At 42.0% G+C, this 72,089-nt stretch overlaps 3 protein-coding genes across 3 annotated transcripts in view; 2 read left to right on the top strand and 1 right to left on the bottom strand.

Annotated features, from left to right (window-relative positions):
- Nucleotides 1-21,601: 21,601 nt before the first annotated feature.
- ccdc85al (coiled-coil domain containing 85A, like) lies at nucleotides 21,602-43,971 on the bottom strand (the record flags this gene model as incomplete). The annotated part of the gene is made up of 4 exons (XM_080455899.1): nucleotides 21,602-21,676; nucleotides 24,814-24,871; nucleotides 41,044-42,100; nucleotides 43,720-43,971. 4 exons carry the CDS (start codon nucleotides 43,969-43,971, stop codon nucleotides 21,658-21,660), a joined length of 1,386 nt encoding a protein of 461 aa, XP_080312025.1. The 3' UTR covers nucleotides 21,602-21,657.
- A 2,908-nt stretch (nucleotides 43,972-46,879) lies between these two features.
- Nucleotides 46,880-62,479, top strand: sec23b (SEC23 homolog B, coat complex II component). The gene is made up of 19 exons (XM_080456715.1): nucleotides 46,880-47,039; nucleotides 48,612-48,839; nucleotides 49,885-49,942; nucleotides 50,078-50,164; nucleotides 51,254-51,490; nucleotides 52,406-52,488; nucleotides 52,624-52,768; nucleotides 55,377-55,535; nucleotides 55,850-55,965; nucleotides 56,307-56,430; nucleotides 56,805-56,885; nucleotides 56,997-57,086; nucleotides 57,566-57,672; nucleotides 58,378-58,531; nucleotides 58,751-58,828; nucleotides 59,084-59,245; nucleotides 60,181-60,267; nucleotides 60,651-60,872; nucleotides 61,550-62,479. Exons 2-19 carry the CDS (start codon nucleotides 48,619-48,621, stop codon nucleotides 61,637-61,639), a joined length of 2,301 nt encoding a protein of 766 aa, XP_080312841.1. The 5' UTR covers nucleotides 46,880-47,039; nucleotides 48,612-48,618; the 3' UTR covers nucleotides 61,640-62,479.
- A 6,069-nt stretch (nucleotides 62,480-68,548) lies between these two features.
- LOC308099845 (germ cell-specific gene 1-like protein) overlaps nucleotides 68,549-72,089 on the top strand; it is a gene marked incomplete at both ends in the record, with an annotated part of 10,250 nt that continues 6,709 nt past the window's right edge. Inside the window, one exon of the mRNA XM_080448664.1 lies at nucleotides 68,549-68,837. Within this exon, the coding sequence (XP_080304790.1) occupies nucleotides 68,549-68,837 (289 nt within the window). The remainder of the gene's footprint in view (nucleotides 68,838-72,089) is intronic.

The following is a 72,089-nucleotide window of genomic DNA, read 5'->3' as shown; positions in this document are numbered from 1 at the left end:
AACGCTTTGAATACCCTGCTACATAAGACCATGGCAGAGGCATCATTTCAGAAAAAACAAGGTCGACAAAAAAGTTACCACTTAAGCCCAATTAAAAAAATAGGATATGCAAGCTCGTGACACGATATTTTAGAACATTAAAATAAGTTTTTTTTTTAATGTTCTTCTATTCTTCTATTACATGCCCAAAATACATACGCCTGGTCGAAAGTGAATGTATGGTCGCGGACAAGAAAACACATCTATGTGTGTCACAATCCACAGGCATTGATTGGATTGAGATCTAAAATCAGATGAATTTACAAAACATGTTCAGAGATGGAGAATATATGCATAAAATAACTGAATTTGCGGTTTAATGTGAACGCTCCCCGGGGCCCCAATGCCACTGCACCGCAACAAGGGATGCGTTTACAAAAGTCTAGGCTACCTCAGAATCTGAATCGCATACAAGTCCATTGCTCTCAGACACATGTTGTAGTCTAGAGTAGAAGATATATGCCTCAGATAAGAGTAAAACAATATCAAATATGTGTAAGGTGTATATATTCAAGTATAAAAGTAAATGTAGGATTAAGGTATATATACCTTAGGGACGAGGTGGGGGCTGTGGGAACAGTTTTGGAAGTAAACATGCTGTGATGAGACGAGGCATGCATCACAGATCGGTTACTGTAAATAGAAATCATATATTGCACAGGTTATGCTATGCTAAGTATTGTAAACTGCAGGCGACATATGGACAAATGAAAGCAGACAGTTGAGCTTATTTTTCTGGACCTGTGGGACTGGTATAGTGATATGCTGTATGTTCTTTTAGGACAGACTGTCTGTTGTTATTTATTTTAAAAAGATAGTATGGTTGCTTGCTGCTTTTCAGATTCATTTTTCCACGCTATGTTTTTAGCCCTCGGCAATGCGTAGCTGACCCTTGTGCTTGTGTAAACTGATGGTAACTCTAACTGACATTATGCTTAGCCATAGCCCTGCTGCCTGACAACAAGATATCTGTACTGATTATAGAACTGGATACAGTTGCCTTGTAACTTCACAGTAACTGTTTTTTACATTTTTTTACCTTTATTTAACCAAGTCCCACTGAGATGAAGAATTTGTTTTTCAAGGGAGAATGTCATGTGATGTAGGGGGGGGGGGGGGACTGTAGTGGCACTAAGTGTGTCTTGATGAATGTTGTGTCCCCTGGAATGAGACAGCAGTTTATGTTTGGAGGAACGGGAGCAAATGATCTCTTTTTACTAGCGTGCAGATGGTGTGATAAATCTTACATTGCAGTTGCCATTTTAAGAGCAGCCCAGCCTGTTTTGGGGGTCCTTTGTATGTTGTTGTCTAGGTGAAGAAAATGGTCACCATCTAGTGAGAGAAGCATCCGTCCACCATTTTCTTTCTTGACCTCTGTGGCTTCAGAAGTTAATATCATGTTTTATCCAGCTGGTCATTAAAATTGCCTGATGGAAATTTCCTGTGAAATGCAATTACATCTTCAGCTAATTCATGTTCAACAGGAACCACCTGCTTAGCATCAATAAACAATCAGACAGAAGTCACAATAAAACATGTATTATGTATTAATACATGTATTGTATTAAAGCAACATCATCTGCATAGAAAACACAGCTCTGCAATTTATTTACAGAGAAAAACAAAAACAAAGCAACTTGCCTGTACACATTCATGGTATTGTATGACACTTGTGCTTTACCTTTTTACATTGGACACAGGGAGAATCAATAGTACTCTCTGACAGGTCAGTAAACAGCCTCCCTCTGATATTTACTAGTGTCGAGGTTCAGTAGTCCACCTCCTACCACCATCTCCATTTACCCCACCGAGTTTTAGATTTCTGCCCAGTCGAGTCACTCCATCACTGGCCTTCTCTGCTGACATTTCCCCCCTTCTGCCTCTTCTGGTATTGTCCATCAGGGCAGCAAGGTCTTTAATCGATGCACAGCCAAATGGGCCCTGGAAAAGGCCATTTAGCCCGGGTTGTTGACACGGCTGTTCAGACGCATGATAAAGCTTCCTGTCAGAGATAAGGCAAGGCAGGGGGGCTAGAACAAGGACAAGCACAGAAACAGGGAGCCAGACAAGAGACGGAATGGGGAATCTAGGGCAGGGCATTGTGTGCAGAACATGTGCGCATGTGTGCAGTATGTGTGTATGTGCGTGTGTGCTTGTATTTCTGCATGTGTCTTTGGGCGTGTACATGACACATGCTAAGCAGAGTGACATAATGTGCCCCTCTATCAAGGCCATATACTGTAAATGCATAAAAGAATGAAAGGTCCATTTTATGTGATGTTCGGGAAGACTCTTTGATATTCTGTAGTAGATAGGTATACTAGAAATAAGCCATTTGTCAGTTTATTTGTTTCTCTCTTTCCTCTCACTGAATGAATTCCAGCTGACATTGTTTTATCATTATTCGCCACCCAATAAATACACTAATCAAGGTTTGAGTGGATTAAAGGCTCCATGATCCTGATCCTGATCAATGCAATGATGGAAAGCAACTGGAGAGAAAAAAAAATCTGACTTTAACCTCTGGGATTGTAGACTGGGAAGCTGGAGATGGCTTTATAGCCAAATAAACACATATGTATTGAGTTGTGGAGAATGAGCAAATTCACTGCATGAACTATGTACTATAGGGCTGAACATACAATATTAGAAAAGATTGACATTGCAATATATAACCTAAATTTGTGTGTGTGTGAAATTATTGCGATATAAAAAAAACAAGGTTAACATAATTTCACCAGGTATATGCAGCTTTCAATTTCTATACTCCACTTTGAAAGAAATTATCACTCCTTAATAAAGCAGGCAAAATAAAGCAACTCAACATCCTGATACACTGTGCACACAGAGCACAAATTATGTTGTTCATCAGATGGACTTGACTGTCTTTCCTTCAACATTACGTGTGAAACATGTTTTGGCCTAACGTGACTGATGAGCCAAGTTTGCCTTACATTGCATCCTTTGCAATGTGACTAATGAAGTTCACAACACAAGTTTAGGAGTTAAGACCACTTCTCCCTCAACTCAACTCAAATTTTATCTATAGAGCACATTTCAAATGACCGAAGAGAAAACACAATAGGATATACAACAAATACATGCAGCAATTAAAAACAAGTTAAATATGCACAGCAGAAAATAGTGAGATGGAGTCTGTGGTCATGGAGTATCAGATTTGCTGTGCTCAAAAGCCAGAGAAAATAAATATGTCTTCAATAATGAACATTTCTATGGACTGAGAGGCTCTAATATTAAATGGCAGGCGATTCCAGAGCCTCGGGGCAGCCGCAGCAAAGGCTCGATCACCTCTAGTCCTTTACTTGGTCGTGAGCTCAACCAGTAGCAGCTGGTCGGCCGACCTTAGGGGTCTGGGTGGAGTGTAATCCTCAATAAGGTCTGTGAGGAAAGCCGGGGCAAGCCCATTTCTAGCTTTAAAAGCAAACATTTAAAACCTTATAATCAATTCTAAAACGCACCGGGAGCCAATGGAGAGAGGCCAGAACAGGAGTAATGTGGTCATGCTTTGTACCAGTGAGGAGGCGGGCAGCGGCATTCTGGATGAGCTGAAAACGCCTAAGCAGCGACTGGTCTATGCCGACGTAGAGTGAATTGCAGTAATCCAGCCTGGTTGAAATGAAGGCGTGGATCACTCTCTCGAGGTTGCTGGGAGAGCGGTAGGGCTTGACCTTTGCCAATAGGCGCAGCTGGAAGAAACTAGATCTTACCACAGAGCTGACCTGCTTATCGAATTTGAAGTTTCAAAGGTGACACCAAGGTTTTTAACGTAAGGGTGGATGTTGGAGCTTAGAGGGCCTAGGGTGCCGGGGGAAGGGACGGAGGAGTCAGGGCCAAAGAAGATCACTTCCGTCTTGCTTTCGTTAAGTTTGTCTGTCGTTAAGTCTGTCGTTAAGTCTGTTAGGCATTCCAGCAAGGGTTGACGTGAATTGGTGGAATTTGTTTTTAAGGGCAGGTATATCTATATAATATATAGTGGTGCATAGAACACTTTTTCTAGGACTTCTGAAAGGATTGGGAGTTGGGAGATAGGTCTAAAGTTTGACAGGATGGTGTGATACAAGTTTTTCTTTTTTATGAGGGGCTGGACCACCCCTTGTTAAAAAACAGCTGGGACGCATCCTGAGGAAAGACATTTGTTAATAAATAGCGCACTGGGCCCAATAGCATCAAAAAGGAGACAAGAGGGAATAGTGTCAAAGGGACAAGTTTGTGGGTCGCAGGTGCTTAACAATGCCAGAGAGTGATGGCAGAGATATGGGTAGAAAAGTATCACGGACAGCATGACATAATTGACACTCCCCGTTCGCAATAACCGCCACATAAATACACCTGTGGTTGCATGACTCACCTGTTTACTTGCCTGAGTCTCGTCCTTCCCCGGGTCCCTCACCTCACCTGTGCCTGCTCTGCACATTCCATTCAAGTGTTAAGCACTTAAGCCCTATATACTTCATTGAATGACGGAAAGCAAAAATAGCCAATATACAATAAAGAAATCTGCTTTTGCCTAATAGTGACATGCCCAACATGAAGTCTGGTCAGTCACAAGTGAATTGCAGGATGCATACACCTTTTTCTTTGATATCTACCAGTGATATCAAAGATCCATGCTGAAATGATTTATGGTTCAACTGTGATTTGTGTGGATGTCTTTGTACATCAGAGAAAGAGCAAGTGGTGAAAGAGAAGGGAGTTCCAAGCAAACAGAATGCACAGAGAGATAACACGCTCTGTTGGGGGGATTTTAAGTGTGAGGCTGGAGCATCTGTGCTGCCCACTGCGCCTCCCAGCTAGAGCAAACACACACACACACACACACACACACACACACACACACACACACACACACACACACACACACACACACACGCACTGTCCACACAGCCAGGCAGTCAAACCCAAACTGCTGCTGTTGTTTTTAATGAGGCCGAGGCCTGCTGGGCGGCAGTATGGCTGTTCTAGGTTAACTCTCTCTCTCTCTCTTTCTTTTGGCCCTCAGATACGCTCTGCAAAGTGTGTTGTAAACTGGTAAACTTACACGAGGAGAGGAGAGGAGATTTTCATTATTATATGAAGTCTGAACTGTATAGATGGAGCTGTCACTTGTCAAAGAGCCAGTACAGAATGTCAACATATTAGTTTTTTCATTGCAACGTTTGATAAAGACAAGATTCATATTCCAGTCGTCCTCAATCTTTTTAAATCGGAGCCTATAGTAGGCCTATATGGCACTGTACGTGCCTTAACCACTCGACCATTGGCGCCCCTCTTTATAGTACACTACAGGGTTTCATGTGTGCTGACCAGTGGATGTGGAAGGACATGTGGTCTCTCTCTCTCTCTCTCTCTCTCTCTCTCTCTCTCTCTCTCTCTCTCTCTCTCTAACATTCAAATCCCATCAGACTCCGACCCCCTCCTCTGTCTGTCACTCTCCTCTCCATCTCTGTGTTTGTTATTTATCAACAGGGGGGATAAATAATAATGATAACTCTGCCTAAAGCCTTTGCCTGCCTGCCTGTCATAGAAATGATACCTATTCCACTCCTCACTTCAGATGACACTAATGGCATATTGAAGTGCACACAGATTAACAGATTACTGACTGTGTGTGTGTGTGTGTGTGTGTGTGTGTGTGTGTGTGTGTGTGTGTGTGTGTGTGTGGGTGGGGGGAGGGTCTATCATACATTAGAGCATCAGCCTTCACCCTCCATCAGATTGCTAATTCATTCAGACTTGACCTGAGTTGAGACTTGAGCTTTAAAGAAGAAACATCATATTTCATTATAACTCCATGTATCACCCCTCAATATGGATGCACGCCAGGATTGGGCTTCAAAAGCAGTGGCATCACTTTTTTTCTCAAGACTCATGAAAGGGGAGTTTAACCACGTTTTGCATTAAAGGGAAGCTTTAACAATGTATTCTCCAGAGCCGCGGCTCCCAAACTTTTCTGGATCAGGGCTCACTTGAAAATCTCGAAAGCATCCGCAGGTATTTCCTTACTATGTAGACTAGAGAGTGCATTATTAAGATGCTTGCGTGTAGGTGGGTTTGCAATGTGCGCACAGTCGCACACTGCTTGCAATTAAAATGGATTTGAATTCAACACAACACTCAAGTTTAACCTGGTAGATGACATTTATGAGAGGCTCAGCATTGAGGTTAAAACAATGATTAATTATCAGGAAGCAAAAGCCACCCTAGTCCCTTCCCGACGAGCTAAACGCCTTCTACATCTGGTCTGAGATCAACCCCACCCACAACAATCAGCTGGAGTCAGCACCACCTGAGGAGACGAACAACACAAACCAGCCAGGGGGCTGCACCACCTGGGGAGGCCAGCCCACTAATTCAACGTACACAGAGCCTTCAAGCGTGTGAACGCTCGTAAGGCTGCGGGCCCAGACGGAGCCGCGTCCTAAAAGCATGTGCGTACCAGCTGGCAGGAGTTGTCGCGGACTATTTCAACCTCTCCCTCTCCCGTGGTCCCTGCAGGCTTCAAAATGTCCACCATATTGTGCCCATCCCCCAGCACTCCAAGTTGCATGCCTGAACGACTGGAGACCTGTCGCCCTCACCTCAATATTAAAGGGTAAGACCACTTTGGTAGAGGTTTGGGTTGTGTAGTTACCTTGCCTTGATGTAACCCCAAAGGTGGGCAAGAAATAAAAAATAATTGCTCCATTGATTAGAAATTGATAATTCAAAATATGCTCCTCATTGACTTACATTGTACGGTAAAACAGCTCTCAAAGTCACCCTTTTAGCACATAAATGAACCCAAACATAGCTGATTCAGGCAATATAGAACATCACCAAACCCAGTACTGTTTGTTTTTTTAATAAAAATGTCAACTTCCTGTTGATTTTACTATTTGAAGATCTGGATCCGGATCCGCGGATCCAGTCCAGGTTTTCTACTTTCTACTAGGAAGTTGACATTTTTATTTAAAAAAAAACAGTACTGGGTTTGGTGATGTTCTATATTGTCTGAATCAACTTTGTTTGCATTCGTTTATGTGCTAAAAGAGTGACTTTGAGAGCTGTTTTACCGTACAATGTAAGTCAATGAGGAGCATATTTTGAAGGATCAATTTCTAATCAATGGAGCAATTATTTTTTATTTCTTGCCCACCTTTGGAGTTACATCATGGCAAGGTAACTACACAACCCAAACCTCTACCAAAGTGGTCTTGCCCTTTAAGCAAAATGCTTTGAGAGGCTGGTGAGAGATTACATCTGCTCCACGCTACCTGCCTCGCTGGACCCTTGGCAATTTGCATACAATTTTTGCTTGCTTTTTTGTGCTTCTGTGTCCCAGCAAAATCTATCTCAACATGTACTGAAACGCCATGCATTGGTTCGATGCAGCGTTATATATAGAGTTGCGTCACTAGCATAGACTCCCATTGTAAGAATGGAATGCGGAAATGCTCGTTCTATCTCAATGAGGAAGTTCCAATGTTTGGAACAACAGGAGGCAACATCCCGCTTTGCGGTGAGATCAATGCGTGACGCAACTCTCTCTATATATAACGCTGGTTCGATGCTGAGTCACCCCTATCACCTCTCTCCTCCTCTCCTCTTTGCACAATTCATTGCTTTCGGAAACCTCGTATCTCCATATTTCAATTTTGTCACACAAAAGTAGCAAAACTCAACTATAAACTCACAAGGTGTTACATTGCGACGCTTTGTGACCTTGTAGATCTGCTATTTTTGCTATTTCTTTATTTAAAGTGAAAGTGGTTAAGTCTGTATGTGGGATTTATAAATATTTAACCAATGAAAAGTATTAACAGCTTGCGACTAAAAACTACATTGGATCCATTATTTTGTAAATTTTCTGAAAACTATCAGTTTTGAACAGACAAGGTTTCTGCCCGACTTGCATCTCTTCAGATGAGACAAGCCTCTTCAGATGAGACAAAAGTATTATTTGCATCTTGTCTATTATTAACGGGATACTAAAATCTGGAAAGGGGCTTGGAATGACGTGTCTGTGGAGTAAAGAACAACAGGGTACAAAGCCATACCAAATATCACCCAAAGAAGCCATTTTGAGCCCCGTGGCTAAACTAATATAGTGAAACGATCCAATCTGGGCCTTTATTGCGAACGCGGGAGGAGGCGCGGCGAAGCCGCGCCTCCGACCAAGTGGAGCTTACTATGTAACCCTGCTCGGGTTGTGTCTCTGTATCTCTGTGTCTCTGTGTGCACTGCCTGTGTGCAGCTCCTCTGAGATAAGTAAATGTCCAATTTAGACGTACCATACATCAAATGAAAGGTCTTTGAAAACTGAACACACCTGTCAAGGTTGCGTTTAAGCCCGCCCCTTCCCCCGGAAGCCACGCCCCGGAGAAGGCTCCTAAAAACTCCCCATTGAAACCCCATGTTAAATGAAAAGTGCCCGAATCGCTCCCAAACTTTTTCTACCCCCCCTAAGTGGGGGTCTACGAACAAATACATCGGGCTCGGATTTTGGCTCCGCCCCCCGGAAGTGGGTGAAACAGGCACTTCAAACACTTTGTTGAATTGTTCAAAAACATTCCAAGTTTTTTTTTTGTGAATTTGTATTTTTCTAAGATGCTCCTTTTAACGCAGATTTCAAAAAAAAATGTTTTTCATTGGTTACTTTTTTTTAAATATTTTTTTTCATTCTTTTTTTTTCTTTTTTTGCGTTCGCTTACCGCGTTCGCGCGTCTTACTTGTATATCAACCTCATCTTCTCTTTCTCTCTCTCTCTCTCTCTCTCTTTCTCTCGATCTCTCTCTCTCGCTCTCTCTCTCCCCCTGTGTGTGGGTGTCTCTCTCTTTTTCTCGGTGGGTGTCTCTCTTTTTCTCTGTGTGTGCGTGCGTGCGTGCGTGCGTGCGTGCGTGCGTGTGTGCGTGCGTGCGTGCGCACGTTGGATCAGGCCATGTTTATTTTAATGATCAATCAATCATGTGTTTCAGCTTGGAGTCAGTGGACCCAAAATAATATACACTATGAAAACATATTTTCATAATCATAATTGTATTATCATTCAAATCTGCCAATTATTTGGGGGCCAACTTGCAGTACCCTCGCTGCCCACCAGCGGGCCCCGGCCCACACGTTGGGAATCACTGGTGTAGAGAGAGAGATAGAGAGAGGGATCAAGAGAGTTGCTATTGTTACAGAGCTAAGCAAAGCATCTGTCAGCTCTTTTGAAGGCAGTGAAAGCCTGATGCATCCAGCTGTGGCTTGGTGTTGTGTTGGGTCACATGATAATTACATTGTAGGGGGAAGGGTGGTTAGGCCTGGTGTTTCTAAAGTGTAATGTCCAGACACATGGTGGCCTGTTCAACAGATGGCTCCACAGGTTTGGCTGGTTGTGGGCGTCCTTGCTCGTTTATATTCATTTGATCCTTGACAGAGATTGATGGAAAGTCACATAACGAATCACAGTAGGACTGCTTCCGTATTTTATCAGTGTGCTTTGTGCAGAGGTTGTGGAAAGCTACAGAATCTGAATGTAAGATCATTAGTTTACCAAGAACTTGAGGCAATTAAAAATATATATATATATACCAGATCTGCTAGCTCACAGCACATCACGGCACATGGGCTATTTTCACGTGACACCTTAGTACTATGAAGTATAAAATAGGGCTTAAAGTGGTTAATTAACTTATCAATCCAGGCGAGTCCTAGGTTTTACTGGAGCGGCAGTGGCTCAGGAGGTAGAGTGGTGGCTGTCTGAATTGGAAGGTTCCCCGTTTGATCTCTGGCGCTTCTTTGAGAAAGACACTGTGAACCCTGCTCTGATGGGTAGGTTGGAGCCATGCATGGTTGCCACTGCCATTAGTGTGTGAATCTGTGTGTGAATGGGTAAATGTAACGTACATTGTAAATGCACCATTTAACATTACTGTTTCGCATCAGATACCATGTGAGAATTAAGTTTGACTCAGAAAATCAAGGACATCATGTACTTTTAGACAGCTATATTTTGGTGTATTTGGCTCTAAGAGCAAGTCAATAATTATTATTAACCTCTTGCAGTGAAGCAATACAATCAAAACCGCATGACTTAATAATGAATGCAAAGTCACATAGGGTAAGCCTCCGTACAGGAGTTGGAGGAGCATCCAATCGATTAAAAATAAAGATCAAGCAAAATCTGTATGGATAATCAAATTTGCATAACCAAAGTCAGAAATGAAATGAATACCCAATTCCCAACACAATGGGAGAGAAATAATGTTGTGCTACATGGCTAATAGAAAATAGGATAAAATATAATTGAAGAAATGTGCAAGTTACTTATAGGGTGCCAACCTCCATTTCCCAGTGTCACCGCTGTTTCAGGTCCTGCATCTGACTTGCCCAACTACTGTCAACTCATATCAGTATCAGTGCTGTGTTAACGCCAACATCTCACTCAACTGTTCCGTCCTGACTCTGCTCATCAACTCAACCGAAGGAAAGGAAGGAAGAATAGGGTAGAAGGGAAGAAGGAAAGAAAGGGTGGGTGCATGGATTGAAAAAAAAAAAAAAAAAAAGAAAGGTATGAAAAATAAAGATGTCAGACAGCAGGAGAAATGACAGGGATGACTTAATAGAGGTCACATACATGTACATAATGATGACATGTTTGCTTACATCTGCCCTTACCTGTTTTACCTCTGGCCCTACCATTACAACACACAGCACTCACTCAAGGGCTCACTGGTTAATTACAAGTTTTAATGGCGCCAGTTACATGACAGATATAAGTACATGACACTCTTCGGCTAGCAGCACCCACATACAGTAAATGTGGCAAGTGTTCCCACGATAAAGCATGAGCCATTTGTTTAATAGGTCCTCCTCTCCAGCCGAGATATGGGAAGTCTTGTAATGAGAGATCTGTTATCTCCATTGGCCATTAGCCCTAGTGTGTGAAATCATTAGAGAACGTAATTAACTCCCATTGTAATAGAGGAGGCTCGTTAGCAAATGAGCTTAGGAGGCATGTAGCAGTGTCTTATCTCCTGATGTGATGACGTTGACCTACATGTGGTAAGAAAGTGTACATGCTTTCTCGTGAAAGGGACATCACTTTATGTTAATTATGTTAGGGTGGCATATTGTGGCCCTTCCGGAAATGGAACGTTTCCGGTTCGATCCCCGGCTCCTCCTTGCTCACCGTCAAAAGTGTCCTTGATCAAGACGCTGAACCCCAGCTGCTCCCCAGGTGCTGCTGTTCACTAGTTGCCCACTGCATCTAATTTTAGGATTGATTGATTGATTGAAATTTTTATTAGGCAAAAGAATGTAAAACAACACAGTTACATTTATAATGCTTTTGTCTAAAAGGTCCGGCCAAAAAAGTCCTTGCGGACTTGTTTCCGTTGGGGTCCTTGAGTTAATTTCATAGACATATATAGTAGCAACCAAACAGTTCAAAAATCAACATGAAAATACAGATAATACAGAAGAAATACCACTATGTACAAAAAAAGCATTTAAAAAATATATGTACAAAAAAAAGGGGGGGGGGGAGCATGGAAAAATAAAAATTATATACAAAAAAAAGCATGAGGAAATACAAAATATGTACAAAAAGAGGAGGGGCGGGGTCGTCTGTCTACAGGGAAACTGGTACTAGCTCCTCTTTCGGCCTCCAGAAAGATGGGTTTTTAGGGCTGTTTTGAATGAGCCCAGCGAACTGCATTTTTTGAGGGATGGGGTTAGACTATTCCATTCCTTAGTGGCTGTGCTATAGAAGGAGAATTTGCCCATGTTTGTTTTATGGGTGGGTGGTACCAGATTGTTGTTTACGCTCCCTCTAGTTTCGTGGCTGTGGGTGTCACTAACTTGTGACACCCACCCAGGATGGTTGGGTTAAATGCAGAGGACGAATTTCAGGTAAGTGCAAATATGCTTGGCCAATACCCCAACAACAACTAAAGGGGACATAAAGGGTACATTCAATGGCAGACGGCACACGCTAGAGGCTTCTTATCCACAAGTTTCCTAGTGAATTATGGGAATCACTTCCCGTCGTCAGTCATTCAATTTCATTCAACAGGAAGTGATGCCCATAATGCCCCATGGAACTGTGCTCGTTGCATCCGGGCTGGCGCGGTGCATCCATCGGTGCCCGGCCCGAGTCTGTCGCTCCTCGGCTGGCCTGGTCGCGAAAAGGTTATCCCAGTCACAAATGACATTTATGTAATTTATTCTTGTTTGATCATTCTTTTTATGTGGTTGTATTGGTCAAAAAGGAATTATTATATGCTAGCTAGATCATAATCCTCTATTACAAAACCAAGATCATACTGTACATGAGTACTGTATGCCCAATTGGCCTTAATACATGAGTATGCCCATTTAAGGGGCAAATCCACACCCCACATTCGAAGTATGAGTAATAGTAAGGTAAAGTAACGCCTAGCATTCACAATAGCAAATGACACTGGGCACCCCTCCAATCGTCACTTCACAAAAATGACATCTGGGTTTAAGATGGGAAAATTACACTTTAGTAGGAGTTTTGTCCTCTCTGCCATTGCGGCATTAAACAAACTGCCTCGCTGACATGTTGTGTGTTAATAAGTATGGATGCACTGTGTGGAGATTATACGCATCGTCTTTACTGTACTGTATGCTGTGTTGTATGTTAGTGTTCCTTTGAGTTCCATGTTGAACGGGCTGTGAAATCGAATATCCCTCTTGGACGATAGAGTTTAATTTAGCCTAAGAGGTAACATTCAAAATCATCCATCATTATTTTGATGTTGTTCTTTCATGAAACATAGCATAGTTCTCAACAATTGAAAGCAATGAAAGGCACAATGTGCCCGGATTTTATGAACTTGAAAAGTGAATGAACTCAGTGAAGCCGCTGAAGCGGATGGAGGATGAGGATGCCTCTTTATCATGAGTGTAATCACCTTCTCTCTCCAGTCACCCGGTGTGTGGAATGCTGAGGGTCACCCAGAGAGAACAGGGAAAAGCAAGGATGCTTGGTGAACATTTTTTGTGACAGGTACAGTACTTGTCTCTGCTTTAGCCTCACTTTACAGAAGTCGTTCTCAAAGTGGGGTCCGGGGACCCCCAGGTGTCCTTGCACTATTTTTTATTTTGGCTATCAAATTTCTTTATTAATACAAATTTGTATTAATATCATATCTACAAGCTCACAATGCATCGCGATGCAACACCTTTTGAACTTGTAGATCTGGTACTGTTTTTTTGTCATGAAAAATCGTGAAAAAAATTGGAAAATCTTGAAAACATCTTGAAAAATCTTTTCTTATGGGGGTCTCTTGCACAAATTCCTTTCAAAAGGGGGTCTGCTGCCTAATATGTATCAATATGGGGGTCTGTGACAAATGTTTGAGTTACAGGCTTATAAGGAACTACACACAGCAAAGAGCTAGTGCTATTACATGGGAGGGATTTATATGTTCCACCAAATCATTGGTGGCTCTGATAAATCCTTTGCGATCAAATGCATTATTAAAAAGATTAATCACAGATTCCACTGGTGACTATAGTAGATACACCAGATGCACCATTTTAAATTAATACAGCAAACAATATAACATCTACTGTAGAAAGATCCAAATGGCATAAGTTATTGGTATGCCACAAGGCTAAATGGATGTGGCAAATCAGTTCCAAACACCATGTTCTGAAAGTGTAATAGTCAACAGTATATATCATCTCCAAAACTGTTACTTTTAATGGAAAAAAAAGCTGTATTCCAAATGTAGTAATTATTAAGTATTGTCACAAGTATTTTTGAATGCTTTTGGTTAACTAATTATAAAATGGTATAAAACATACAGACAGACTTCACCAGTTTCACTTTCAATATGTTCCTACTTTTGTAAAACTAAAACTAAAATGCATGGAGATACTAGGTTTCTTCCCGACAGCAATGATCGTGTCCAAATGTAATCAGACCTGCAGTGTTTTTGCTATTTATAGTCTGGTTTACGACACCTGGGGTGAGGAGTTGGCCTCATAGAGTTAGTGCAGGTAGTGAATCACAGGTATAAAAAAAAACCTATAGTAAGAATGATCTGCAAGCTACAGTACTATTCCTCCAGGTCTGCATGGTAACATAGTGCAGTGGTTCTCAAAATTTCAAAGACACCCAAATTGATACTGTATGATTGTGTATATGTGTATTTGGCCATGGACACCCATCCGATAAGGTTTTGTGCCAGGCAACCCCATAAGAGATTTGTGTTGTCTAATTTATTCGAAATGATTTACAATTCTTCAAGATTTTTTTCCCTTCTTAAAAGAAATAAGCAGATCTACAAGGTCACACCGTCGCACCGCAACACGTTGTGACCTTGTAGAGCTGCTATTTTCCCGAAATACTATATAAAATAGGGTTAAAGTGGTTGAACTGATTTTTATGCTATATAAACAAATGTTGCTCCTCCTCAATAACCCCGGGGGGGGTCCCTGGACCCCACTTTGAGAACCACTGACACGGGGAACATGCCCTCAGAGGATCCGAGTTTGAGTATCTGTGCAGAGCCACTCTTTGGCAAATCGGTCCCTGATGCTGCATTTGGTTTGGCAAGCTGCACACTCAGTAAGCAGTGCTGGCTGCTCTGTGGACCCAGCCCAGGACTCAGTCAGTCATCACAAACTGCATTTCCCAGGATGCCACTCAAGTCATGCTTCAGATTAATACCCAAATGTTTGAGAAATGCTTTGTTTGGTACCGACGACGCACACCAGGCCCTAATTCATGTCACACTCCATCTCGTTTGGCAAACATTCTTGACAGCACAAATTGCTGTACTGCAGTAATGTGTGCAGTGTCACACCATTTCATGCAGAGACAGATGTGTGGAGGATTCTTGTTTGTGGATTAATGCATAATATGGTTCTCAATGTCGGGTCCGGGGCCCACCAGTGGGTCCAAATGGACCCACATTTGGTTCTGTTTGTAAATTAAATAAGCACCGAGGATGTAATATCGTAGATTGGAGTTCCAGTTGCTTAGATCAGTGAATTTCAACCTTTTTAATTTCAGGAACACCATCGACCTGAGGCTGATTCTACAAACGCCTTCTAAATCAGTAGTTCTCAAACGTTTTCGTGCCAAGGACCCCCAAATTGATATATATTTGGCCGCGGACCCCCCCCCCCCCCAATCTGGAAATGTTTTGTGCCAGGGACCCCAAAAAGTACAGATTTTGTAAAAATTTCTAAATTATTAACGCTTTCAAGATTTTTCAAAAATGTTCAAAAATAGCAGATGTACAAGTGACGCGCTGTGAGCTTGTATATCTGCTATTTTTGCGAACCGCTGTTCTAAACCACTTCTAAATCCCAAAAGTTTTCTGAAAAACTTGTTGCTATGTAAATAGCTAAAATCTAAAATGACACAGATGCTTTCCCGGCTTTAATGGGTTCAATATCTGGGACCCCAATCTACACAGTGCTTATTTAACTCTGAGAGTTAAACAGGTTCATTTGGTTCCATTTGTACACTCTCAGAGTTACAGACCCGTGTATTAATGCAGTAGCTACATGAGGTGAATGATGTGCAGTAGAGGTATGAATTAGACTGCTAGAATGATGAGCGATGTGGCACAGCTACACCATAAACAACCATCAGCTCTGTAACTCCGTACCTGTGAAGGGTGAATGAATGATGTTTGAGTGAATCCATTTATTTCCTCTCTTTCTGTTGTTTTACAACCTTGAGTTAAACATAATCAATCTGCTGGGAGTGTGTGTGTGTGTGTGTGTGTGTGTGTGTGTGTGTGTGTGTGTGTGTGTGTGTGTGTGTGTGTGTGTGTGTGTGTGTGTGTGTGTGTGTGTGTGTGTAATTGTAAATAATATACTTTCTCTTCTTCTTCTTTTGGCTAATTCCCATCGGGTTCGCCACTACAGCGGATCATCTGTTTCCATCTCTTTCTGTTCTGTGCATCTTCCTCGGTCACTCCAGCTACCTGCATGTCCTCTCTCACTGAATCCATATACCTCCTCTTTGGCCTTCCTCTGCTCCTCTTGGCTGGCAGCTGCATCTTCAGCATCCATCTCCTAATGTACCCCCCATCCCTCCTCTGCACTATGTCCAAACCATGTCTCAACCTCGCCTGTCATGTCTTCTCCCCAAAGCTTCTAACCTGGGCCGATCCTCTAATGTAGTCATTTCTGATCCTGTCAATCCTTGTCACTCCTAATGAGAATCATAGCATCCTCAATTCTGCCATCTCCAGCTCCGCATCCTGTGTCTTCGTCAGTGCCACCGTTTCTAAGCCGTACTGCATGACTGGTCTCACTAGTACTCTCCTGTCTTATACATCTTACCTCTGACTCTTGCTGGCACCCTTCTGTCACAAATCACTCCAGACACTTTCCTCCATCCATTCCACCCTGCCTGCACTCTCTTTTTCACCTCTCTTCAACACTCCCCATTACTTTGGATAGTTGACCCTACTGTAGGTATTTAAACTCCTTCACCTTCACCACCTCTACTCCTTGCATCCTCACTGTTCCACTGTCCTCTTTCTCGTTCAGACACACATATTCTCTTACTCCTGCTTACTTTCATTCCTCTTTTCTCTAATGCACCTTTCCATACTCAATTCAACCTGTTCCCTCCTCTCGCTACATATCACAATGTCGTCCGTGAACAGCCATAGTCCACGGTGCCTCCTGCCCTGACTTCATCTGTCAACCTGCCGGTGCTGCCTTGCTACGCTTTCCCCTACCATCACCTTGCAGTCTCCGATCTCTTTCAAGCTAGCCCTTCTATGTCCAGCTTCATACTCATCACTCTGTCTGACCTTCTCCTCACCTCCAAAACAGTGTTAGTATACTCTTCCTTTAGGATTATACCTACCCAATTTCTTCTCCCGTTCCACCCCGTGGTAGAACAGTTTGCACCTCCCTCCGATACTCCTGGCCTTACTCCCCTTCCACTTGGGTCTCTTGGACGCACAGTATTATCTACCTTTCTTCTCTCCATCATGTTAACTAACTCTCTCCCTTTGCCTGTCATAGTTCCCACATTTAAAGTTCCAACCTTCACCCCCCACCCTCTTGCCCTTGCTCCTCTCCTGCTGCCTCTGACATGTCCCCCCCCCCCCCCCCTCTCCTTCCCCTTCGCTCAACAGAAACTTCCGGATTTGTTGTCCGCATATGTGATTTGGCACAATGTACCGTAAATATACTTTCTATCTATACTATCTTTATATATTTGGTCTCAGATAATATTTCAACCACTTATTTCCCAGTTTTATGATCTTCTTCAAGCATCTACAGTTACACTGTAGATACATTGCTGTTGTCTCTACAGCCTCATGCTTGTAAATGGCTCCCACAGAGGCGGAAATAAAAACCCTCATCTTCGTCCAAAGGCCAGTAAAAAACACAACAGGCCAACGGCTCCCCGCAGACAGTGTCACTAGACACGTCCCAGTGTGTGTGTGTGTGTACTGTATTTACACATGCGTGAGTGCCTGCGTGTGCGCGCTGATTTGGCAGAGCTATACAGTAGTTGATCTCCTGACCAGTCATCTGGTTAGATTACATGAGTGTGAGCGGTACAGAGCACAGTATGCTGATAGATTACTGTGACCGCTGGTTCATGGCTGCCGTGATCCATCTCCCACTGGTTTCTGTGGGCTGCGTGACGGCCAACGCATCTGACAGATCGTGTTTATAGATTTACCTAAGTGTGGGCCGGGTATGCAGATGGAGAGGATTGACCTCCTTTGACCTTGGGAGGGGTGCTCCATCCAGGAGGACGCTCGGCAACAACTTCGGCACTGGGCAGGACATACTGCAATGCAGCAGAGCGGATCGGTGAGGCTGCATGTGCTCATGCCTACTCATGCACGCACACACACGCACACACACGCACACGCACACGCACACACGTACACACACACGTGTGCCCATCTCGCCTCTTTCTTGAATCAGTGGTCCAGCAGTTTGTCTTAATCAAATGCACACACCACCCATATGACTGTGCATATTCAACAAACAGCAGCCACACGTGCACATGCTCACACACTCATATACTTTAAAGTTTACACACCCCTTTCTCTCAAACATGCTTATATATAGTTACACTAACATCCAACAGGACGCAACATGCATTTACACGGAATCCTGCTAAAACTGTTCCTGACTATATAACATGAGTACCTCCACTGCCTCACTGCACTAACCCTAACCCTTGTGTCCCTATGTGGACATTATTATAGGCCAAAATCTTCTCAATATATATTTTTTCAAACTGTTAAAACAGCAGATCTACAAGCTCACAGCTCGTATCGGGCTTAACCACTTAAACCATACAGTTCGTTGACCGGGGTCCCCTAAGGGTCTGTACTTGATCCCCTCCTTTCTTCCCTCTACACCAAATCTCTTTGCCGAAAATGTCAGATCTAAAGGCTCACAACGCATTGCACTGCGGCACATTGTGAGCTTGTAGATCTGGTATTTTCATAGTATGTTCGACCCAGAATAGGGAGGGGCGCTAAGGTTCATGCGGTAAAATGTCCAAGAAGCAGCTAAGAAGTAAAAACTAATCATATGCAATACCACATTTATTGTTTGCATTTACTATTATTCAGTTTTTAGACACACTGCTAGCCTGGCTCCAGCCCCTGAATCGGCAGCCTCCCATTCAGGGTCTGGTGGTGACGCTGTAGAAAGGCGGGGTTTTCTCGGTTGAAAATCGAACCGGTGGCCTGGCCCACTTTGGCCACGCCCCCATCTCAGAAAACGGCTGCACTGAGAGGGCTTTCAGACTGAATAATGGAGTGAAACTAAATGAAAATTCAGAGTGTCAGGCTAACACCCTGCTACATTTCTGGATAAATTACAGTTAATAATACAACGCAAAATACTCTACTGTATATATCTCCTCCTGTACGTATTTATCTTTCAACGCCAAACGTAAAAAACAATGCCAGGAATAATCCTCCATCTAGGCATTAAAGTGGCTTCCGGATAATCATAATCTTCCTTAAATAGAGCACTCTGTCCAAGGATTTCATTTCTCCTGCATTACAAACAACACTTAATGCCTCCCATATAAGGAGATCATTCCATCAATCAGACCTGGGATCTCCTAGAATGCTCAGCAGGGTGTCCCATAGACTGACAGTACACTGATTACACACTACTCCCTTTAAGGCCAATTTATAAATAAATGCAAATAAGGCATAAGCCTCCTTACAAGGATTTGTTTTGCCAAATAGGTAAATGCCAATCACTCCATGCAAACAGCTAAACAAGCACACACTCACGCATGCGCGCACACACACACACACACACACACACACACACACACACACACACACACACACACACACACACACACACACACACACACACACACACACACACCCACACACACACAGTATGCACATACATATGTCATACAATAAATCAGTGTTAATTTATCCCTGTACAAATGTAAACTAACATAATATAATTGTAAATAGCAGATTTTTACATAATTTGTATCACGTGACAAATGGGATGTTTTACCATAATGTTCCAAACTAAGATTTCACCCCAGTTGTGAAAGACTGCACAACTGCTGGACTCTCCATAAGGAAGGCACACTACAACCACTGCATGTTCAATGTTTTCATTCTAAAATCATTTTCCAAACCGTTAAAGTTTAGGCAGTAGCGTATGGTGGGTTCTAACGTTGACTGGGCCAGATTCTTAAGTCACAACAATAATGAAATGTGGAGCTATTTCTGGCCCCTCTTTATACTGTTTACCTGGCAAGAGAACCGGTTTGACGGGGAATCCGGTTTTTAATGGCCACTCATTAACAATTCGGCCGAATGCAAATAAGCCCTATTTGAAAACAAAGGGGACTTTCTGTGGTTGGCTACAACAGAATAGGGTGAGTGTTGTTATGTTGATTTTATTTCCCCTGGGGGAGCAGGGTTTTACAGACCGGGCCATGGCCTCGTTGGCCCCAATGAGCGTACGCCTCTGAGTTTAGGGCTATTTAGCTAAATCCAGTAGTGAGTTGTCGCCGTTAAAAAGTTTGATTGCTGGGTCCCATGTAAACATGTCTTCCTATTAGACATGTACAGTAATGTGCAATTCAATAGCAGTACAAAATACACCCTTCCCAAAGTGTGTGCTTTTAGATAAAGAATTCTCTTTATTATTTCATATATATATCATATACATCTTCATATAATTGTTCTAATACCAGTAAGTCAAAAATAATAATCATATAATATTTATATATAGAAAACTAATCCCATAATCTCTACTATTTCATTTGACTTTACTTCCTCGTAAAAAACAACATGGAGAAACATATAATCTTCTCCCCAGCTGCAATATAGGCGCTTGGAGGGATCAAAGAAGATAATACAAAAAGAAAGAACACCTGAACATTGCATCTTGTAGAACTAGAACATCTTTTCAGCAGCTAATGTCGGCCATCTTGGTTTAAGACACAGGAAGTGGTTTTCTTCTTTGCCTAGAACATCTTTGACAAACAAACATGTTTTATTTATTTATTTATTTATTTATTTATTTTGCGCCTCGTTTTCGTCCTTTTTTAAGCACTACTGAAATGAGTGGACCGAGTTCTGAAGAGATCACGAGGGAACAAGGGGAGATGATGGCAATAATGTGATCAGCTGGATTTGTGGTCTGGAGACGGAGAGAGTACATTAGATTACAGCAGTCTCATTACACACCCCCAAGATGATGAATATTTGAAGAGAACGGGAAAAGGGGCAGAGGAAGATAGAAATAGAGAAATAGAGAGAGCGATAGGTAAAAAGACAGAATGAAGGAAAGACAGAGATAGGAGAGGGTGTGTGTGTGTGTGTGTGTGGGGGGGGGGGGGGTAATGCCTAATAGCATATCTACGAGTTATTGTAGAACTGCTATTTTTGCCAGATGTTCGCTCCAGAATAGGGAAGCTAGGATTAAAGTGGTAAAATAGCCAACCATGTGGATCGTTATGGCTCCTATTCTGGGGCGAACATTCGGAGAAAATAGCAGATCTACAAGCTCACGCGCAGCACGGCGCGGTGTGAGCTTTTAGATCGGCTATTTTTGGCACACGACACCACTGCACATCTCAGTACAAATGAGGCGCGAGGGTGAGAACAGTCGGACATGGCTAGGGTGATGAATGTGCTTCCCGTCTGATGAGCTGCGTGTGTAAACAGAGGGCTGTAGCACAAACAGTGCAGTGTCCTATTCACCTATTCTCCTCTTGTCCTCCTCGTCCTCGTCACCTGCTCTCTCTAGGAGGTAGGCCATGTCACAGTTGGCAGGCAGCGATATGTGCTTTCAGTCTCATCCGTTTACCTGTGGCAGTCTTCCAGAGTTTGACCAACTTTACAAATAGAAACGCAACCCCCCCCCCCCTCCCCTCCCCCTTCTTTTTTCCACTCAGTCTTATGCTTGATATGTAGAAAATGAAGCCATGGAGGCAGACTTTGTCGGGGCCATGGAGATGGGTGAGGAGTGGACAGACCCTTTCGGGGCTGTGGAGTGGGGTTTCCAGGGGCCCTCGCGTCCATCAGGGGCCTGAGACCCCCACCCCACCCCACCTACTGCTGAGGGAGACTCGCTGGCCAAGCTGGAACTACAGTGGTGTCATGAAGGGGCATCAAAGCTGTAGAGGAACAAGGAAAAGAAGACATTTATTACTTTCCTATTTGGATGGATGGCTGGATGGATGGAATAGATAGATATATAGATAGATAGACAAAATAATAAATATACAAATGTAAAACTGTAATACATACATACATACATACATACATACACATATATATATATATACATACATACATACATACATACATACACACACACATATATATATATATATATATATATATATATATATATATATATATATATATATATATATATATAATATATATATACTGTACACAATAAATTATATAGTTCAATATACTGTATAATGTGTATATTATGCTACAAAGAAGATAAGACAGATATCTACGGTGATCAGACAGAGAAAAAAACAGCTGAAGGGAATAAGGTGTTCGTCTCTGCAAGCTACTGTGTGTCTTATCGGTGACAGATCTTCCTGTTCTGGCCTGGCCCTGTCTACACCAAGGACAGCAGTGGGCACATTTATACCTCATCTCACAACTCTTCTGACAAGTGCTGCTTGATGAAGATTACGTAGTTTAGATGGGGGGGGAAAGTGTCAAATAGACATATTTTTGTGACACAAATGTAAATTGGCCTTAACCTCACTCTGCATCGTTAGCAGAATTGTGTTTCACTTTTTCTGGAGCTCACAAATCATCTAGTGACATAAAGCACTGGTTCCCAAAGTGGGAACACCCAGGGGTCCTTGGGTTTTTCCACTGGGTCCCCAGCAAAATGAGGAACAGTTTAAACACTTCCTCTTAGCAACAACACATTGTCAGAAACAGTATTTATTAACGCTAAAATACATTTCCTGTACATTTCGGGTCATTTTATTTTATTTGGGGGCAGACATTGCCGAATAAGAATAGTGTTTAATAAGGTTGAGAAAAGTTGTCAAAAACGCATGTGGAATTGTTATTGTGAAAAATATATCAGCGAAAGACTATATCAAAAACAACTTTTGTTTAATTGAAAAAGTGACACAGTATGACTTTAATAACTATTTTAATATCCATGCCTAGACACGTGCGTGAGAGAGTGGGGGGGGGGGGGGTTACAGAGACTCAACTATGCTCTAGGGGGGAAGGTACGTCTTGTCTTGCAGTCATTAAAAATTAACAGAGCCATCTTCCGCCTCCCACTGGGGCCTGGCTGAAGATGGAGGACAGGAGACAGAGACAGGCGTGGGTCACCTCTAACGCTGTTGTCCCGACCCACTGTGATTACACCTGGGCTGGACCAATGCAAGCACACGCATCACTCATCTAGAGCCCGTTACACCACAGGCTGACCCCCCCAATGACATTGCATTGGACTAGGACAGTGACAGTACAAATCTATCCCTGAATGTCAGAGGTCATCACTTACAGTAGGAATCAGTGGTGGAAAAAGTACTCAAATGTTTTTGCTTAAGTAAAAGTATCAATACTGCAATGTAGAAGTACTCTGTTACAAGTAAAAGTCCGGAATTCAAAATGTATTTGAGTAAAAGTACAAAAGTATTGGTATCAAAATGTACTTAAAGTACCGAAAGTACTAAAATGTTTGAAAATAGCAGATCTACAAGCTCACAACGTGTCGCGAGCTTATATTGTGAGCTATTTTCAAATAGCCTAGGTATAAAATAGGGCTAAAGTGGTTAATGTATGTTTTATCATTTATATCTGCAAAGTAACAAGTAACTAGGGTTTTCAAATAATTGTAGTTGAGAAAAAGTACAACATTTGCCTCTGAGATGTAGTGGAGTAGAAGTAAAAGTATAGACAATTGGAAATACTCCAGTAAAGTGAAAGTACCTCAAAATTGTACTTAAGTACAGTACTGGAGTAAATGTACTTAGTTACTTTACACCACTGCCTGAATGTCAGAGGTTATCACTTGCAGTATGAATACAAATGTCATATTCATCTATCTTATCCATTAATTCAGGAAACCTGTGTGTGTCTGTCTATCCCGGGGGGTGTGCATTGGCGAGCTATGCGCCACTGCGCCGATATAAGTGGTAGCGTGTACGTTGGAACTCCATTTGTGTATATGCTCAGGTACAGAGGTACGCTGTTAACACAACATCAGCAGTTCCTTATACAGACATCAGGGAACCCCGTATCTCCATATTTATTCAATCATACTTGCATCGTTCCCAAGTAAGCCGGTGCCCGTTTATAACCAACCCACTCATTGCAATATCTAACGTTATTAGTACTGGGGTAACGGGAACCATACTGGGTACTCTAAAGCAGTGGTTCTCAATCTTTTTCGTGCCACGGACCCCCACATTGATATGTATTTTGTGCCAAGGACCCCAGAAGAGAAGTTTTGGTGTTAAAAATTCTAAATTATTCATAATCTTCCAAAAAAATCCGATGTTTTTCAAGTATTTTCAAAATTAGCAGATCTACAAGCTTGTATATCTGCTATTTTTGAATAGCCGACGTATAAATGGATAAAGTGGTTAAGATGATTGTAACGCTATGTTAACTACTTTTGCTGGGGACCCCCTGGAACCCTCCCAAGGACCCCTGGTCGTCCCCGGACCCCACTTTGAGAACCAATTCTCTAAAGGCCAAACCGCATCAATGCAACTAGTCGCAACTCCTTGCAACAAAACAGTTTTAAGGCCATGTCACACCAATGTAACTCCTTGCAACTGCCATTGGGGATAATGGATTGGTGCATTGGTGTGGACTGGCCTTAACAATGGGTACAGCAAGTACTTTGACAACAGGTACAACGGGTATTGCATAATCAGGTGGAGCATGTATTCCCAATTTTCATCGTTCACAACTTGCATCGTTCCCGACATGTGTGGTCCCCGTGTAGACTGGTGCCCATGCATTGGATAGTATGCACCATGCATATTATCCAATGCATGGTGCTTAGTCAGTGGCTTTTGATTTGTCCATTTTCCTCTAAGTAGACCTGAATTTCCAGCTGCAAGACATGACGTGCTGTCTAAAGGCTGCAGACCATATGAGTATAGCTTGGGATAAACTAATTAGAAGATATGGAGCCACTGTTTCAAGTATAGATAATAACCTTCGCCTAGCTTATTCTCATCTTTTCAAAGGATCTAATTACTAACACAAAATATGCTTATGAAAAGAGAAGGTGAATTAGTCTTACCTGTCCCATAGCTTGACATTTCTACAGTTGTTGGTGCAGCAGCCAGCTGATATCAAGGCTGAGAGAAGGGCAGAGAGAGGGAGGGAGAAACAGAGGAGGGGAGAGAGAAAGAAAGAGAGGTGAATTTCAATAGTTTTGCAGTCTCATTAATTTGACGGGTTGGAGCTTGAATTACCTGTTTGACTGCCAAGATGAAAAATGACTCGTAAATAAAATAGTATTGAATTGTACCACTTTAGGCTACACTGAGAAATTGTGTCCGTTATAAAAACAACTGTTATCAGACATACACTGGGGATATCATTGTCACTTGATCATTGCCAACAATGGCAGTTGTAACTGCAGCATAACATGAATACATACTGAATGAAGACTGACCTGAACAAAATGTAACAATGCAACAATGTCTGTCATTTGTACTGTACATATGGTTTGTGATTAGGGATGTGTAAAAGTGACCAAAATGCAATTCGATTACTATAATAATAACGATCATTCGAATATTCGACCAATATTTATAACATTAATAATAATAATTATTATTATTATATTTTGTTATCCTAAAAACAATTATTCGAATATTCGATTATTCTGACCCATCCCTATTTGTGATAGCATCTAATGGTTACAATGTGGCACCATAAAATGTGATATGGCATTATAATACAATAACAATTAGATGGCTGTTTTCCACATTTAATGCAGCTGACATAGTTTAGAAGTGGCATCAGATCTGTGGTATCCTGATAGCTGTTGTGTTGCGTTTTGCAGTGTTGTGTTGTGTTGTGTCGATTTGTTGATGTTTAAGAAAAACTAAAACCTGCTTCTTGATAATTTGATTAACCCACATGAGCTAGATTAAGCCTGTTATTGGTCCTATATCGGTTTTGATATATTTTCGGTTAAATGCCCAGCCTGTGCAGCGCTGACGTGTTGTGTTGTGTTGTGTTGTGTAGATGAGCTTTCCCCTCGTCTGTCTCAATCTCTGCTGCAGTAGTTCAGTTGACAGCCACCAGTAATTCACATTCTGTGTGAGTTTCCAGAGGAAAAATCCCAATCTCTTCTGGGGGTCCCTGCCTGGCACAAAACATTTTCAGATGGGAGGGGGGGTCTGTGGCCAAATACATTTTGGGGGTCCTTGGCACAAAAACCACTGATTTAGAAGGCATTTGTAGAATCGGCCTCAGGTCTTAAAGGGTTAAAACAACTCTTTCAGTCTTCCCACCGCTCACTTCCTCTCGCTTCCCTGTTCCGTCCCCATGAGTCTTTAATCACGTTTTCTGCACATTTCCTCTCCTTGGCGCGCTAGCGTCTACATTAAAGATTCATAATGCTCTCGTGACTGCCGAGTTCTGCGAAAGATTCCACTACGGGTCTTTACTATCGTCTCCACCCCCTCCCTGGCTCTGTTTATCTTAGCAGGGGGAGGGGAGCAAGGAGATATTATATTTTATTATATGAATAACTCCTTTAGAGTGTGTGTGTGTGCGGGGGACTTCTTGTGGAGGTCCAGATGTGTGGAATGGAATTGATTTCATGGCTAAAGGAGGGATAATGGTCTTGCCTAGAGAGAAGGGTAAATACATGATCACATGTTCTCTATCTCCTTCACGCGCACGCACACACACACACACACACACACACACACACACACACACACACACACACACACACACACACACACACACACACACACACACACACACACACACACACACACACACAGAAACACTTACAAAGGCCAACTGGCTGCCATTTGAATGGTAATTATGACATTTGAAAGGTGAACCTGTAGAAAACTTGCCCGGCTAATGGCAAACATCGCCCTGATAGACTGATGCCAGTGTAGACGACGCGCATGCATGAGACTGGCGACAATTAGCTTAAATGGATTTGCCGTCTCAAGGTCAGCAATCACGCACACCGGTCACAAGATTGTAAAGGGCCGGCATGTGATAGGATACAGACAGGTTAATATACACCAGCCACAGTGTCAACGTAGAGAGAATCCCTTTAGATCTAATGGGATTAATTACTGATATGACTATCTATTTGGGAAATCTAAGCAGCTCCTCCTACCCACCTCCTCCAAAGGGAGAGCTGTGAAGTGAGAGACCACACACTTGGGAGGATGTGTGATGATTTAGTTATAGCCTGGGTGTTGAAACTAAAATTGGATTTAAAGGGGTGTGAGAGATGTAGAGAGGTACAGGGGTGTGTCTGGGGTCAGAGAAAGAGTATATAGATAATGTGATTATTGGAGAATAATGCGACAATTAACTTTGCTAAAGTTGCACCTCTGTGCAGCAGCGCTTGGGAGAAAGACTCTTAATTTCCCCACAAAAGGATGTCTGAGATTTGGCTTGGGGGAAAAGCCGCTCCCACACTACTGTATATAAATCACTGCTCCAGATCTAGGCTACCATTTTCCTCTGTAACCAGAGGACAATTATACACTTTATATAACTCATAATCTTAAAATCCATAGAAGAGAGTCATAACCTTATTACTGTAGGCTATATAAATAAAGAATAATGCAATCACAGAAAGGCTTATCTCTTTTGTGTGCTAAAAAGTAAGCTTGAAAACCGTTCGAGGAGATAGTTCAAGACAAAGAAATACAGTCAGTGATACCTCTGACATTTTTCCAGGATGATTTGTGTGTCTATATACTTTCACAAAATGAGTAATCAATTTGTCATTGACGTCTGTATCAAGAAAGTAAACACATCAACCTGCGCTCTGCTGGGCTACTCATCTCTCCGTTCGCTTTGATCTATAGCTATCTCTCTTCCTCCCTCATTTTAATTCTCTCTATCTCTCTCTCTTCCTTTCTCTCTTGGCTTACACGATCAATGCAAGGTAATTTCACATGGCCAGTGTCTCAGATCTCCTAAAAATCTGCCACATAAATAATTCAGGCTGGCTGGGTAGGAGAGCATGTGGCGATGCACTGTAGATCAGTGACCTTCCATTTATCTTGCGGTCAGTCTGCCTGGTTGGCTAGGTTCTGGTTGGCTAGCTTCTTGGTGATAGACCCATCAGGTAGCTATGGCAGTCACTTGCTGTTACGTTAAACATTGCGCTGAACGTAATGCAGTTGTAAAACAACTCATAAAATTAGGCTTAAAAGGATCCCTGGCTAATACGCCTTCTATGCCTTAATGCTTTATAATTGCCCTCTATAACTAAAAATAAAAATTTAAAACACCTTAAATATTTTATTTATTTTAGAAATAATTTGTCCTTCACTCAGGGACAACTCCCGTCGCAAGTTGATGATGTCATTTGTCCATGTGTGGTCTAGCCCTATAGAATGTATGGAATGCATTTGCTAATAAAAAGTTTGTAAAATATTGCTTTGATGCTCAAAAAAAAACCTTAGGAAGTATTCATTCGTTTTTTAGTTAGCACATGCATTCCATACATTCCATAGGGCTGGACCACACATGGACATATGACATCATCAACTTGCAACGGGAGCGGTCCCTATTGAGTGAAAATAAATAAAATATTTAAGGTGTTTTAATTTTTTAATTTTAGTTACAGAGGGCAATTATAATGCATATAAGGCTTATTAGCCAGGGATCCTTTTAAGCAGCGGAATGCGTAACACAGAGGTCATTTGTGGCTACTACTGCAAAGAATGTAAAACAATAAGGAGGGAATTATCCTGCAGTAAAACACTGGAGCATGTTGCTTCTCAATTAACAGTACTGGAATTTTTACACTGACTGCCACTTAAGGCTAATTGGCAATTAACTGAATTATGGTCTACTTACATTCATTTATGAGCTACATTATTCCCCATTGTGATGTGGATTTTAAAATCCTAGACTTGTATCAGTTTAAAGTCCATGTACTGTAGATAGAGCACTGTTTCCCAAACAGTGGGTTGGACCCATTTTTGTAGATCGTCCTGGGGAAATTTCTCTTTTGGGTCTGGAGCTAAAACGTTGGGGAACCATTGATGTAGAGCAGCACCTCTGGATGTGATCCGCATGCAAATGAGAGAGGAATGGAATACCCCCTTTACACAGAGCTATAAACAGGTAATTCACCTTTATCTTTCCCTCCTTGTCTGTCTCTCTCTCTCTCTCTCTCTCTCTCTCCTTCTCTCTTGTTCTCTCTGTTTCCAGCTGCAGCAGTGGTATTGTATGTACAGTATCATTCCAGCAGCATAACCTAATCGTAGGGGTAATTCAGACCGCTGTGATTTCTCTCTACAACGCTGTACAGTATGCTCCGCCATACGACGGTGCCGCATGCCGAAAATAGTGGCAATGTGCATAGTGGCAGTCAGATTGTAAATTGGACAAAGTACAAATCCAGTTTAAAACTGTGTTTAAAAAAGTTTTGCTGCAAATGCATAACCTGTGAAGTAAATGAAAAGCAGAACATAATAGAAATAGGATACCATGATCATAGCCATATTATACAACTATGGATTTGGACATTCTTAGATAAAGCAGATAAAGACAAGGTGCTTAATTCAAGTTTTCATTTGTTGTTATGTTTCATGTTACATTGACTATCCAAATAGTGAAGGAGACTCTTGGAAGGAAAGTCTTTCACACTGTCATTTCTAATAGTCACTGACTATGTGTAGTGTATTGCGTAAGCATAGAAATACAGTGAGTGACTGAGGCGGGTGAATATAGTAAATAGGTTGATGATGGAAGTTTGGCCTGGCACTGAGAGTTACTGTCAGGAGAGGAGAGCATGAGACTCACTGGAATACAGCTGGCTAATTGGTGCCCTATGGGCTTGTGTGTGTGTGTGTGTGTGTGTGTGTGTGTGTGTGTGTGTGTGTGTGTGTGTGTGTGTGTGTGTGTGTGTGTGTGTGTGTGTGTGTGTGTGTGTGTGTGTGTGTGTGTGTGTGTGTGTGTGTGTGTGTGTGTGTGTGTGTGTGTGTGTGTGTGTGTGTGTGTGTGTCCAGCTTCTCTTGTGTTGGCCTTCTGATCTCAGTTCTAGTTTACCACTTCCTCCGATCAAGGGACACAAGGAGAAAGCTATGGACATCAAAGGCCAGATGTACATACACACGGATGTGCTGCTATTACACCTGAATTTCCCACGGGATCAATGAAGGTAGATCTATCTACAGTGTCTGTCTGTCTGTCTGTCTGTCTGTCTATCTATCTACCTTTAAATAGTTCATCTCAACGAGCAAAACATACAACTGCATTCACCATCCATTGCATCAGCATCAGCCCCAGATGTTGTGTTTTATGTTTTGATCTGGAAGCCCATTACCAGCACCCTGCTGTGCAGTGAAGCCCAGCCTGTCTCATTTGTACCTATAGGACACACATTCATGTTTGGCTCCAACTCTCAAAGGGAAATTAAACATTTATGGGCACATTTGTAAGATAAATGGCTGTTGCCCTATTTCCACGGCAAGCGTGTCGTTAACAGTCACTCATTGCAAATCGTCGCTGTCGGGCAGAAACTCTTATCTCCATATTTAAATGTTTAATGTTTATTTGTAAACTAAATGCTCTACTCTGACTATTTTTTTCTGCTTTTTTCGCTATGTTGCAAAATTTTGAAAGTGAAAGTTAAAGTGGTTAATAAGTGTGTGTGTGCATTTTATACAACCCTTAAACCCTTAATAATAACCACATTGGATCAATTTCCTGAAAAGTAACGTTTTTTTACATACAGTACGAGGTTTCTACAGTGACGAAATTAACAATAAAAAGATAATACAAATTGTGTGTGTATGTGGGGGGGAGGGGTTTGGGGCATAGCGTCTCGGGGGTGGTGGGATTAATGTGTGTGTGTGTGTGTGTGTGTGTGTGTGTGGTGGTGGTGGGGGCAATATTGGCAACCTCTCCTATTGTCAATGACTTTATCCCATCAGCATCCCAGAATGCTTTGCTGCTTTGCCTAGTGCCAAGGGTCCACATTTAATGAGTTTTCTCCTCACAAGTCCCCCACGTCTCAGGACCTCGCTGACCTACTTCCTACGGCTAGAAATTGTTTACACTAGCTTACTATACTTTGCCACTCCCTTCCCTCACTAAAGAAGACCGATCCAGTGAGTGTTGCCAGAGTCTGTGAGAGAAACAAGTGGCCAGGTCTGTGAAAACAAGCCCCAAAGAAGCGACTATAGGCACACACATCAGATCATGCACAGACAGGGGGTCCCCAGCTGAATTGGTTAATAGAGCATCAAAATTAGTTTTACAACTTGAACCCTATATACATATAGATCGGCAACCAACTCACAATGCGTTGCATCTGCTATTTTCAAAGAATCGTGAAATATTTTGAGATGGGGGTCCATGGCCAAATACATCTTAATTTGGTGGTCCTTGACATGAAAATCTTTGAGAACCACTGGGTTAAAGGTATCATGACATTCATTTTCACTTTTTTTATTTTCAATGTTTTATTTGGTGTTTTTTGACCTCAATTACACCCAAAAAACCTGAACTTAAAACATTCAGTGGATTTTCTGTGGTCTGGGGTTTTCTGAATAATTAGGCTGAAAAGTAATCTGAGCTTGGCCCTTCGACAGTGAGGTCACTGTCGAATAATCCCGCCCACTCTCCTCCTCGCCCCTCCCCTCCCCTATCCTTTCCTTTGGGGGGGGCGGAGCAGAGGCGATGATTGACAGGCAAAATCCCTCACCAGCGACACCCGCAGGCAAAGATTTCTTTTTTCATTGCAGTTGAAAAGGCTTTAGAAATGTGAGAGAAAAACACCTGCCATTGATCACTGGAATGGAATTTTCACTTAAAACTTTTTGTACACTTTTGAAGGACCAGGACAAAGACTTTGAATGTGGTGTAAAAGTGAATGTCATTAAACCTTTAAATAACATTAGGAAGCAAGCAACTACACTTCTTGCATATGCAAATCGATGTGATATCCATATGTGAGGATATGAAAGAGAGCGGAGAGTCTTGGTGTGTAAAACGGTTGAGCGGAGGCAATTTGCCGCTGTACGCACAGATGAAATACTGGTGGTGGGGATAACAAGGAACTAAGCAGAGACAGATGTGCGGATGTCACAACATTAATACTACTGGGTACATTTTTACACTTTCAGGCTTAAATGAATACTGCGCATAAATCACATACATGTCTGATATCACACCTGTTTCACACAAAAAGGGAGCATCACAGGAATTCAAGAACGTTGGCCATGCGAGGGATCTTAAGAAATGCTGTCGGGTGGAAACCTCCAAAACTGTTACTTTTCAGGATTGAAAATAAAAAATATCTACTTTTGTGTGACACTTTGTAGTATGACAAAGTAGGGAATTACGGAGTAGGAGGTTTCTGCCCGACAGCAACAAATTATTTTCTAAGTCAGGGCAAATGAACCCTATGACTTCACAGTACAGGCATGCAATTAATCACTTGGCTAGCTACTGTACATTTACAATCTATTAAAAGGGCACCGTGCCCTACAACCATGACCCCCTAATATCAGCTCAAAGCAACCCAAAGATCTTTCTCAATTATCTTTTCACTTGCAGCTCAAACGATCACAATGCCAGACCAAAAAGGTAATGATATGGACTTTTGTCGTAAGTGCGCACAAAGAAAATGAGAAACTGTCAGAAGCAATGCAGGGTAATGTGATTGGTTTCAATACCGTCTAGTACATTCTGAGATTATGATATATTTAATCAAGAGGAAAGAAAAATCTGCCACATTTTTGTGTTTCTCAAGCACCGGAATTGGACCCAATAGTGGTGGATCATCTTACAGATTACTTTAAGATGTTGATGAGGATAAAACAACATTAATTGAGAAATATTTTTGTTGTTTCATGTAATTGTAATGTATGGGTGTCAGTGTTTACAGTACATACAGTACATTAAAGTACAATCAGTGGTGGAAAGTAACTAATTACATTGTACTTGAGTACAATGTTGAGGTACTTTTACTTTACTTGAGTAAATATTGTACATTTTACTCCACTACATTTGTTTGCTACTTTGCAGAGTTAGATTATTTGACACAATAATTAAAATTTTGATTTGAGAACTTAACATTAGCACATTAAGTGTTTTGTGATACCAACACTTACTTACAATATACAATACAATATACTTTTACTCAAGTAAAATTAATACAAGCCTTTTACTTGTAACAGTGTATTTCTGCATTGTGGTATTGCTACTTTTACTTAAGTAAAATAAATCGGAGTACTTCTTCCTCCACTGAGTACAATATGTGGGAATCCTCAGTATTGGGAGCTGTACACACAGCCCTGTGCTATAAATATCTCCACATAATACTGTACTACATACTGTTGTTGTTTTGAAGCAAAGACTTTCTGAAAACTATGTTATACTGATGACATGCTTTTCTCACATTGTACATTTGTGACAGCTTGTGGCCTCACTATCTGTATAGCCTTTTCCCCCCTCTCAATTAAAAAAAATTCCATCTATTTTACACCCTGACTCTTTTTTACAGACACCGTAAAATGATGAAGCTATAATTTACACGAAAGTATGGCTTCAAAGTGTGCTCTTCTTTAGTTTGAGTAAACAACAACATCTAGCCAGTTTGCTTCAACATTAAAATTATGACTCAAAGAATGGAAATTAGCAAACATTTCAAAGTAAAGTGAGTAAAGCTAAATAAAACAGACATGAGCAAAAAATCTTGATTCAATCACTAAATGTTGCATGTTGTAAAATTCCACATGCTCAGTCTCAGCATGTTACTTGGAACTATGCATGAAATTGAGCATGAAAATGCGCTCTACAAGCATTATACTGTAGCTAATTCTCTCCCTTTCTCTGTCATATATAATCTACCTTATTGAAAATGTCTGCAGTCTTGTCACGGTTGCATTCCATGACCCATTTTGTGTTTGGCTGATATCATCTTCAATGTAAAGCCATAAAATATTTCAGTGTTTCACATAACAGTGGGAACGATTAGGCTGCCTGCAATCTCTAGGGGGAGCAAACATTAAGGAGATGAAGGATTAGAGATGCCAACGATATCTACTGTAGGCAGATAAGACAAAATGCCTGATCATGCACTCCCTAATGAATGGCTGCCGTGATGTCTACTGTTACAGTAGGTAAGGACTTTTCAGATACATAATTGGCAACAGCTGTGATTACAAAATCTAAATACCATATTGTCATCCAAATGTTCATCCTGGTTCTTTGCGATGGTATATGGATTATGACAGTCACACATGTGCCTGACAGGCTAATGTTAAATATGTCTGTCTTTCCCCCAACTGTTGCAACGTCTGCAGCTTAAGGGAAATAAATGTTTGAGCTGGTCATCTTGGTTTATGCTCAGTATCACACCAGCTTGCAGTGTGAAGCTGAAGATTTTTGAAGATTGCTGAGATGACACATGCAGGGGTTGAAAGAGTACTATATCCTTCTGAGAACAAGTACAGTAGAAGTTATGTTATGCTATAATATATACGTTAACTTACGATGCGTTGTGAGTGTGAGGTTGTAGATCAGCTATTTTCAACGAATGCTCACCCTAGAATAATGATGCTAGGGTTAAAGTGGTAAATTACCTACTGTATGGTCACTATGAAAGGGCCTGTGTTGCATCCTAACAGATACCATTTCACCCTTCCAGCCAATCTCTCTCTAAATGAAGCTCATCAGTGGTGACAGTATTTTTTTTCTTTATAAGAAAGCTTTCTCAAAGATTGTCTTATGAGGGAAAGAGGTTCAAAGCACTTAAAGGGAATATCTTCCTGATTCTATCAAAACTGCATAACTGTCAGTAATTCTTGCTTTTCCAAAGGTAGTTGAGTACAATACTTAAAGAATACATACATAAAAAATCTACTGAATTACTGATTATCCCCGCCAGGCCAGACCGGCCGAAGGCGAGGCATTATGTTTTCACTCCAGTGAGCTATAATCTCGGACACCGCTGGACCGGTGTGCGTGAAACTTTGTACGCACACTCCCGTGAGCCAAGGAAGAATAACCCCCAATTTTTCAAAACACACTTTGTGCTACCACTCCTACAGATTTTGTCCAAACCTCACGCGAATTGATACACATTATGTCTGTAGTCATGTGATCAAGAGACGTACAGTATCTGTCAGATTTGTCATATTCCATTCCGAATGGCTACGATTGGCTTCCAAATAAGTTTGCGGGAGTGGCCCTTTTTGCACAAAATGCCACAAATCATGAACGCAGTGTCCAATTGACCTGGAACTTTAGCTTTAGAATGTACAGAGGAAAGTACTAAAAAAGGCACTCAATTACAATAATTTAGTATTTGATATTCACTTTCCATCTCTGTATTATAGGCATGAACAAGCCAATTTGCTCTATTTTATTAACACAAATACCCAATTACACAACAAAATGCAACTTTAGAAAATTCGAGAAGTGATGAAAGGTAATATGGATACTAGCAGCACAGCTAATGCTGTGCGATAACAATAATCCGTTGGAGTAACGGCAGCCTAACGCTCCTCTAAATCCTTTCACAGCAAGTAACCACAAGTCCACGACAAACATTTAAGTTGCTTCATGCAGCTTAGTCTGTAAGACTTGACATTTTGTCTGCAGCTGGGGAGGCCTGCCATCCTTTGCCTCAGCAGAACAACAAGGAAGAAGAGCAGAAAGAGAAGGAGGCAGAGAGACAGATAGAGACAGAGAGTGAAAACACTCCACTCGTAATCCACTTAGAGACTTCCTCACCCTGCTTTGCTTAGCTCATTCTGGCAAACAGTGTGTCCCAACTCCCCCAGAAACAAGACCTTCTAATCAAAGTTGCCTCTCTGTCCAACAGCTGGCTTTTCAAACTGTCTGCCAATTAGACGAGAGAGGAGGAAGGAGACAGACGGAGAGAAATATCCTGGCATTTCCCCCTGACAGGGGAGAGGGATAGAATTATCCAACTATAGCTTATTTTCTTCCTGTTACACAGTCTTGGCTGCAGCATTACTAAACAACAAACCAGAGAGCTGCATATGGTTCATCAGATCTGGTTTGATATGCAAAAGAACTTCCAGATTCAACGCTGCTTTCAACTTTTGTCACCTCTAGTCAATAGTTATGAATAGATTTAATCACCGAGCGAAAATGGTGCAAAATTGTGAAGCAGCTGCCTAATCCACAACAATTCTGAGAGATTCAATTTGTTAAAGAAAAACAATATATCATGTCTCTCTGATTGACAGGTGATGATTTTAGACTGTGTGTGTGTGCACGTGCACATGTGCGTGTTTGCTACAGGGGGTATCGGGGCTTACTGGTCGGCTGATATTTTTAGAAGCAGTGTCAAAGGGGAGTATTTCCCAAGGTCACACACACCCACAGACAAAGGGGGAGGGGGAGGGGGGATTGGGGCAAGTGGAATTGAAGGATGGAGAAAGGCAGAGCTGGAGCGTCGCGAGGAAGATGGGAGAGCCAAGAATCAGGAGAGGAGCGTTGGAGCTCATAGAAGTTGGAGGACAAATAGAGACAGTCAGAAACGTGAAGCATTGCACGACTCTTACATCCACACATTTGAAACCATGTCACCCAAGGAACTGCTTGAAAGCCTGTGTATCTATTCTTGAGGACGGGGTACAGAGGCATCACAAAAACAGATGATATCACACAATATATCCTTTTTGTTCTCCCCAAAGGAGTTTCTTTCCCTCCAGATCATCTGAGTAGCTTAAGCTAATATGCAGAACATGTGATTGTGAGGGCAGAAAACACGATTAAAGCTACTCTTCATGAAAAAGACAATGTGCGATGCAGCAATCATATGAGCTTAATACATAGTCATCCATCCAGTCAGCCAGAGGATGAAGCTACATGTCTGGGTCATGACCAATTGTCTGTCGCTATTGTCGCATATGGGAAATATGTCAACCAATTATGACAGCTGTGCTGCCTCTAGCACGGCCAACACAATTAAAATGCAATGTGAAGGTGAACACACCAATGCTGAAAAAAAGTACAGCAACAAATCTAAACCAGGCCATGATTAAATAACAACAAGCAATGTTGAACTTTGGTAGAGCCAAGTCAGCTATTAAAGACTATTTTGGACATTCTCACTGATACATGCTGCTGCCTGTTGGCTTCTTAATGTTGTCCCATAATATAGTTTTGCTCTCTTGCTGCTGCTGCTGTGCTTTGCCTGTTTGTCACACTGCTTGTATGCTACCCTTGTTTTGTTATTGTATTGCCTGGTGTTGTCAGCTAGCTGTTTTTGGATATAAGCAGTGGGTGTGTTGGAAATGTTTTGATGTGTGCTGCTGTCTTTTGAACATTTAACTTTTTTTTTAACTTTTCTTTAGCACTTTTCTTTAGCACCTACAGTACCTGCTTTGCCTTTTGCCAGGCCGCCATTGTAAAGAAGAATTTGCTCTTAATGACTGGTTAAATTAATGTTAGATGAATAAAAGTATACCTGAGCATGATAGGAATCTCTCAGTATACAAATATATACATTTTATGACGGGCAAGATGATGTTGAAGTTTTTTTCACTGCCATTAAATTGCTTGAGGTTAGGTTGCATTAAGAGTACTTTATATTTCTTTCTCCAGACAGTAAAAATAACAGTGGCTGTAATCTAAGCCTCCTAAAAGCAACAGATGAACATATTATATATAGGGTTTAAGAGGTCAGACCTCTGTTTTGTTTTAATTTTGGATTTTGCCATCATTTAAATGGATTGAACTTATGTGACATAGAGTGCCATGTATAACCTGAGAATTTAGAGCATCTGAATAGAAACTGTGCTGCAAGGAACCAAGGATGGGACATGGGAGCCCAAATCAGACATGCACACGCATGCATGGCATGCATGCAGTCCAAAAATGAAATAATACTGTGAAAAGGGCTTATAGGATAATCCAACAGACTGGAATGTATTACAATCATCACAGGAATTAAATGCCTCCTATTCAAAAGAAGACAGAACTTGTTTCTGTTTTTGGGGCAACAGTGATGGTGTTGACATATGCACTACTGTATATTCAACACTTCCAAAAAATGAAATCTCCAACTTTAAACTAACTGCACCTTTATTCTAAGCCCCTGCCCACACTGTAAATACAGTGTTGTGACACAAGAATTGAGTGTCCTTGTCAGGTCAGTGGGGACATGGAGGCGCTGTGGGAGTGACCCATAGACACATTCTTGACAGTGATAAATGACCACAATGACAGATTTTCAGACACATGCAATGTTCCTCCATGCTCTCAGGAGCAATACACAATATCGTTTTTAATGAAGCCTTCATAAACCCTCCATGTTGTGCACGCAAAGTTCATAGTGGTTCCACCACATGTGGCGAAAAACATCAACTCAAGAGTGCACTGAGCCCTGACAAGATTAGCCAATTAAGGATTTGTGAAGCATTATGCGGCAAGGCCTATGGCAGATGTAATATGGGTTTTAAGTTGCTTCAATGGTAAAAGCCTTTATAGCAGGGAAACACAGATCACACATGTAAATACATGCCAGGGCTAGAGTCAGAGTGCTCTAAAACTAAAAGTAGAAAAATGATGTTCTAAAGTAACGGAAACTGTGCTATTATATAACAGCACAGTTTAGAAATCCATGGAGATAGTGAAATGATGTTTATATACTGTATGCAAACGTCATTTCACAAGCATGAATGCTACTATTTTGGCCAGTCTGGGGTTGTGGTAGCTACTCTGTAATTATTCAGAAACAAACTTACTATTGACATGTCGGAAGACAGTTGTGTCACACAACAATGTTTGGCTTGTTTTTTTTTGTTACTGTCATTGTCAAAGTGAACTCAGATATCTCCAGTCTCCACCAAAATAATCCTTCAGCCCAGTTGTCAATAAATAACTGGATGCTATCTATTGCATCATCATGACACAGTATGTTCCTACATCACATTATTATCCACTTATAAACCCTCTAGACTTAAACTGAACGTGAGTTGGCTCTGTACTTGCGCTGCTTTTTTCCATCTACACCAAATCTCTCTCGTCAAAAATAGCCAATCTACAAGCTCACAATAATGCTATTTTTGGCTGATGTTCCCCCAGAATATGGATGCTGGGGTTCAAGTGCCTAACCACAGATATAGTACCGTAGGTGGCATCCTCTTCTGTGTCAGGTCTATTCTGTGTAGATTGTTCCCATTTGCTGTTTTCTTCTATGTTTTCAGATCCATATTGCAACGCCAGGCAGATATTTCACCTTGAGGGATATGTCCTTTAGCTTCTGCCAGCCCTACGCCACTCAGCACTTTTTTTCCTGGGCTCAGAAATCATTATCAGCCACTGTGGGGTATTTAAACAGCAGCCAAGGTGCTACTTTGATATTCTTCTCTCACTCTAATGCCCTTAAACCTCATCCATCTCATATAGAATGGCTTGTTTTGGAGCACAGATTTGGGGAGAACTTTGCTAGAGGAATAATTCAGCACCTAGGCTGTGGGTGTGTATGCGTGTGCGTGTGCGTGTGCGTGTACATGTGTGCGTGCGCACAGATTAAAATTCTCTTAGTGTTCAAAACTTGTGCTGGATAAGGAACTGGATTTAGAAGATGTTTCCAACACCATTCTTAACATGAACGGCGGTGAGTGTCAGGACCAGACATGAATATATTATTTAGAGAAAATATTCCTGTTGTTATACGATATGTGCAGTCAGAGTATGTGGAATCTTTTTAACAGGGCTAACTTCCCCCTTTGCTACGAGGTGTCCTGATCAATCTTATTATAAAGACAGAATGTCACAAATTTCAACTTTAAACTTTTTTTTATAGCCGTAACTGTTGGCTTCAATTTGTGGTATGACAGGGGGGCCTAGGGACTGTGTAATATTCATAATGAGGGTCACTGGAGGATTTTAAAGTTCTCTGAAATGAAAATGAGTGACCTATCCCCAGCGGTGACATATTTTTCTCGACCCTCTGCAAGTTATTGAAAAAAAAAAACGTAATGCCTTACCCCACCAAATAATGACGAACAACATTTATTAATAATGATAAAAAGTTCATTTTTTCTCCAATAAATCTTTCGTCTTTTTAAGAGTGTACTTTTGGATGGACACGTCAAAGTGGTGCGTGGGCAGATCCAATCAGCGTGCATGGCTGACTTTATAGATTTTGTGCCGGCCAGCAACATTTCATATTTGATACATATACATTGGATAAATCTCACAGCATAAAGTTTACGTGTGGCTCTGGACAAAGCAGGTCGGTTGTGGCGCACGTCGGACAATGCACTGTGGTGCACTGTGTGGAGATGCCATTCGTCCCAGATTGAAACACTTGTAGAATGATGTGTTAAATCAAGAGATAAGCCCCCTTAGTTGAACTAACTATGAGCCTGCGTATGAGCTAAGGTGTCAGAAGATGTCACAAGATGGACAACATTGCCACTGTCTATAATGGGAAGAATAAATATAATTAATATGAATATATTATACACACACACACACACACATACACATACACATACACACATACACACACACACACACATACACATACACATACACACAGACAGACAGACAGACAGACAGACAGACAGACAGACACTAACTTAGCTAGAACCAAGCTTTGTATAGAAGCCTAGCCTCCTGCAGACCCATGCCGTAAAAACACAGTTACTCCTTTTGTGAAAAACACTATAGTTGTACTGTTGTACATGAATATTTGTTTTTCAGTTTTTCAGCCTGGCTAGAAATGACATAGGAAAGAAACCTGGCTATGTACAGGCATAGTTAAAATACTGGATCTCTATGAGGACAACAATCTAATGTCGTTTGATTTTCCACAACAAATTGTTTTAGTAGGAATGGGTTACGTAATATAATGCAAGCTGACGATCAACTTTTCTGATTGTCAGTACCCAGAATTTCCTGGGTTATTGTATCTCTCTCCCTTTCTCACTATTTCCCCCACTCTCCCTCCTTCTTTCCCTCTCACTGTACCTCTCTCTTGCTGATCGAGCTCTGGTCTGACAGCATACACAACAGCATGTACAGTATGTGTGTGTTGGCTAACACCGATATGCGCTAGCAATGCAGCAATGCAGTATTAACATACAGTATGCATACACATGTGTGTGTATGCATACTGTATGTTAATACTGATGGTGAACTACCTACAAGAGGTTGGGCACATGGGTAAGGGCCGGGGTCAGGAAATTGCTCATTAACTGGGGGTTCTCTGGGGTTAATTACAAGGTAACAGCAGGATAGTCACCACGCACGCACGCACGCACGCACGCACACACACACACACACACACACACACACTTACCATTCATGCCATTATAAATGCCTCGATGATGTGGTGATAGCTCATCTCCAGCTGGCCTTCTTTGTGCTTCTCTCCCTGGACTCAGACTGTATTGGTGCCTGTGGATCTCGGGGCTCCCCCCCTGGACCCCGCAGACCTTCTCGTGATGCTCCGGGGTCAATAAGTGTGCCTGTCGGTGCTCCGGGCTTCCAAGGCCGATGCTCCCCACGCTGCCCCTGTGATGCCTCTGATAGAGCTCCCCACTGCCCCCCTGGCCCAGGAGGTGCTGCTTCTGACCGAGCAGGAGGTCCGAGCTGTGGTGCTTGGGGTGCTGCTCTGGACTCCGCTTGCCCACGTTGCGCCCGTATTTCTCCGGACTCAAGCCGCGTACGACGCAGCTGTGGTCGGGCACGGAGATGGAGCCGCAGCGAGGCCGGCGCGTCGGGGGCATGACGTACGGGTACTCCAGGCTGGTGCTCCGGTGGCGGCCGGCCGGGTGCTCGGGGCTGGCCACCTCTCGGTCCCCTCCGCTGACTCCTCCTATTCCACTGATGCTGCTGCACCGGGGTTTATGGAGCTGCTCGGGGCTCCCTCTCTCCACGGCGCTGACCCCGCCGCTGCCCAGCCCTCCGGTCAGATTAGGCTGCTTATGGTGAGGGTGATGGTCGGAGCTGTCGCCGCTCCCCGCGCTGGACGTGCTGCTCCCGTCGCCCACGTCCCTCATGAGGAGCCCCGTCCCCGGGACCAGCAGCAAGCTGTTCTGGCTGTCAATGGAATTGCGGCATCCCCCGACTCCCACAACCCCTCCCCCGCCTCCTCCTACTCTTTTATCCTCGTCCAGGAGGAGGCAGAGCTCCTTCAGCTCTAGGTTCTCCCGGATGACTTCCTCCTGCCGCTGCTCCAGCTCCTTGAGTTTCTGGAGGTAGAGGCTCACCTCCTTGCGCATGATGCTGGCGCTGTAGCGGCCCAGACGCTGCCACTCCCTGGACACGCGCTTGCCCTTCTGCCGGTCGTCGTCCAGGAAGCAGCACAGATCCCGGAGCTCCCGGTTGTCCTCCTGTAGCTTCTGGTTGATGTCCTGAGGATGATGAGAGAGAGAGAGAGAGAGAGAGAGAGAGAGAGAGAGAGAGAGAGAGAGAGAGAGAGAGAGAGAGAGAGAGAGAGAGAGAGAGAGAGAGAGAGAGAGAGAGAGAGAGAGAGAGAGAGAGAGAGAGAGAGATCAAGAGGGAGAGATTGTTTTGATTGTATTGTTCCACTTTTGCTTTGGCAATGTAAACGTTGTTTTCTCATGCCAATAAAGCCCATTGAGAGAGACAGACAGACAGACAGACAGACAGAGGGGGGCAGAGAGAAAGAGAGAGACGGACAGAGATAGACCGACAGACAGACTAACAGAGAAGGGGGTTATATAAGGAGAGTGACATTGAGAGACAGAAAGAAAGAAAGAAAGAAGGCTTGATGAGCATTGGACCCGTATAAATGAGCACTGAGGATTTGACTGTGCAGGACAGTGAGGAATTATGTCCTCTTTTGTATGCATATTACTTTGCTTCCAATCAGTCAGTATCCATTTTGACTCCCAATCCCCTGCTCTTTTATATATCAAATGCAGTTGTAATGAAATGAAATCATAATCCTCTCTCTCTCGCTTGCTCATCCATAAAATACAACAATTGAATCCTACTTTATCACCCACTGTGCATCGCATCACATAAATGCTTTGTACGAGATGAGAGAGCTCACAATGAAATAGAGTGCTAGGCTGAAAGTAAGGCCAGCCAAATCCCTTGCCCAGGCCAGAACATGGTTATCATTTGATTCATAACAACTTCACTGTGACATTATCCCCTGTTTCAATGCTCAGAGGGCTTCTTCTTTTCTCCTCTAGTAATCTAATTGTTCAACCCTCAAGCCTCTATCCTCTCTCTATCTTCCTCTGACCCTCTGGCTTTCTCCTGTCTAATTAGGTAGTATGGATGGAAGGTGGGGAGGTCGCCAAGAGTGGCCAGTGATCTCTGTCTGTTTCATCTGCCTAGATCTCAAGTCTTAGCCTCAGCCTTAATGGCAAGCAGAGCCTTCCAAAAGGCGCACTGCACATCAAGGAGAGGGAGAGTGCATTATGTACAAGGCAAATGTTATGTCATTGTAAATTGTTTAGATTTATGGGAAAGGCATTCTAAGAAATCAGGCTCTACATAAAATGGTTCATTCCACCCTTTGTTTTCCCAAAACAGGAGCTAGACAACAGGTGTGTGTGTGTGTGTGTGTGTGTGTGTGTGTGTGTGTGTGTGTGTGTGTGTGTGTGTGTGTGTGTGTGTGTGTGTGTGTGTGTGTGTGTGTGTGTGTGTGTGTGTGTGTGTGTGTGTGTGTGTGTGTGTGTGTGTGTGTGTGTGTGTGTGAGAGAGAGAGAGAGAGAGAGAGAGAGAGACACACACACACAGAGAGAGACAGCTAGAGAGAGATAACGAGGTGGAGGGGATTCACTGGGACCAGATAGATGAAACAAATGGAATAGACACACACCCATACCAGATGGACAAATGGTACAACAAACATAAATAAAGCAATATCAATTTGAATAGTGCAAACCATAGCTAGATCTATTATAACACACTAAACAGGGGCGCATCTGCATCTCCAAAACTATGCGCGTTCTCAGGTGCGCTCAAAATCTATGATCTCATGCGCGCCCCTCACCTTCAGTCCCCTGATCTCATTCAAGTGCAGCTGGAGGCTGCGATTGACCTCTCGGATCAGATTCCCGTGATCCAGGATGACACTCATCTTGTCGGCCTCGGACCGTCTGAGGCGCCGGACCAGGTCATCCTTTGCCCACTTGAGAAGCTCGTCGTCCGTCAGAGTGGAAATGTCCTCTGCAGGAGTTTCAGCCTTCGCTATGGACAACTGGATCTGGGGCTGGGGCTGGGGCGGCGGAGTAGCTTTCTCCATTGGTAGACTTCCTCCGATGCCAACGACGGGTCTGTAATACTCAGAGACTCGTTGACAACCTCTGCTCGCATCCGCTCCCGCAGTCGAGAATGATTTGAAAACGATTAACGTTTGATGTAGAATCGCATAGTTGTTCTGTTGCCTCCAAGCCTTCCTCTCGCCAAAAAGCAACAGCTGACGATGCCGGTTGGCTGGGCGATAGACTAGAACCCCCTATAGGCTCCTATCACTGCAACATCCTCACACACCAGGCTGGACTGACTGCCCACAGCCTAGAGAGACTCTATAGTGGATTCTTGTCTCGGCTCTGCTTCCAGATTCAGCCCCAAAATGCGGTGGAAGTGTAAAAAGCTCCGGCGGGTTGTGTGTTATTAATATACACAGCTATCTATCTATCTGTCGCCTCCTGGTTCTGCTGCACACTGACTCCAACACAAAGGAAACGTTACGCCGTGTAAGTCGCATCGCCAGCCAGCAAGTGCACGGGAGTAGCTAGGATATACCGTGACTGCCTGCAGATACTGTACCCCCCACCAGTCTCTCTCTCTCTCTCTCTCTCTCTCTCTCTATCCTTTCCCACTCTCTCTCTCTCTCTCTCTCTCTCTCTCTCTCTCTCTCTCTCTCTCCCCTCCTCTCTTCCCCCCCCCCCTCTCTCTCTCTCTCTCTCTCTCTCTTCTCTCTCTCTCTCTCTCTCTCTCTCATCCCTCTCTCTCTCCCCTCCCTCCATCCAAGGATAAGGATTTCTCCTGGCTGCAGAATGTAAGCACTGCCATCTACTGCCGTTTATGCGTAGAACCATCACTTGGGCGACAATGGTCCACATGCAGCACCATGGACAGTTCTTCTAGCCATCTGTTATGTATATCCATAATAGATAGATGGCTATCCATCCATCTAGATAGATAGATGGATGGATGGATGATTGATTGATTGATTGATAGTTTATTTGTATTGTATAACAACAAGGCAATTCAATGTGTGTGTTCTGAGTAGGTGATAAGTAGGCTATATAATTCATATGTTTTGAGATAACAATTCTACCAAGTCGTGTAGAGAGGTTGGTCTGTGGCACCATGTATTAATGTTAGCCTTGGATGTTATTTGTGTCAAAATACATCTATGATAGTCCTGATCCGAGGCTATAATGTTAGGCTACGTGTAAATGTTTTGAATTATGTTTCTTTCTTTCTTTTTCTTTTTAGTGCACCTTTGGTTCATCGCAGGTGAGAAGTTGAAGGGAAGGCAAAGGCAGAGATCTGAGTAGCCCCTACGGAACCTCTCCCTCCGCTATATACAGTAGCTCCGAGATGAGGTTCCTCGTTTGTTTCTACCGTTTGCGGTAGACATTGTCGCACATTTTCCACTTTACATGTTTCTTACCCCTTTCTGCACATCGTATCCAAAAAGTAAAGCATTTCCGCCACTCTCTCAGATGTTTTAAGTTCTAGCGGACCATAAAAGCTATCCAATGAGTTGAAGAAAGTATTTAATTTGCCTCGGTTTTCATCCGGTTACATGTTTTTAAGACATTGCGCAAGAGTTGCGCCCGTAGAGATAACATTACTGATTCCCCTACTGGTCAAATGTTGAATTGCATCTTCTAATGCAAAATATTATGGAACCGGATGAAGACCGAGGCAAATTAAATACCTTCCTCAACTCGTTGGATAGCTTTTATGGTCCGCTAGAACTTAAAACATCTGAGAGAGTGGCGGAAATGCTTTACTTTTTGGATATGATGTGCAGAAAGGGGTAAGAAACATGTAAAGTGGAAAATGTGCGACAATGTCTACCGCAAACGGCAGAAACAAACGAGGAACCTCATCTCGGAGCTATATAGCGGAGGGAGAGGTTCCGTCGGAGCTAAGATCTGAGAAGGGATTCCGGTCAGATCAGGTTTTTAAATTAGGCTATTATAATATTCATGATATTTAGTTATGTTTTTTCCCCTCTATCCCAGAATGCGGGTGGAAAGGGAATTGCCCATGGCACGAACTGCCTCGAGAGAGTGGCGGAAATGCTTTACTTTTTGGATATGATGTGCAGAAAGGGGTAAGAAACATGTAAAGTGGAAAATGTGCGACAATGTCTACCGCAAACGGCAGAAACAAACGAGGAACCTCATCTCGGAGCTATATAGCGGAGGGAGAGGTTCCGTCGGAGCTAAGATCTGAGAAGGGATTCCGGTCAGATCAGGTTTTTAAATTAGGCTATTATAATATTCATGATATTTAGTTATGTTTTTTCCCCTCTATCCCAGAATGCGGGTGGAAAGGGAATTGCCCATGGCACGAACTGCCTCGTAAGCATGATTTCTACTTCGTCGCACGACGGCGTCGGGCACCGAAAATAGCCAACCTACAAGCTCACAAAGCGTCCTATCCGCTGCGCGTTCTGGGCTTGTAGATCGGCAATGTTTGACGCACGACACCATCGTACGAAGGAGCATACATGAGATGAATCAGAATGTGTGACGTGACGACAGGAGGAGCCAATGGGAAAGCGCTGAATGTGTAGTAACCAAGCGTTGCCATGTTGGTTTATTATAAGCGACTATGGGCTTATTCTTCTTTAAAGTTGCTTGTAGAAATTGGTAGTTGCGGGTTGCAGTTTTTTGGGCTTGTTTCTAAAGTGTACTTGCTTATTTTTTGTACTTTATTTATTTATGTTTTTTTTAAACCAGTGGTTCTCAAATATTTTCATAAGTGTTTTGTAGCATTTGTGTTGATAGAATGTTTTTTCTTTTTTAAATCCAAATATTCCTCATTTTATTCCAAGAGTTTTTTAAAGTGCTTATGTTGCTTCTTTTGGGCTTGTTTTCCTAGACCTGGTTGTTGCTTATTTCTCTCACAAAACCTGGCAACACTGATGTGTAGTAACACGTCATTCTAGCGAAGTACAACAGGAACCGGTTGTTCTTGGGACCAGCCCCACAGTCTTCTGTCTGTCCTCTCTGTAGGCCCCATCTGCCGCTGAACAGCCAAATGTTCATGTAATTTGGTTTAAATAGTATATATTTTTGTATACTCTTTATTTGGATCTACGATCATCAAACTACATAACATAAGGTAAGAACTATATATCCTATCCGTTATCTCTACGCCCCACCGACTAGAAACTAGGCCAGTCGCATTTTCGCTTTCGACTTGCATAATGCATTTGGATCTTCCACCATAGCCTATTTTACATAGCTATTTTCACCAATCGATACTGCAGCGGGGGGATTTCCATTAGTGTTTCCCCTTAAACCCCCCAACTGATAAAATGGTGCATAGTTACCCCACATTTACACTTCCCATCTCAAAAACGAATTCAATGCAACACACAGTAATGTGTAGACCAGTGAAAGAGCTGCATAGTCTTCCATTACACAACTCATACAGGCAACAAGTAAATCTGAAATTAAAGAAGTCTCTCATGGAATCTGCTTTTTGATTACGGCACACTGTTTAATGTTTCTAGTATATCTGTATTCGTAAACCTGAAATTGTAAGCATGGTTGTTGAGGTATCATTAAGATGTTATATTTATGCAATGATTTACTACACTATATAATCAAGATTGTTAATCTTTTTTTTTTTACATTTGGTTGTATTTTAAGTTTTTAAACTGTTTTCTTGTCCACGAGTTTCCTAGGGCATTGTGGGCATCACTTCCTGTCGATTTGATCAGGGATCAAATCTACAGGAAGTTATGCCCACAATGCCCTAGGAAACAGTGGATACTGTGGATACTTTACATACAGTGGATACTGTATGTAAAATGTTTTCATGTAATGTTATTTCTGTGTGGACCCCAGGAAGAGTTGCTGCTGCTAAGGTAGTAGCTAATGGGGATCCAAATAAACAACAAAAAATGCTCGGAACATCCATCCATTTACTTTTAACACAGAAAGTGGGAACGATTTCTTAGTTACAATGGGTATAATTTAATGTAACACATAATAGTTAATGTTTCTTAGAGAAAATAACATTTCACCATATTGTGTCATTTGTGGATTTATGTGTGTGTGTGTTCTATTTATCTCTTGACATTGTTTATGCTTATATCAAATACAATATTTGAAATATTGTAAGATAGCCTATTTCACAAAGCCTTGCCTCCAATATCCTGCATACTAAGCACTTTATTTACTGAAGAGTGGCTTGCATCCTGGGGGAGGGTGAAATATACTGTATTGTTGTCACACCTGTTCTCAAAGGTGTGACCTATAAATATCCTGTTACCAAAAAATTTAACCTATAAATATCCTGTTACCAAAAAATGTAAGGATTCCTCTACGCTCGTATATCAAAACATGCTGATCAGGTTTTTGATGACATACTTAAGCGTCATCCTTTCTCCTACGTACGTCCTATTTGACCTAAGCATGGACACAAAGGAAACAAAGCCTGTACAACAGTATATACAGTAGAAGGCAGAGTCTCCTTTCAGACTGTAAAATAGCCTTCAACGGAGTAGGAAAGAGCACTCAACCTGTTACGACACACAGGTTGTGTGTGCTCTTGTGCTAAACTTTGATTTGCGCAAGAAGTTTACCACCGTGCTCTTGGACGATCTATTATTCTTCACACAATTTTAATATAGAGCGTTCGACTACTTATTTACCTCTGGATTCTTTATTATTTGTTCTCCCGAAGCTTGGCAATGGCGACCTACCAGGAGTTCATCCAACAAAACGAGGACAGGGATGGGGTGAGGTTCAGCTGGAACCTCTGGCCCTCCAGCCGCCTGGAAGCCACCAGGCTGGTGGTCCCAGTCTCCTGCCTCTTCACCCCCCTGAAGGAAAGGCCTGACTTGCCCCCGGTCCAGTACGAACCGGTCCTCTGCAGCCGAGCCAACTGCAAGGCTGTGCTCAACCCACTATGGTGAGTTGATTGAAAATAGATTTTCACTGGGTGGATTGTATTAATCGATTAATTGAATAAGCATATTCCGTAATCAACTTAGAGATGTAGCATATAACAACTCTAATATGTGTTATTTACAACTTCACCAAAATGTGAAGCTTGTCTTTGTTGAATGAAATGAAAAGCTCTTCTTACTGTAGGTTTTTGACTGCTCTGTAAGCATGTTAAGCAATTTAAAGATGTCTGTTTGTTCAGATAACTTTTGATGAGCATTCCATTAATTTTACCATACTGTTGTAGTATAAATGATTAGGAATCTCATAATTTAATTCAATATTCAAAAACAGATTAATGGATTCATGAGAATAAATGTTAGCTGAGCCTGCAGCCCAAAATATTTCTCACACTCAAATATTTTCAGTAGCTTATAAGCATTCTATCAGCTAGTTAACATAAGGGGGTAAGACGAATGACCTGAAATTAATTGTTGAATATCTCTTGATATGCTGGATTCTCCCCCAATGTTTTTGGTTAAACTAGCCTGCCTACTGTCCTGAAAAATATTATTTTCTTCCATCTTCTTGTTTTATGAGTAGATATCTCCTTTTAAACGATGGGTGTCTTATTCATCGGTTCTCGAGGTGACGAAAAACGTCACTTGCATTCATTGTGACATGGGTAAAAATCTGTGCAACTGTCTAGTGGCTTGCTGCTACGTATGTTGTTTTGTGGTATTGCCTCTTTGTGTTAAGTAAATATAAACATAAGGGTTAGAGATGGACAGTATGCAGTTTCAGTGCATCATCTGCCCAAATGTTTGTCAGTGACTCATCTAAAAATTGCTGAGGTGCAATAACCTTTAGGTGTGGTATAGCACACCTTCAGGAATATGACATCTGAGCCAGCGCTCCAAGAGTAGACTTTTGTAGGCGCAGCTGGAGCCCTCGGCTAATTTTGACTGCACACTGCAGACACACCTATACCTATACTAGCATAATAATAATTATGCTGCTGGCATTTGGTCTCTTGAGTACTCACTTTCTGATTTTGTCCTCTTATACAGTCAAGTCGACTACAGAGCCAAGATATGGGCGTGTAACTTCTGCTTCCAAAGAAACCCAGTAAGTAGTGAATAGTCTAATATATACTGTAGGTACCACCATGTGTGATTTATGAAGGCACAAGACCTGTAACGTTTGTGTAATAGGCCTATAATCTTTTGTTTATATGTCATTCTTTATTTCTCTTCCCTCCAGTTCCCACCGTCATATGCAGGAATATCAGATGTGAACCAGCCAGCTGAACTTATGCCTCAGTTCTCTACCATTGAGTACATAGTACAGGTAAACATGTCCTATATGACTGCACTCTAATCTTGACCACGAGTAAAGAGATTGTATGTACTGGACACATGCTGTGCATAGGTTAATCCATTTTCTCTGATGCAAGCTTTTACTACATTTATGGTCACTAAACGTCCAAGGGATTTATCTCACCCTGGTGCTCATTGAAACATCACTCTACTTTGTTGAACTTTGTTGACACAGAGTATTTTTTGCCATGCATGTGTGCATGCTATCATGCTGTCCAATCAACTTTGAGCTGGAAAATATCCTTATGATATCATCCTGTTGAGTTCCAATGCTGACCGTTGTTATTGGCGGGAAGTGACTCAGGAGGTAGAACCCTGGTCCCTTCAAGTTGTAGTTGAATGGTATTACGTACAGCAGATAAATCATTAAACTCAAGTGGAGCATCTTCTTCCCTAAAGCATTCTCAGAAAATGACAGCAGGTACACACATTGCCATGTAATATTTTCAGTTGTCATGTTGCAGACATATCTATCGATCTAGACTCTATAAGATATGTGACATTAATTCCTACCAACACCATCATGCCTCTTTCGACATGCCTTTAAGCAAGGCTATGACAGACAAGTTTAATTGTACAGCACATTTCATACACAAAGTATACTACACATACTGTATGAAATTGATTGATGAAATAGACTCCTGAGGAAGTAGTGTATTAATGTGATACAACTATGTATGGTATAGAGATGTTAAGGAGTGTCACTTATGGACATATAAGAATCATATTTGTATATCAGCCACAATTCCTCAGGGGCAGTCACATGGTTTTAGCAGCTGTATCAGGTTAGACACTTCTAGGATGGTTAAGTTCTGTGCGTTAATTTTTCAAACTTTGTCATGAGTACATTCACAAAAAACGTGAATATAATGCGACAAAGCAACATAATTAACATTTTCGTATTGTTTATTTTTCGTATTGTTTATTTGTCATGCCCCCGGTGTGTATAAGGCCTTAACTGTTGATGTTTGGACTTGGGCTGCAAGTCAAAAGTCATACATTGGGAACACCATTCAGCCATAGTCTAAAAAACATTCTGCCCCTTCCAAATTGTTGACAGCGTGGGCCGTCCACTCCGTTGGTCTTCCTGTATGTGGTGGACACCTGTTTGGAAGAAGAGGATCTCCAGGCTCTCAGGGAATCCCTCCAGATGTCCCTGAGCCTGCTGCCGCCCAATGCCCTGGTGGGCCTCATCACCTTTGGACGCATGGTCCAGGTCCATGAGCTCAGCTGCGAGGGCATCGCGAAGAGCTACGTTTTCAGGGGCACCAAGGAGCTCACTGCTAAACAGATCCAGGTGGGTGAATTAGGGAAAGCGAGTGGGGAATTGAGGGGGGAGGGAGTGAAGACACAACATCACTATTTTTGGTGTTGCATCGCAGCGCGCTGTGAACTTGTAGATCGGCTATTTTCACTATTTTTGTATGCCACCATTGTACACCGAAGTAGAATGCAGGGTTAAGTGGTTAAACAGACTAATCGATTTAGTCAAATATAACACATTTATTAGAAGTTTTTTCATGTTAATTCCTTGATATATAAGAAAAAAATGTAATATATATAATATATATTTTGGTTAATTGCCCAGCCCTACTATGTACTATATGCCATTGCCAACTATGGTAACAGTATGACGATGAAAGGGAATTTTAGTAGATGCTTTCAAAAAGTAAAGTAGAGCATGTACATTCGATCTGGTAAACAGGTACAGACACGGAGAATCAAGGCTGAGACACGGTTAAACTTGATCCCACGGTATGCTTTATAAATACGAGATCATTGTTATGTGTCTACCCATAAAGATCTCCATCCAGGTTACTGACAATGCGTTGATCTATCATCTAGGATCACATCTAGGTCATAGCATAGAAACACAATGAGCTGCAATGAAATGTAATCCATCGCACGGGAGTCCCCGTGGAGGGAGTCTGCACGTTAGGAGAGAAATGAAATGCTATGAATGGATGTGATGATCCAGGTCAACTTAGATGGCACAGTTAGATGGTACTTTATTGTCCTAACGGGATACAATAAAGTTCAAATTACCGTGGGGTCAAATAGAACAATTTGTGTTTTCATAAATTTGTTTACCAGTATCATTGCTGCTTATTTGTAGCTTAAAATCTCAATCAACATTATAATCAAACTGATGTAGCCATTCTCAGTAAGCTGTAATGTTTTGATGTTTTGTAATACTTGTTTGTGTGTTTAGGAGATGCTGGGTTTAATGAAGCCTGCCGCGTCGGGACAGCAAGGCCGTCCTGTTGCACCTCAAGAGGCCGCAGCTACTTGCAAGTATGGAATACTGGCACTTTAACACTAGAGAATATTGAATGACTATTTCTACAATGACAATCTTTTGGCCAGCACGTACATCATCTGTAGCAGTTATCCTGTCTTAACGAGTTACGTGCATGTTTCTGTGTGTAGGTTCTTACAGCCTGTCCACCGAGTGGACATGAACCTGACAGACCTGCTAGGGGAGCTCCAGAGAGACCCCTGGCCAGTCCCTCAGGGCAAAAGGCCTCTTCGTTCCACTGGTGTGGCTCTGTCTGTTGCTGTGGGCCTGCTGGAGGTACTAGCCTACTACACATGTCATCTGTCTCTTTCACGCACACAAACACATACACAATCACATGTCTACAGCTGAGGAATGTATACTGTACCGTTCACATGCATACTAGCTCACTAACGCATAGACATTGTAGACTTTGTACATGCATAGACACTTTCATTTAATTATTTAGTACTAACCTGAATTTTGCCTATTCCACAGTGATGATCATGCCACATATTTAGCTACAGGAAGACACACACACACGCAAATGTAATAACACATAATAATCCTGATAATGCTATCTCCTGAGGGATTTTTGTTGCTCTAGTACATGTTGTGCTTTGTCAGTTCAAAGCTCAGCTGGTTTCCATTTTGCCTACTGTCCTTTCTCCTCTTGTCTCTCTTCCTCCCCCATATCCCTTTATCTTCTGCTAAACCAAGCACTTACATAATAGATCACTCTCGTCGCCTTGCTCTTATGGCCGATCAGTCTTGATTAGAATAAAATTAGGGCCTTCCATCATTTAACTGCTTTGGATTGGAATCTGGGCGATCTCAGCAAAACTTTCACTTGATCAATGATTCGTTTGTATATAAACCAGCCATAAAAGCAATGTGAACCCAGTTTCCTGTTGCCTATTTTTCTGTGGCCATACTAAATCCATTTCATGTAAATGTACTTTTGGATGATCAGATTTTGTCAACATACAAATAAATCCCAGGCAGCTCACCGGCTCTTTATTCATTGTTACTTTGCATTGAGTGGGTATTATCACAGATCAACTCCCACCCCACCCTCTTTTGTTGTGACCTTGTTCTCACAACTATCAAAGTAGTTGTTGAAAAAGGTACACGTACAAATCCTACATTTAACAGTGAGAGTACAATCTCATAGTTAAATCAACACTGAGGTATTTATTTACTGTGTAACATGACACGGCTCTGTCCAAAATGTCTGGCCTTTCCCAGACTCCTGCACTTGGACTTTGTCACATATTCTGAATGGGTGACATCAAGTCTGCCCTTTAGTGAAGACATAAAGTACATGGAGACTTAGCAGATTTTGCTACCGTTTATGCAGACTTTCAGCTACTGTCTTTTTCCAGCCAGTTGTTTTAAGAGAATTTTCCACAATTGAATGGCAAAATGACAACGACAGAACAGCTGTTGCATGGTGTTGGAATCCAATGTTTCACCCTGTGGTTATTAGGTACGGTTCTTATCTACAGTACAACACAAGGGTGACGTGTCACTTAAGATTGTCTAGGTGCTTGTTGTCAGTACACAAAAGTGTCAGGATGTTCCTACAGTTCTATGGTCTCTAAACTGCTGATGGGACCTGACTATCGGCTATGAGTTTCCCAGTAATATGTTTGACTAATGGCCCGTGCACACAGTCAGACAAAAACATTTTTACACTAACTAACTTTTGCACGCCTACTCCGAAATTGTCATCTGACGAGTGGCTGCAACGGTGCATAATTATCTTAACCGAAGCCAATGTTTCTTATGCATTGCTGATATGTAAAAAATCAGCTCATAGGCTACTTACCTGATATTCCGACTGTTTCTTAGAATTCTGTGTTGTGTGATGATAAACAGCATAGTTTGTATGTAATGCTATAACCGATAGGCTGGCCTGCTTTGCTTAGACGTAGCGTATTAATAGCTTCAATCTTGTGTTTTGTACAATTTTATTGGAGGACAATAAAGTACCATCTCACTGTGCCATCTAAGTTGACCTGGATAATCGCATCCATTCATAGCATTTCATTTCTCATCTAACCCTTTATGGGGACGTGCATTGGATTACATCGCAATGCAGGTCATTGTGTTTCTATGCCATGACCTAGTAGAGGAAGTGATGAAACTGGATATACCTCCATGACAGTGATTCATCTTCATTCAAAGATAATGTAGAAGCATGTCATTAGTGAGTAAGAAATCTAAGATATTGAGTATCCTATGAACGTGTCTTTGTAAGATCTGAGCATTTATTATCAAGATAATGTCAGCAGAATATGCACTGACAATAGCAAAACCGTAGCAAACTTATCACTGGAATTGCTTTCACTCGTTATTTTGTATCTCCCACTGAGTCAGTAAAATGATGATGTTAATTTAACTCTGAAAAGTGTATAAATGGAACCACTCTCTTAGGAGTATAATTAATACTAAAGATGTTAATGTGTATGATACTTTTTTTTAACTATGAATTATTCATCAGATTTAGATTTCATGTATTCCTGGCTCTCAAGTTCATTTAGCTTGCATCATGAGGTGCTACTCTATTTGTTAATTGAATTTAAAATACTCTGGCTCATTTTGCAAATGCAAACTAATTCTAAACTAATCTTTTGGCTGTTTATATTGGGATGGCCTCTATAATTACAGATTAATTTCAGGAGGAAATTTGATTTTCATTGGAGTAAAAATAATCTTCTTAAATAGTGGTTGGCTGTCTTAATTATCTTCCTAATCTTTCTCCTGAAAGTTGTGACCCCCTAAATCTGACACATGTGTCCATTAGGTTTCATTACGATGATTATTGACCAGCTCTGTTAGTGATGGGGAGACAAACAGAGATCTTGAACTTAAGCCTACTTTTGTCTCACTCTCTCCCCAGGGTACGTATCCCAACACAGGGGCCCGTGTGATGCTGTTTACTGGCGGCCCCCCCAGCCAGGGCCCAGGAATGGTGGTGGGAGATGAGTTGAAGACCCCCATCCGCTCGTGGCATGACATCACGAAGGACAATGCTCGCCACCTGAAGAAAGCTACCAAGGTGAGAGAATGAGTGACACATTCTTATACACATTTAAAATGTGTTTTTATTTGTGGATTTCTGTCTTGAAACCACATTGTGTATGGATCAACTTCCTTCGCTAGGAAATTACAACATTACATGACATTATAGTTGTGAACCGTAATTCTGTATTTGTAAATGTTTTTTTGTTTGTGTTTTCTCTACCCATACATACCCGTACATTTAGGTCGATGCATGTCTTAAATTATCCGATATTATAGTACCGTAATACTAACATCACAACTTTCCACAACAATTTTCCTGAGTATGTGTGTTTTTTCTGTGATGTTCAGTACTACGAAGCCCTGTCGAACCGCTCTTCTGTGAACGGCCACTGTATTGATATCTACGCCTGTGCTCTGGACCAGACCGGACTGCTGGAGATGAAGTGCTTATCAAACTTTACTGGGTCAGTCAGTCCACTACAACACTGTTTCTCAACCAGTGATAATTACAGATGGTCCAGGCAGGAAATGTTAAAATATTGAAAATAATATATTGTACCTATAATAGGCGTAGTGACGTAAGTGGCGATCCTGTGACATAAGAGGCGCGCCTGTGACATAAGTGGCGAACATGTGACATAAGTGGCGAGCCTGTGACATAAGTTGTCAAAGAGCCTGTCAAATTCATCACCTTTTCACATAGCCGTCTTTTAGAAACATAAGCTTTGTGGCTTTGGGTTCTTTGTGTGTGAGTGAGTAAGTAAGTGAGCTTCCTAAAGTAAATATGTTGTTGTGCTGTTCTCAGGGGCCACATTGTAATGGGTGACTCCTTCAACACCTCCCTCTTCAAGCAGACCTTCCAGCGCGTCTTCAGTAAGGACTACAATGGAGAGTTCCGCATGGCCTTCGGAGCCACATTGGAGGTTAAGGTGAGGGAGGGGGGAATGGATCCAGTGTTTTCAGTCACTATCATGATTATTTCGAAATCCTCTTAATTATTCAATTAACCAACATGAGCAAGAACAAGTCATGAGCAAGACTGGTTCTAAATATCTGTTTCGATATATTATCGGTTAATTGCACTGCCCTATAATGGAGCCATATTGAATTATAGACATGCTCATCGTGGATTAGTAGTACTATGTTTTGTCAATCTCATTCACCATGGCGAATTGATACTTGATTAGCAGTCATACTTGGAGTAACTGATTTAATAGCATTCAGTAGTACTTATTTTATAAATGTATTATGTAATACTTACAATTGTTGTCGTGACTTCTTGTGTATGTGTGTTTGCATGTAGACATCAAGGGAGCTGAAGGTGTGTGGGGCCATTGGACCGTGTGTGTCACTAAACTCTAAGGGTCCCTGCATTTCAGAGAATGTGAGTCATTGTTATGGAGGAAAATCACTGACATTCAAATTCCGTCGTTCTTACAATTGATGGACTGTACTCACTGATATTTATCACCATCTGTCTCACTGCTTTGTGTAGGAGATGGGTGTTGGTGGGACCAGCCAGTGGAAAATATGCGGTCTCGACTCTTCCACTACTTTAGCCATGTATTTTGAAGTAGTGAATCAGGTAACGCACACAAAAATATACTTACTTTATAGGTTTATCTTGTAAGCTCGTCTGAGAAGTTCTCATGCACTTCAAGTGGTAATTCTTTCTCCATTTTATCACAAAATCCAGTTATCTATTATCTGGTTGACAAAAGCATCATGCCTAATTGCAATTATGTTAAATGCACTGTTTTTATGTAAATCTTTATATGTTTTATAAGTTGTAACTTTTTGTACTGCTGCTACCCCGAACAGTGCTCCCTCGTAAAAGAGATTTTGTATCTCATTTCACCCACCTATATAAAGGTCAAATTTGAAGAAGATGTTTACATAAAAAGTTGCATCATACCACTGAATCATTCTAGATAATGGGAGAAAACAGTATCCATGTAATCCTGAACCCAGATCATTTTGTTAGAAGCATACTGAGAGTGGGAGGGTAAAAGAGCTGATTGTGAGCATTCTTACTGACTGTCTCCATTGTGGTGTGTGTTGCAGCACAATGCACCCGTCCCCCAGGGTGGCAGAGGGGCGATCCAATTTGTGACCCAGTACCAGCACTCCAGCACTCAGAGAAGAGTCCGAGTCAGCACCATCGCCAGGAAGTAAGTCTGAGCTCTGTTAGCAAGGGGAAGGTTTCATTACAGGCTAAATTTAATAAACCATTGGCTTTAATATTCTCAGATAACATGTTAGTTCAAATTGGTGCAATATGTTATTACCAGCTAGATCAATTAAGATAAAATAAGTTCTTACTGTTATCCACTAGTGTGTGTGTGTGTGTGTGTGTGTGTGTGTGTGTGTGTGTGTGTGTGTGTGTGTGTGTGTGTGTGTGTGTGTGTGTGTGTGTGTGTGTGTGTGTGTGTGTGTGTGTGTGTGTGTGTGTGTGTGTGTGTGTATATATATATATATAGTAAGCAAAAATAGGCCCCCAAAAGGCCAGAATATGTGAAGCTGTGGCCCGTGGAAGAACATTGTGTGTTGCTCACCACAGCACAAAAAAAGCAAAAGCCATAGAACCCAAATATAGACTTCTGATAAAGGCTACATGTATGACGTGTCAAGCAAAAACAAAATCTATTACTAGCAGTAGAGAGTTCTCTGCCAGTAGAGTTCTCTGCCAGTGAATACCAGAGTCAATATTGGCCTTGTTGAAAAAGGACGTTTGCACTAAATTCCATTGTGGCACAAAGACATTTAAAGCCCCACCCACATGCGTCATTCTTACACCTTCCACTCTCACCTGCCCTTCTCTGGTTTCACCACCCCTTCCCTTGCTGACGTGCCTCTCTTTCTGTCCCTCCCACCAGTTGGGCGGATGCCCAGACACAGATCCAGCACATTGAGACGTCATTCGACCAGGAGGCGTCTGCCGTGCTCATGGCTCGCCTGGGCGTCTTCAGGGCAGAATCGGAGGAGGGGCCAGATGTCCTGCGCTGGCTTGACAGACAGCTCATCCGCTTGGTGAGTGACAGTCCCAAACCGCTGACGAAAGAGGCCAATGTAATGGAAGAAAAATGAGAACAATGCACCCTGGGAGTTGTCTGGAATGTACAGTATGAATAGTGCAGAATGTAGCCTCATTCCTCTTGTTGATCTAGTGTAGCTCTTTCACATGCCAGGCTGTATTATTAGAGGTATGCTGTTCAGTGTTCTGAGGTTTGTTCTCTTCCTTGGTTACAGTGTCAAAAGTTTGGCCAGTTCAACAAGGACGATCCGACATCCTTCAAACTGTCAGAGTCTCTGTCCCTGTACCCACAGGTAAGTCTGCCACCTAGTGGGCCATCATGGGATTATATACTCATCAAACCATTATGGGAGATGAATTACAGAGTTGAATCTAATTAAATCTCACCTCTATCCAGCATGGCAACAATAATCATCTTTTTTCCCAAGTTAACTAACACATTGATGCTGGCTTGTTCGAAAATGTCTAAAACATAGCATCTCGATAACTCATTGGATGCGTCATAACTAGTTTGCTTCCCCCTCTCTTTATCTCCTCCCTTCCGGCAGTTCATGTTCCACTTGCGGCGGTCGCCATTCCTGCAGGTGTTCAACAACAGTCCAGATGAATCATCTTACTACAGGCACCACTTTGTCCGTGAGGATCTCACGCAGTCTCTAATCATGGTCCAGCCCATCCTCTACTCTTACTCCTTCTATGGGCCACCAGAGGTCAGTCTCATACCTAGATCAACACCACTGCAGAACCTCTGAACTCTATGCTGTCAAATCCTGTGTGTTAACTTGACACTGAGAGAGTTACACTCCAATAGTTAAATTAACCACATGAACCCTAGCATCCCTATTCTGTGTCTGTCATAATACTGTAGGCGAACAGTCCGCGAAAATAGCAGATTGCCTACTTGTTGTTAACTAGTTGTACGAGCTCTTGTTTTATTGCTTTATTGGATCTTGTTTATTTGATACACGTATTTGCTTTAGCTCTTGCTCATTTGATTTTCCTGTTTGTCTCATCTGTTTAAAAAAGTAGGTAGCTGATATATTGCACTTTTACCTCAGCACTAGGTATACTTGTTTTTACTTGTATGCTTGTTTTAAAAGAGAATGCACTTAAAACTTCTGGTGATTAGTAGTTTCGTTCCCGACCTATGTTGAATGCATTATTGTAAGTCGCTTTGGATAAAAGCGTCTGCTAAATTGACTGTAATGTAATGTAATCTACAAGCTCACAACTCGTTACACGTTGTAAGGTTGTTTGTTTTGGGCGAATAATTCAGTGTTGATGAAAAAGGAGGGGACCAAGTATTGACCCCCAGGGGACCCGGGTCAATAAAGTATAGGGTTTTATCACTCACTTTTATTGTGTACTGGCAAACCTGTTAGGGCTGTTTTAAGGTACCGCCAACGCTGCATTCAAGTTGTCTTAGACATGGTAACTTCCTCAAGGTATTTACCGAGGTGTGGCCTATAACGGGCTATAGACACTTATTTAGAAGGTTAATTGTTAAATCTGAATCTGAATATTTTGGACCAGTCATAACAGGCGAACATTTGTCAAAAATAGGCGGTTAGTTCAAATTGGCTCTGTCGGTGTCTCATTGTGAACGTGAGCATTGACCTGTGTGACGTTTGTCCATTCTCCACAGCCTGTGCTCCTGGACAGCAGCAGCATCCTGCCAGACAAAATCCTCCTCATGGACACCTTCTTCCAGCTGGTCATCTTCCACGGAGAGGTGAGACTCAACACCTTGGTGTAGTCCAGTAGTTCTCAAACTTTTTATTTGATTTCAAGGACCCCCATAACTCTGAGAGTATACAAATGGAACCAAATAAGGGTCCCATACGGGTCCATTTGATTTCATTTGTATACACTCAAGAGTTACAGACCTGTAAGGTCCATTTGGAACCCCCCCCCAGGAACTCTGAGGGTTCCTGGACCCCACTTTCAGTGTCAATACACACCCTTTGCCACGACAGTGACTCACTTTGTTTAGATAGATAACACATCAAATCTCAGAAATGCTAACACATGTTGTGAAAGGAGGTTCTTTCATGTGTATCAGAGGTTAACTGAGAGATTGACCAAATCTCACACTCTTCTCCTTCTTCTTTGTAGACGATTGCCCAGTGGCGTAAGGCAGGATATCAGGAATTGGCCGAATACGAGAACTTCAAACAGCTGCTGCAGGCGCCGCTGGATGACGCCCAGGAGATCCTACAGACACGCTTCCCCATGCCACGCTACATCGATACGGAGCACGGCGGCTCACAGGCCCGTTTCCTGCTGTCCAAAGTCAACCCCTCACAGACTCACAACAACCTCTACGCCTGGGGACAGGTATGGTACACCATATATGCGATGCACGAGACATCTGCCATTTGGGGCTTAAGCTTTTTAACCACATGAACCCTAGCATCCATTTTCTGCGGTGAACAGGCGGAAATTACAGACCTACAAGCTCACAAGACGTCATCTTGCATTGTGAGCTTGTAGATTGGTGATTTTCGGAGAGAGAGATTTGGTGTAGAGGGGAAAAACGAGGGGGCCAAGGATAGACCTTTGGGGGACCCTAGTTAAAAGACGACGTCACCCATTTTCAACCCATCTTCGTATAATTGGTCCTCACTAATAATCATTATAATGTGGTACCATCTAGAATCTGAAAATATATAAATGTTTCAAATTAAAGAGGAGCTAAGCTGTAGCCACCACTGTATGATGCCACCCCCTTGATCAGTGCCCTTCTGACAATGGCAAAGTCCTGGATAAGCCATGGATAAGCCAATCTCGGCAATGAGTGGACAAAATTGGATTGGTTTCATCCGTAGGAATTATATACTCTCATAATATCAGTCCTTCAACCCATTCAATCTTTAAAAAATGGGAGGACTAAACTGTAGTGGGACTGGCTGTGTGGTTTTGAAGAGATGATGTCTTTTCAGATATTCAATGTTTTTGGATAATCGGGTCATTGATCTTACCCCTTTTCTTCCTGGCTTCATCTGTTTCTGTAGGAGACAGGAGCCCCAATCCTGACGGACGACGTCAGCCTCCAGGTCTTCATGGACCATCTGAAGAAACTGGCCGTGTCCAGCTCAACATAGAAAGTCTCCATGCTGGGACCAAACTAAAGTATGCAAGACGAGGAATACGTTAGAAGAGAGACATTCCTGTACTAACATAGGGACCAGATGACATCTCTACAACTAAACTAAGGGCTGAGACAAAGCTCAAGTTCTCACTTGATGTTGAATCCTCCAGTAACACTTCCATGTGAAGTGAATCTTTCTAAAGGAGAAGTTTCAAGACAGAAAGAGGATTTACACAGGAACCCAGTAACATTTCCATGTTTCATTCCCTTGATATTTATGACGATTCTGTTCAAGAGTCATTTTGTTCTTCACATGACCATTCTGGTAAGATTTCTTGGGCCGTTTTGTCCCCACTTTGTCTATTAGATACAGAATGATCTGAGTAATAATTTAATTGTTTTATTTTGTTATACTTGTTTGTCCATGTGTAAGTGTTCCAACGGCTTTGGTTTAAAAATGCTGTTTAATAAGAGGCTTTACTTTTTCTGTTATGCTACTTCTAGATATTTCTCATTAATGTATTGCTGTGAAATTAGCTATGACGCACGTTTTAATATGTGCCGATGGCTGTTATCACAATTTGACAATGATGTATTATGAGACAAGTGTCCTCTGACAGAATTCACCCTCCCCGAATGATACAAAATAATGCTCTGATGAAACAAAGTCTATTATACGACTAGGGTCCTGAAATGTGAAGTTGTCGTTGACTCTAATTTCAATGATGAGCTTTGGCATTCTATGATAAACAACTTTACAGTACTGTAGTTGTCTATTCACCATCATTTTGTATTGAATGACTGCCCAAATCTGAATGTAGTCGCTTTGTAATTAAACCTTAATCTAACTGTACTACTGTATCCATTGACTAGATTCTTGTGTGTGTGTGTGTGTTTTTGGTGTCATGAGCATTACTCTTTGCTGAGATGCGTACATACTTTTCATTCAACATAATTCCAAGCTTTCCAGGGCAAGGCAAGTTTATTGTGTAGCTTGTTTTACACTAAACATAAAGCATCAAGACAGCAAAATAAACACATTTTGAAGGTACATTTGGATGCAAGTAATTTTTTTAACAAAGACGAGAAATAGGGGCGCCCGTTTTCCAAGAAAACACTGACCTATGACCTTATGTGGAAGCTGTGCTATGGGCAGTGGAGAGGGATTATTCTTTCCTTGATAACAAGTGTACAGCGGAAAAGGAAAAGTCCTGATATCGTTAGAGTGAATGTGTTTACACAATGTGTCTTCATGCTGCCAGTTCCCAAAAACCTTCTAAGAAAACAACCTACTCCTAAACAGTCTTTTTCTCATCCACTACCAATCCATGTCATAAAATCACACTCACACATCACACACACTGAAAGCTTATTTCAGAGAAGAGAACCCAGACAGTATGTACAGTATTCGAGGATCAGTGAATGGCAGATTGTAAAGACTAATCCCTCAGGCCTATCTGTTGAGAGATACTCTTAGCAGCTTTAAGCGGAAGTTGGCAGTGAAAAACAAATGAAGTCCGTCTACCAAGTGCTTAGGCCTTACAATGCTGCACTCTGAAGGCAGATATGCCCCATCAGGGCAAAATAGCAAAGTGCAATGCCATGACATTTAATCTTGTGACATGGATATTCCTGCACCAAAACGACTTTTTGGTCCATTTGTCAATAGATTTGTTCGTTATATCTGGGAAAATAATCATCCTGCTATGTTCATATTAATCTGTTGTGTTTCTATGCATAGTACATGTCCATTTGGCTCATGTCATGTGAAAGATTGATATATAGAAGAGCAAATAAATGTCGTCTCTTGCCTGTCAATTTGTTTTCTTTCTTTATTTTTAATTTTTTTTGCAACTTTATTTTACAGTTTTTATGTTACATACACGTATATACACGTACAAATGTATAGCATTTTATATTCTTTCTTTCTTCAAAGGTCATTCATTGATGACGCTTCTTTCCTCGTGAATCCCGAGCTTAGGCAAAGCTGTAAGGAAATGTGCCATCTTATTATCTACTATCAAATCCTAACGGATCAGATAGATCAGTCTATCAGCTGAATCTGGCAGAAGGCCACGATAAATTATATAAGAATTCTACCGTACAGCATATATGCAATATGTCATTCTGTCGTTACATAACAATGACATAAAACATTTTGATAGATGAAATGCACGCTAGTAGCATAGCATTATCATACTATTTCTGAGATTTTAAACAGTTCAGTTTGGAATAATGTTTTGGAGGAAATATGTCGTTTGGCGGATTGCAGTGTTATCTTACAAAATATGGTAAGGAACAAAGATTATAAAATGTTCCCATTCTTGCTTATCATTACAACATAACTGAAAATCAACAATATGTAAATTTGGTATGGGTTTTGGGCATCTTCCAAACTGAAAATAAATAGTTTCTTTATTATTCTTTCAGTGGGCCTATTTGCTGAACTTTATTCCTCTTCAACAAGCAGTGAAAGGATGTTTTGCCTAACAGGGAAGCATCAACAACAGAAATCTTTCTATATATATAGATTGGCTAATGGGAGGGCGGGGCGGGCGGGCGGACTACGGCCATGTCACTCTGAAATCACCATAAACAACCCCAATACGCCCATATATAGGCAGGACCACGGCCACCTCACTCTCACTCGGCCACCTTACTCTGGCCCATATATATTTCATTTTTATTCATAGGTAAGAAAAGTATACTAATCCAATAATCCAATGATGCCAAGTTATCTAGCCTATCATGTATTTAAAAATAGACAACTACTAGTAAAAATGTATCATAATAATAGATTTCACAGAAATAAAAGGATTGCAGTCAACTTCAGACCTTTAATTGACAAAACACTAAGAGACTTGTTGACATGTTGGATCTATTGTGTCTACACACTCATGAGTAACCTGACTCACGACACACATTTTGTTTCCGGAGGGAGGGGGGTTTACCAGGCTAACTCATGAGATGGTCTATCACCAATCACCATCTGATAGACCAGATTCAACACCTTATGAAGCTTTTAGAGAAGTGTAAATCAGTGTTGTTGTGATTATGGTACAATTAGAATATTTTTTGATTCAGTATCTTGGCCACTCAAAGCTCCCATATTTGTTGTGATGTTAATAGGTACCCTTGGTTCTGTAAAAACATTGTACTATACAAAATTGTACAAAAATATATATACTGTAAATTTTACACCACGTGTGTGTGTGTGTGTGTGTGTGTGTGTGTGTGTGTGTGCGTGTGTGTGTGTGCGTACGTGTGTGTGTGGGTGTGTGTGTGTGTGTGTGTGTGTGTGTGTGTGTGTGTGTGTGTGTGTGTGACTGTGTGTGTGTGTGTGTGTGTGTGTGTGTGTGTGTGTGTGTGTGTGTGTGTGTGTGTGTGTGTGACTGTGTGTGTGTGTGTGTGTGTGTGTGTGTGTGTGTGTGTGTGTGTGTGTGTGTGTGTGTGTGCGTGTGTGTGTGTGTGTGTCTGCGTGCACACTCATTGTGTGTGTGTGTGTGTGTGTGTGTGTGTGTGTGTGTGTGTGTGTGCGTACGTACGTGCGTGTGTGTGTGTGTGTGTGTGTATGTGTGTGTGTCTGTGTGTGTGTGTGTGTGTGTGTGTGTGTGTGTGTGTGTGTGTGTGTGTGTGTGTGTGTGTGTGTGTGTGTGTGTGTGTGTGTGTGTGTGTGTATTTGCTACTATTAGGGGTATTTTCGTGGGGAGCCTTGGCCTAATTTGTCCGTCACATTGGTAGCCCATATGCTGTTGATCCTCAAGGGGTGAAGATAAAGTAGCCTACACTGCCTGAGGAACCAGAGATAGCAGGGTTATTTGGCAATGTGTCATCACTCTAGGGTTCGAAACACGTTTGCTCTGGCTGGCGAACGTTTTGTATAGCCTATTTAACATAATAGTAAGACAAACTGTATAGCATTGAAAATGTCATTGAATTTCAGCACTTTATAAAGGACAGCTAACTAAGGATAGTTAACATTAAGAGCATTAATAGAGTGATCCTGAGTGGGCTTAAAAACTGAATTATTTTTTCAATCGGTTTGTTCTGAGCAGGACCAACATTTGAACTCTCTGTTCTTCCACACCAACATAAGTTTTGTACTTTTATGCAGGGTAGCAACCACCCTGCTTCACAGTCATAGCCTACTGCAGTTACACACATTCACACAAGCACAGTCTTATACTGTCTGCCACACAGCAGCTCCACTGCTGGAACAGTTAAACCTGCAATCTGAAACTTTAATGTCCTACCTGGGATTCGAACCCCGGCCCCCCTCGCCAGTGCCAAAATGTCGTTTTGAATAAACCAACTAACCACTGCAGTTGTGTTAGTTATATTGTGTTAACATAATCTATCATAGAGATTGGTCAAAATAACATTATTAACAAAATAAGTTATGGCTTGCGGCCTTAATATTTGCAAAGTGGTCCAAAACACATTATTATTTATGTGCCATGCTCTGTTAACACAGGATAACACACGCACGCACGCGCACACGCACACACACACACACACACACACACACACACACACACACACACACACACACACACACACACACACACACACACACAGTGTCACACAGTGCTCTAGGAGTTGAAGTCTAACTCTGGATAATTATATCCCGATATAACCCTCTTTAGAATACAGCAGACTCAGAGTGACCTTGGCTTACATGCAAACTCAGCAGCATGTGTACCATGAATTGTACATTAACATACTGTACCACGAACGCACCTCCCATGTCCGACAAACATAATACCTTCCAGCTTCCATTGGGTCATCGTGAACAGCATATAGGGCGTAGCAGTGGCGGCCATTTTGTGGTGCCACAGATAGAAAACCCATAAATTTTTTTCCATAGAGATTTCTTTGTATCCCTTTTTGATTACTTACAGTATACTGAGCTATTCAGATCTGTATTGGTTACTTCACTTGTTTATGTTATTGTCTCAGCCATGCCGGATGGCCCAAGGCCGTACGGCCTAAGGCCAGAGACTATGTTTTCGCCCCTGTCCATCCGTCCGTGTGTGTGACTGTGTGTACGTGTCTCCGGCACCGTTGGACCAATTGGCGTGAAACTTTGCATGCACACTCCCAGTAGGCCAAGGAAGAACCTCTGCTCCAAGGAAAACACAAGGCAATACATTAATGTATAGAAATAGCCATCTAGGATCGTAGGTAAACCAAGAACCTATCATCAGTCTAAACAGATTAATATATTAAAAAAAACAATAATCTGTACATTGAAACTATACACACGTCTACAAATTAAGTTCAACTGCCTACGCCGACGGATAGCTCTTTTAACTCTTTTCCAACAGTTATGACAGTTGGAAAATGTTTCAATGACAAATTCCCAGAATACCGTCATGGTTAAAGGAGTAGTTCACCCCAAAAATGTCTTACCTTCTATCAATTACACACCCCATGAAGCCTTGAATTCATGGAGATTTTTTTAGTTTTTTTTTGCATTCCTAAGCCAATAATTCAATGACCAGGTCATCGTCAGTAGGAGCAGACACGTGCACACATAGAGATCATCGCACAGACACGTGCACACATAGAGATCATCGCACAGGCACATGCATAGATTTAAAAACAACTTTAAATTCACACCTCAACAAAGTTAACAAAGGCTGCCAACCGCCGGTTGTCACACCAGCATGAATTAGGATGAAAAATAGGAATGAATGAGCCTAGATGCAAATCAATTGTCCATTGTGTGACCTGTAGTCTAGGTGTTAAGCGACGTGCGCGTCACATCATTAAAATAGAGTGCAACCACATACCAAATCAGCATTGCAACACTGCCTATCTCCAGACCGTGAATGAAGCATTTGAATGCAGCATGCAGGGCCAAAAGTGCCCTTTTAGCCCCTGCCCCTCTAACATTCTCTGCCAACACTGTCTCACCCCCAAAAGTTTTATTGTGACTTATTGACCAAACCACATCAACATGTGACTTGAAGGGGGGGATAAGGCACACGTTGACTTTTTGGGACTTCCGCACTCGGTTTGTTGGACCGAAAACGGTCCACGGGAGGCCCCGCCGAGCGAGCTTAGGCGAGCGAGTAGCCGTGCCGAATATGTTCCGAAGCCGTCCGAGTCATGTCCCTATAGGCCAAGGACAGAATCCTAAATGATATATTCCCCAAAAGACAACATGTGACTTTTTTGCCCCCCTTCAAGTCACATGTTGACGTTTGGTATAAAGTCACAATATGACTTTTGGGGGTGAGACAGGACAGTGAGGAAACTATTACAGGAGACTCCACCGCCCGCCAGTCATCAAATTAATGGCTTAGGAATGCATTAAAACAAAGAAATCTCCATGAATTCAATGCTTCATGGGGTGTGTAATTGATAGAAAATAAGTATTTTTTTGGGGTGAACTACTCCTTTAAATTCACTCATCTGCTTGTTTTTCTCTTCATAATCATAATCATAACTGAGGACAGGACATTAAAAAGACTATTCAGGGCCCATGGTCACTGGCTCTCTCTCAAGTTATAAATCACGCCTTCCCTTCGTCAGTGCGAGGGTAAAAAGAGGGAGAGGGAGTAGATCGCCTAGCTATCACACGCAAATCCAACACTTGATGCCAGCACCATTAAATCCTTTCACAGCGCGACACTCAGGCTGGACGACGTGTGGATTCACAGCACCTCGTGTGTGAAAGACAGAGCGAGACTTGCGATGGATGGATGGCTCACATGAAGTTCGGCTGTGGAGTCTTTCTGAAGCCGTCACCTCAATGGAGATATTGGGAGCCTTCGGAGGAGTGCATCCAAATTGATTTTTTAAGCCACCCTAGGAATTTGATTTTGATTTATTTTTGTTTTTAATTGGTTTATTGTGTTGTTACACCTGTCGCATCCATGAATGTTTTGGTGAACCTTTCTCATCAGAGACAATTATGAAGACAAATCGCACATGCAGGGCGCTCATCTCGCTTGGTCTGAATTTCTTCGCTCTCTTCTTCGCCATAACCGCGTTCCTAACGTCGCACTGGTGCGTGGGCACACAGAGAGTTCCCAAGCCGGCCTGCAGCAAGCTGCGGACGCACCGCTGCTTGGACTACGGAGTGAACGAAACGGACCCCAACAAAGTGGTGTACAGCTGGGAGACGGGGGACGACCGCTTCCTATTCCGCCAGTTCCACACCGGGATCTGGATAACATGTTCGGAGAATATCTACGATGAAAGTAAGAAGATGTTCATTAAAAGCTCTCTGTTTGTGCAGGTGTTAAGCCGTGCCTGCGTGCGTGTGTCTGTGAACCTCTCTCTCTCTGTGTGTGGGTGTGTGTGTGTGTGTCTGTGACACACACACACACTGGGTTGCCATGTCCGCTTATTATAAGCGACTTTGGGCTTGTTTTTCTATTTAAACCAGTGGTTCTCAAACATTTTCATGTCAACTTGTCAAGGACCCCCAAATAAATATGTATTTGTCCCCTTTTAACTCTATGATTTGTCCACAGCCCCCCCCCCCATCATTTTGTGTTAGGGTTAGTGTCACAAGATTTGTGATTGATTGAATACTTTATTAGCAGTTTGCAGAAAAGTACAGTTCAATACAAAAACAGCTGTTTTAAGGAAAAACTCATTAAGACCCCTGTTACATAATCGTTATTAACTCAAGCTCTCTCATCTCACCCCAAGTGTGTGGTCACAGGCAGCCACTTGAAGAGACAAAGATTTGATTAAATTGACCTCATCAAAGCCCTAGACTTGGCAAACTGGAAACTTCATATTACTGAGCCTTCTAGTGCACGTTTACCCTTAAAGCCATTTGTTGAACTAGCACACCTGACACCTTACACACAAAATACCATCAAATACACACTGACCTCAACCAGAGAGGGATCACCATTGTACAAGTCCAACAAAAAGAAGCGAGATTGCACTTGCATCTTACCATTTTACAGGATAAGATAATTTTTTTCTTTTTTTGAAAATAGCAGATCTACAAGCTCACAAAGCGCTTGTAGATCTACTAGTTTCAAATAGCTGTAGCCTAGTCGCTTCTTTTGGGCTTGTTTTCATAGACCTGGTTGCTAATTTCTCTCGCAGAATCTGGCTAAGCTATAAACATTGGTGTCACATCAGTTCAGTGCTACAGTAAAGTGTGTGTGTGTGTGTGTGTGTGTGTGTGTGTGTGTGTGTGTGTGTGTGTGTGTGTGTGTGTGTGTGTGTGTGTGTGTGTGTGTGTGTGTGTGTGTGTGTGTGTGTGTGTGCGCGCGCGCGTGTGCGTGTGTGTGGGCGAGCGCGCTCAGCTTGGATAAAAATGAACACTGCTTGTAGCCTATTTTTGGAGCCTCAGCCTACTATGCTACTGTAGGCGGATACAGGATAGGTTAGCACTATAGGGACATCTGGGCCCCTCCATGTAAAATTGGCTATTTTGTCCAAAATGTAAAAAAAAAGTATATGTGTAAAGTATATGTTATGTGAACATGCACGGTACATAATTTTCAGACTTAATTGTATCCTTCAACTTCTTGTTTATGCCCCAAAATGACTGGCTATATAGGTTTTGTAGCAATTGTAGAAATATGTTCTCATCATGTATACTTTACTTTTACTAAAAAACATTTTCCAAATATTTTAAGGTTTTTAAATAGCCAATTTAACACCGAAGTGCCCACTCTTCCTTGGTGCCCACCTATCCTGTTACCAGGTAGGTTATTGTCCACTAAATGGTGGTGAGGGGTTTGCAAGTGGCAGTAATGACGAGGTAAAGCCTGAACATCCTGGCAAGATAAAGTTCTGCCTCTGCAATCATTGGCTGTCACTAGCTCTGGTCCATAGCGTTAGAAGGAGTTCTCCTTAACTAACGCTATGGACCAGAGCTACAGTCACCACATTTGGAAAAGACATGCATGATGGTGTGAATGCATAATAGCCCATAGAACACAGTAGCCTCTCTCTCTCTCTCTCTCTCTCTCTCTCTCTCTCTCTCTCTCTCTCTCTCTCTCTCTCTCTCTCTCTCTCTCTCTCTCTCTCTCTCTCTCTCTCTCTCTCTCTCTTTCTCTTTCTCTCTCTTTCTCTCTCTCTCTGGCACTCTCTCTTTCTCTCTCTCTCTGTGTGTGTGTGTGTGTGTGTGTGTGTGTGTGTGTGTGTGTGTGTGTGTGTGTGTGTGTGTGTGTGTGTGTGTGTGATTCTACATTTTACAAAAAGGTAAGTGGTAGTGGTAAGTATTGTAGTGTTTTTTTGTGGGTGAACTACAAAAGCATATAGGGTGAGTAAAATGGTAAGATGCAAGTGTAATATCGCTTCTTTTTGTTGGACTTTTACAATGGTGATCCCTCTCTATGAGTGGTTGATGTCAGTGTGTATTTGATGGTATTTTGTGCGTAAGGTGTCAGGTGTGCTAGTTCAACAAATGGCTTTAAGTGTCAACATGTGCGCTAAAAGGCTCAGTAATATGAAGTTTCCAGTTTGCCAAGTTTAGGTCTTTGATGAGGTCAATTTAATCAAATCTCTGTCTCTTCAAGTGGCTGCATGTGACCACATGGGGGTGAGATGAGAGAGCTTGAGTTAATAACGATTATGTAACAGGGGTCTTAATGAGTTTTTCCTTAAAACAGCTGTTGCCACATTCTGTCTACCTGATTAAAGTGTACCATTTACAGCAAATCCAGCTGCACATCCTCCACTGGACAGATGACAGAAATAGTGGCTCATGTGATGTCTGCACGCAGGGGAAGAAAGGGTCAGAGCTCAAAGGTCATTGCATCCTGTCCCAATGAACTGACAAAGTCTCATACCATTTAAGCACTACCAGGAGGCTGATTTTAGCTTTTTGATATTACTCCTACAGATTTTGTCCAAACATCACGCAAATCGGTATACATTATCTCTATAGTCATGTGATCTATTTTTCATATTCCATCCTGATTGGCTAAAGTTTGTAGAGTCGTTCGCCTTGAACAAAATGCCTCAAATCATGAACGCAGCATCTGATTGCCGTTAAAGGCAGAGGAAGAAATGCCACCCTTTTCACATTGGCCTATTATAGCGCCACCAGGAGGACGATTTTTGCAAAATAAATGTTTTATTATACTCCTACACATTTAGTCTAAACATCACGCAAATCGGTACACATTATGTCTATTGTCTAATAGTCATGTGATCAAGATGGATGTGTCCGATTTTTTATTGTCCATGATTGGCTAAGATTGGCATCTAAAGTTTGCAGGAGTGGCTTGTTTTGTTTTGAACAAAATACCTCAAATCAATGACGCTGTCCGATTGCAAACACAAAGCTATGTTCTACACTCCCACAAATCAACATATTGTGTAACTTCATCAACATTAATCCCTCAACTTCTACAGATTCCACTCACCTCTATAATGACCGAATTCCGAACATTGCTGGCCCACAATAGCCTACCAGACCTGGCGGAGACCTGTGCTCCGAGTAGCACTTTTTTTTTCTTCAGGCCCTTGTATTA

The sequence above is a fragment of the Gymnoscopelus braueri genome, assembly GCF_963280865.1.
Source record: "Gymnoscopelus braueri genome assembly, chromosome: 2".
NCBI lineage: Eukaryota > Metazoa > Chordata > Actinopteri > Myctophiformes > Myctophidae > Gymnoscopelus > Gymnoscopelus braueri.
This window is presented reverse-complemented; position numbering and strand designations above follow the sequence as displayed.

What these genes read in the sequence shown, in the direction of transcription:
- sec23b (XM_080456715.1), top strand. Translation starts at nt 48,619, where the DNA reads ATGGCGACCTACCAGGAGTTCATCCAACAAAACGAGGACAGGGATGGG. An exon ending in GCTGTGCTCAACCCACTATG is followed by an intron (nt 48,840 to 49,884) that starts GTGAGTTGATTG and finishes CCTCTTATACAG; the next exon opens with TCAAGTCGACTACAGAGCCA. An exon ending in ATTTTGAAGTAGTGAATCAG is followed by an intron (nt 57,087 to 57,565) that starts GTAACGCACACA and finishes TGTGTGTTGCAG; the next exon opens with CACAATGCACCCGTCCCCCA.